Source organism: Halichoerus grypus, chromosome 6, assembly GCF_964656455.1.
Source record: "Halichoerus grypus chromosome 6, mHalGry1.hap1.1, whole genome shotgun sequence".
NCBI classification, from domain to species: Eukaryota; Metazoa; Chordata; class Mammalia; order Carnivora; family Phocidae; genus Halichoerus; species Halichoerus grypus.
This window is the reverse complement of record NC_135717.1, coordinates 7,304,152-7,370,311: the sequence shown is the minus strand read 5'-3', so window position 1 is coordinate 7,370,311 and position 66,160 is coordinate 7,304,152. Positions and strand designations below refer to the sequence as shown.

Genomic DNA, 66,160 nt, shown 5'->3' with positions numbered 1-66,160 from the left:
GGCCCTTGGGGAATTGGGAAGGGAGCAAGAATGCTGGAGAACAGATTCCTGCTGGAGAACCAAAGAAAGTCCTGTCCAAAGGCCGATTTGGAGAAACTGAGGCAAGGGCTGCTTGCTGGGCCATAAAGTAGCCAGGAGAACCGGACATCCAGGTGTCTTCTCTCAACAAGCATTGGCTCTGTGGCCCAGCAGCTTAAAGGGGGTTGTCCTGTAAACAGGGGAGCCCAGATTAGTGGCCTGAGCTCTGCCACTTGCTAGCAGCCGGCTTGGACGCGTGACTTGACTCCTGAGCCTACGGATGGCAGACGGTAGTAACTGCTTCCCACGGCTGTCGTGGGTTATGTAACACTTGGAGGAGGGTGATCAATAAATTCTGGTTGTTATTACTGCACTCACTCTGCTTTAGTATCCCTCCTACTTGTCCTCACTTTGGAGGCCTAGAGACCAAATCTCCAGCATATTCTCCAGACTCCCTCCAGCACCCTCCCCTGTTCCCTCTGGGGAGCTGGGCACAGGCTCATGGCACCTCGTCTCTGCCGTTGTAGCTGCCCCGCCAAGCAACTCACCGGAAGACATCATGAGAATAGTGGGGTGTGAATGGAGGTATCTCTGGGCATATGCGCTGACTGCACTTTGGAGAAACTTGCCCCGGAACACAACTGCGTGAAATGGAGTCACTGTGGGAGTTGCTGGTGGGTTAAGATGCAGATATCAAGCCTATAGGCTCTTTCTACTTAGAAGAATATAGGCCAAGATCTCCTCAAGGGAAGTTTATAGAGACCTTAGACATACTCGTAAGCATCCAAATTTAGCGAATACTTCCCCAAATGGTTCATGGTTCACTGAGAACCAACAAATACCAAGAACCTATTGCTTGACCCCATAGGCATCCCCTGATCTGTATGTAAGGGAGCTTTTCTTTTTTTAAAGATTTTTTTATTTATTTGAGAGAGAGAGAATGAGAGACAGAGAGCATGAGAGGGAGCAGGGTCAGAGGGAGAAGCAGACTCCCTGCCGAGCAGGGAGCCCAATGCGGGACTCGATCCCAGGACTCCAGGATCATGACCTGAGCTGAAGGCAGTCGCTTAACCAACTGAGCCACCCAGGCGCCCTGTAAGGGAGCTTTTCTGCTCCGGTCTTATTTCATGAACCAGCAAATGAGTTTAATACTTTCAGGAAAGTGTATTTTTCTTGCAGCGAACAAAATTCACAGACTCTGAACTGGAAAGGATCGAGGAGGTCCCGTGAAAGCGAAGGTCCACCCTTGGCTTGCAGTGGCAAGACATACGGTGTTTCTCGACAGAGCAGAGGCTTGTTATAGAGTGGACAGCAAGCTGCATCCGTCCACGCAGTGATATTTATTAGTTACTGGATTGGGCAATGAAATCACTTCTCCTTGAGATTATCTCATCAGTTTGATAAATAACTCCCCTGATCACCCCACCTAGAGAACAAAGCAAAGGAACAAGCTTTGTAAAAAATTACTGTTTTCTTATTACAAAAATGATCTGTTATCATTGAAAATTAGGAAATATGGCTAAACCGAAACATATGAATGAAAAGCACCCATAGGGACGCCTGGGTGGCTCAGTCGTTGAGCGTCTGCCTTCGGCTCAGGTCATGATCCCAGGGTCCTGGGATCGAGCCCCGCATCGGGCTCCCTGCTCAGCAGGAAGCCTGCTTCTCCCTCTCCCACCGCCCCGCTTGTGTCCCCTCTCTCGCTGTGTCTCTGTCAAATAAATAAATCTTAAAAATAAATAAATAAAAGGGAAAAAAGCACCCATAATGCCATTAGGAAGGCAGAGTCTTTTTTCAAGATTTTATTTATTTATTTGAGAGAGCGAGAGAGAGAACATGAGTGGGGTGAGGGGCAGAGGGAGAAGCAGACTGCCCCCTGAGCAGGGAGCCCAAAGCGAGGCTCAATCCTGGGACCCCGGGATCACAACCCGAGCCAATGGCAGATGCCTAACCGACTGAGCCACCCAGGCACCCCAGGAAGGCAGAGTCTTAAATGGTCGTGTCCAGACATCTTTCTTGGTGGGATCACTTTCACTTCACCCCAAACCTCCATGCAGTTGGACATCTGCTCCCTGGGGCACTATGTTGAGCACAGACTTTTAGTCCAACTTCTCCAGAGGTTCAAGGGTTTACGGAACATGCCATTCTTTCGCCAACGCCTGACCAAACACCAGGAACTCACCTGAGACAGAGTACAAGGACCTCCCTAGGAGGATCATCACCCCATCCAAACCAGTTCATGTGTCCTGAGGGCCTATCTTCTTCCCTGCTGGGCAAGCCACAAACGTAAAAGCTAACAGAGCTAGTAGCCTGGCCTTGTAAATCAAATACACACAAATCACCTTTCTTCCCCTCTCCCTATTCCCACGAAGAGGCCCGAAACCATTTCTTTGCAAAATGGCTCATATTAACCATAGTAGCTTTTACAGCTTACAGAGCCTATACTAATGCCAGGGACAGTTCCAAGCACTATGCCAATTACTTGTCTTTTTAAAATCTGCCATACTCCCTATTGACTTTTTTTTTTAAAGATTTTATTTATTTGACAGAGACACAGCAAGAGAGGAAACACAAGCAGGGGGAGTGGGAGAGGCAGAAGCAGGCTTCCTGCTGGGCAGGGAGCCCGATGCGGGACTTGATCCCAGGACCCTGGGACCATGACCTGAGCCTAAGGCAGATGCTTAACGACTGAGCCACCCAGGCGCCCCTCCCTATTGACTTTTGAGGACCAGTTTATACCTTTCTGGGAAGGCCAGGCGCTTAACACAGATCCCTACAACTAACGCGTGCTCAATAATGCTATGGGTGATGAGCAGATATCTGCATCCTCCTCCACAACAAAGCATTTCAATTCTGGCCTCTGCGGATCTGGTTTTGAAGTTGGCGGTCATTTCAAACTCACTGTGGCTTCTGCCGCTGTTGAGTAAAAAGAAGGGAGGGGGCACTGCATGTGGACACACCTTCTGCCCCTATCCCCAGCCCTGATGGAAGACACTTCAGTCAACAGGAGGCAGGGGAACAGTGGTAGTCGGCCTCCCTACAGGAGGGATTCGGAGTTCCCTGCCCTGCCCACCGTGCCTGGACTCCAGCAGATGCAGGAGCCTTCCGCACGCCCCCTACCTGCCCACACATGCAAAAGGGTGAGCTCTGGGACCCTGTCTTCCTTCAGCAGCGATGTCTAGGGGCTGTTTCCACGGACCTGCCACTGAGGGAAGCCCCACTGGCAAGCAGTGAGAGAAATGGAGTAGAAACAACAAATAGGCTGGGAGAGATAGCTGGCAAAACAAACCAAATGCAAAAGAGCTGCTTGCCACCAGCTCGGCTGGGCCCAGGCCAGGAGCATGGAGAGACAAGAATACATACGTGCAGGGAAACATATCGTTCCAGCGAGCTCCCTGCTGGCTCCCCATGCTGCTACTGGGGGCTCTGGGGGCAAGGGGGCCTTGCAGTCAAGGCTGACAGGGGAACGAAGTGGGCGGTATGGAGAGCAGGGGGGATCTGAGAGAAATGCCTCTCATCCTGTCTCCCTTAAGTCTCCCCGGTACCTCCTGCTTTCCAGCCACCCTGAGTGACCCTTGAGTCTCACAACACCCCCTGCCTATTCACAAACCCCCTTTGCGCAGCGGACCCCTCTGCCAGATATGTCCTCTCTTCTCTTTGCCTGGCAAACTCCTATTCATCCTTCAATACCCAAGGTCAAAGGTGAAGCATTTTGGACCCCACCCGGAAGCTAGCCATCTCACTCTTCACATTTCCAAATCATGTCTACTCTTTACTTCTTCTCTCTCTTTTTTTTAAATTTTATTTATTTGAGAGAGAGAGTGAGAGAGAGAGAGCACAAGAGGGGGTAGGGTCAGAGGGAGAAGCAGACTCCCCGCTGAGCAGGGAGCCCGATGCGGGACTCAATCCCAAGACTCCGGGATCATGACCTGAGCCGAAGGCAGTCGCTTAACCAACTGAGCCACCCCGGCACCCTCTATTCTTAATTCTTATATAACTCACCTCACTCACAAAAATGGGTATATCTACCTTCCCAGTGAAATGGGGAAGCTCCTTGAAGGCAGGGGCTTTTAAACTGGTTTTGTATCCCCAGGGCCCACCCCGGGCCTTGGCCCAGAGTAGGCACTCAGCATGTTTGTTTGAATGAAGCACTAGTCCTCCTGTCAGGAGGCACTATGGGGCACTATACTCAGCCTGAACTTCACAAGATGCAGCTGGAATAGCAGCGTGAAGGAAGGGTGAACCACTCAGCTCTGCCAGGCTCGAGCTGCAGAGCACTCAGGCCAAGAGGAGTCCCACCCAGGTTTTCCTCCTGAGTGCCAGGCGGCCTGGAGATGCCACCGGGCCTTCATCACAAGGGACAGGAAGCCCGGGTGCAAGAGCAGCAAAGTAAGGTAAAGACATTTCCCTTAAGTGCCCGCCAAAGCCAGGACAAAGCCACTTCTCTGCTTTCTTGAGTTGCAGGCAGTCATCATCCAGTATCCAAGTCCCTGGACAGGAATACCCAAGCCTGAGGGAGGGATTTTGGTAAATGAGAAGCCTGATTTTCAGACCCCCAAACCAAACTGCCTGCAAGCAAACTTGAGTAAAATTCTGTTACTGTTAGATCAGAGGCTTTCAAACTCTTGTGACTTGGATCAACAGTAAAAAACACAATTTATATTGTAACTAGCACATGTGTAGTACACACAGATCTGTAACTGAAAAGCACCAACATTACCATTTCAGGTCCATTTCTGTAAGATTTTTAAAAGGCTCGGACCCAGTAAATTGATTTCGAGACCCACAAATGGATCATCACCCACTTCGATAAACATTGCTTTAGATGACTCTAGCTTGATAAACATGAGAAATCAGATCCCCTTACAAATATCTGAACAAAAAACTTATTATCTGTGTGCCCGGTAATTCAGGCAGGAGGCTCTCCCTTCCCACTAGAGCAGCCCACCCAGGAGGGTCTAAAGGGCTCTGGACCACAGCTGCTTGGAACTACCTGGGCCCAGCAGGACTGGGAATCAAATGAAGCAGTGTGTTAGTCCCTATCACAGAGCCTGACACAAAGGAGGTCCCAGTCTTTGCTCCCTTCGTCTTTAAATGCTCACCTTCCTCGTCCTGGGAACCGCCACCAAGAAGCCTGATGCTTCCTGAGTTACAACCATCCCAGCTGCGCTTTCAGCAGGCAAGAGTGTATACCTTACCCACTCGGCCTGCCTCTGAGAGTACAAAAAAATTTAAAGCAAACACTGGGATTCTCAGGCTTTTGCTTGTACTAAAGTTTGTTTTGTTACACTATCCGTAGTACTATCTATGCTCTCTGCAAAGGCAAGAAACACCTGGGGTTCCCTCCTGTATGTAAATACTTGTAAAGGTTCCTACTCTCCCTTTCCCCGTACATACAGAATTTACACAGGGGAGAGACAGTGGCAGTGGGGCGGCTGCATACTAACACAACTTGGTAGTTTTTATTGTCTAGGACAACGGTTACAGACCACAAAGACCCGGGAAGACCCACTGCTTGGGCCCAACAAGAGACGATACTCTCCCTCGCAGTTCAGAGTCCTCTGGGCTATAAGGGGACAAGCTTTTTCTTACGTGGCTCTGGTAGGAGGTCCATGACTGTACTCAGTACAAGAAGAGCCATATCTGAGCCTACTTATGTGGGGGTGGGTGGATAAGGTGGCCATCCTCATTTCCATTACTTGGGTGCAACCCTGAAGACCCGGATGTGGATGGCCGAATTGTTGCGGATGCGGGTCAGCGGCTCTCGTGTATCAGTCTCTGGTTCCAGCTCATCGACAAGCTCCACGGTGGAGGTATTGGCAGCCACCTGCAAGGACCCGAAGCTGCCCGCCTGAAGCTGTAGGGCAATGTTGATGGCACGGTTGATGGCCAGGCCCAAGCCATGAATGTAGATCTCACTGCATGAATTCTGACCCCGAGCCCCTCCGTCCAGAAGCTTTTGGCAGCGGGCCAACTGGGCCTTAAAGTCAGTCTTCATGTTGACATAAATGTCATTGGGCCTCCGGGGCAGGCGGTGGGGGAGCCGCTTCCGAAGGGTATACTCCACCGGGTCCACCTCAGCCTCGACGGCCCCGCGGGGCTCTCGGTTTTCCGCCATGCTGTGTGCCCTGACGCGGGGAAGAGAGGAGATCAGAGAGAGGTGACAAGAGCCCAAACGGTGCAGACAGGAGGGGACGCACTCAACTGCCCTCTTGCCTTCCAGCCTCAGTCCCCTCCCACTCACCTCAAGCTCCCTCACCCCCAGTTCCTATTCATTGAGGGCATCGCCCCCAACCTCAGGCCCCTCCACCCGCCCCCTTCCCCCGCGCCTACACTCTCCAGTCCACAGTCCTCTCCCCGAGCACGCGGCCCGCTCCGGGCCAAGCCACTCAAGTGCTGCGCCCACCCTCTCGGACTGAGCGTACGGCGCCGGACACGCAGGACCCAGGAAGAGAAGAAAAGCGGCGCGCTAGAGGATCGCGAGATTGCGGCCGCCCTTACGGCTCCGGGCTCCTGAGAGGGCTGCGCAGTGCGCACGCGCGCCCGTCCCCCGCGATCCACGAATCGCCTTCCCGGCCTCCGTTCTCCCCGCCCCTCTGGGCGTTCGCGCGACCGTGCGGTGCGTCTAAGTAACGCGAGAGCGCTGGGAGACCGGCTCCACCATGTGTACGCCACGCAAGCGGGGTGCGGAGGCAGGAGGCGTGTACTAAGTCAAAGCCCGGGAGGGTAAGCTTTCCTAGGCCAGTCCAAGTTCTTGGCCCACGGAGGGGTCCTGAAGGGGAGAAAGGGAGAGAGGAGACTTTTCTAGAAGCGTGGAGGATTTGAGGTAGGGGCTTACAAAGACAGCCGGGAGGGTTCAAGAAGGTGAAGGGACCTAAAGGCAAGTCTGGACTCCCGCGTCCATCGCAGTACCTCTGGTTAGAGGAGGCGTGGCAGAGTTGGCAGAGCCGATCTCCCGCCCAAGGTCCCTGCTGCCCAGAGACTGAGGGGGGGATTGAGGGGTGAGGCCGGGCGCTCGGCAGACGCCGCCGCCTCTGGTCTCCCCTGTAGGACACGGGGACCCGTCCTTCTCCCCTATCTCTCGCAAGGGCTGACCCCCCCAAGTCAGCCCTTGGGGCCCCAAGCTATGAGCCGTAGGCCCTACCTTCACGGTTCCCCCCAGAGCACGCTGACCCACCCACACCCCTCAACCTTTACCCCCCAGCTAGCTCATCGGTCTCTGCCCACCCCAGCAGGGACGTGCGCCCCCTGGCGGTCAGGGCGGGACGGCGCCTGGTGGTTCGTGGCTCCCAAGGGCCAGTAGGGAGGAGTTTCCTCTGGCCAGACTGGTATAGCTTCTGGAGAGTTCCCTTCAAAAATGAGTTAGACCTGCACTGGGGACCTAGAACTATTCCCTGCTTGAGTTGCCCCAACACTCAAATGGGGATGATAATTCCTGTTTTGCAACTGTGAAACCCAGTATAACCCTGTGAACTGTAAGCCTACACATGGGAGTTGGCATTTTTATGGCCCCATTTGACTGGAGGTTGGAAGGGGGTCAGGTTCCTGAGAACTTCGCTCCCAGCACCATTTAAATCCTGTACTCCTTTTAGCTTCAGATTCTTTCATTAATCACAAGTTTGGGGATTTATGTGGGGGTGAGGAGGAAAGGCTGGCCACAACCCTATTCTGCCTCAGAAGTGACATTTGAGCTGAGTTGTTTTAAGATTTTATTTATTTATTTGATATAGAGAGAGCGCGCACAAGCAGGGGGAACTGCAGGCAGAGGGAGAGGGAGAAGCAGGCTCCCCGCAGAGCAGGGAGCTGGATGCAGGGCTCGATCCCAGGACCCTGAGATCATGACATGAGCTGAAGGCAGACGCTTAACAGACTGAGCCACCCAGGTGCCCCTGAGCTGAGTTTTGATGGATAAACAGGAGTTCTTCAGGGAACCAACGAGTATTCTGGAAACACTGAAGGGTATTTTTAAAAGAATGGAAGTGTAATCTAAGCTTCTACCTCAAGGAACTAGAAAATGAAGAGCCAAATAAACCCAAAGGGAAGAGAAGTGAGGAAATAATAAAGAACAAAAACCAATAAAACTGAACACGAAAACAATAGAGAAACTCAATATAAAAGGTGGTTCTTTGCAAAGATCAATAAAGTTGATAAGCATCTAGCAAGACTGACAAAAAAGCAAGAACAAGGGAAGGAAAACTGGAGGTGCCTGGCTGGCTCAGTCAGTAGAGCATGCAACTCTTGATAGGGGGTTATTAGTTTGAGCCCCATGTTGGGTGTAGAGATTACTTAAAAAAAAAAAAAAAAAAAAAACTTAAAAAGAAGGAAGACTCAAATTATGATTACCAGAAACGAAAGCAGGGATAGCACTAAAGATCCTCATATGCAAAAGATACTTAGAGAATATTACAGGCATGCCTTAGAGATATTGTGGGTTGGGTTCCAAACCACTGCAATAAAGTGAATATCACAATAAAATGAGTCAAATTTTTTTGGTTTCCCAGTACATATAAAATTTATGTTTACATCATACTGTAGTCTATTAAGTTTGCAATGGCAATTATGTCTAAAGAAAAGTATATATCTTAATTTAAAAATATTGCTGAAAAATGCTAATCATCTGAGCTTTCAGTGAGTTGTAATTACTGATTACAGATCACCATAACAAATATAAGAAATTTGAAATATCAAGAGAATTACCAAAATGACACACAGACACAGAAGTAGGCAAATGCAGGGCGCTTGGGTGGCTCAGTCAGTTAAGCATCTGCCTTCAGCTCAGGTCATAATCTCAGGGTCCTGGGATCATCCTTGTGGAGCTTCCCTGCTCAGGGGGGAGCCTGCTTCTCCCCTCTCGCCCTGCTTGTGCAGGCACACTCCCTCTCTCAAATACCAATTTTTTTTAAATAGGCTTTATTCTTTTTTTTAAAGATTTTATTCATTCATTTGACAGAGAACACAAGCAAGGGGAGCATCAGGCAGAGGGAGAAAGAGAAGCAGGCTCCTTAGCAGGGAGCCTGATGCTTGATTCCAGGACCCTGGGATCATGACCTGAACTGAAGGCAGGTGCTCAACCACTGAGCCCCCCAGGTGTCCCAATAAATTAAAAAAAAATTTTTTTTTTTAAAGAAGTAAACAGATGCTGTTGGAAAAGTGGTGCTGACAGGATTGCCACAAACGTTCAATTTGTAAAAATTGCAGTACCTACAAAGTACAATAAAATAAGTTATGCCTGTACAAACAACTCTATATATACAAATTCAGGAACTTAAATGAAATGGACCAATTTCCTAGACAACCACAACCTACCGAACTTACCTGAGATGAAACAGATCATCTGAATATTCCTGTAATTATTCAAGTAATTACATTCATAGTTAAAAAAAAAAAAAACCTTTAAAAAAAGAAATATCTAGGTCCACGTTTCAGTGGTGAACTCTACCAAAAAAAAAAAAAAAAAAAAACACAACACACAAATTCTACACAATCTCTTCTCTATAGAAGAGAAAGGAACATTTCCTAACTAATTTTATGAGACCAAAACCAGACAAAGATTATACAAACGAAAACTACAGACCAAAATTTCTCATGAACAAAGATGTAAAAATTCTCAACAAAATTCTAGCAAACTGCATCCAGCAGTATATAAAAAGAATTATAAATCATGACCAAGTAGAGTTTACTCCAAAGTTGCCAGACTGGTTCAATATAAGAAAACCAATTGCTCTCATTTACCATATTAACAGGCTAAACAAACAATGTATATGATCATACCAATCAATACAGAAAGAAACATTTAACATAATTTAGTATTCATTTATGAAAAAAAACTCTCAGCAAAGAATAGAAAGAACTTCCTCAACCTGTTAAAGAACATCTACAGAGGGGCGTGTGGGTGGCTCAGTCAGTTAAGTGTCTGCCTTTGGCTTAGGTCATGATCTCAGGGACCTGGGATCGAAACCAGAGCCCTATGAGCCCAAAGCCCCATGAGCCAAGAGCCCCAGGAGTTCCACTGCAGGCTCCCTGCTCAGCTTCTCCCTTTCCCTCTGCTGCTCTCACTGATCGTGCTCTCTCTCTCTGTCAAATAAATAAAATCTTTAAAAAAAAAATCTACAGAAACCCTAAAGCTACAATCATATTTAATGGTGTAAGACTAGACCGTTTTCTCTTAAAATCAGGAACTCTCTCTCGTGGTTAAAGTCCCAGCCAGTTCAATAAGGCAAGGAAAGGATACAGTGCAATAAGGCAAAGAAAAGATTGGAAAGGAAGATATAAAACTCTCTATTTGCAGACGGCATGACTGTATACATAAAAAGTCCCAAGGAATCTACAAAGAACTTGTATAATTAATAAATGGGTTTAGCAAGTTTAACAGGATATAAGATTAACATACAAAAATCAACTATTTATATATACTGTCAATAAATAATTGGACACGAAAATTTAAAATACAATACTATTTACAATGGGGGAGATATATAGGGGGTGAGGAGGGAAGTAGAAGGAGGGAGAAATATTTAGGTGTAAGTCTGACAAAACACGTACAGAATCTGTATGCTAAAAACTACAAAACCCTGATGAAGAACTCAAAGAAGATCTAAATTAATGGAGAGATGTCCATATGTCCATGTATTGGAAGACTGAACATAGTAAAGATACCAGTTCTCTCCAAACTGAACTCTAGATTTAAGGCAATTCCTATGAAAATCCCAGCAAGAATCTTTGTAGTTACAGACAGCTTTATTATAAAGTTAACATGGAAGGGCAAGGGAAGTTAAAGCAATTTTGAAAAAGTTGGAATCGCGCTGATTTTAAGACTTACTACTACATAAATACAATATCAAGACAGTGTGGTATCTGCCAAGGGATAGACACACAAATCGATAAATTGGAATGGAGAACCCAGAAATAGATTCACACAAACATAGCCAAAGGTGCAAAAGCAGTTGAAAGGGGAAAGAATAAGTCTTTTCAGCAAGTGGTGCTGAAACAATTTGATAAAAAGGCAAAGAATTGAACCTTAGCCCTACGCAAAAAAATTAACACAAAATGGATCATAGGTTTAAATAAAAATGTAAAATTATGAAACTCTTAGAAGAAAATATAGGAAAAAATCTTCATGGACATAGGGTCAGGTGAAGAGTTCTTAAGACACAACAGGAAAAGCACAATCTATTATAGAAGAAAATTGATATTTTATCAATTATATCTCATAATGCGGCAAAAAGGGGAAAAATCAAAAACTTTCACTCTGTGAAAGACCATATTCAGAGAATGAAGAGAAGCCATAGACTGGGAGAAAATATTTGCAAATTACTTATCAGACAAAGGACTTGTATCCCGAATAGAACTCTCTAAACTCAAGAGTTAGAGGGGCATCTGGGTGGCTCAGATGTTTAAGCGTCTGCCTTCAGCTCTGGTCCTGATCCCAGGGTCCTGGGATCGAGCCCCGCATCGGGCTCCCTGCTCAGCAGGGAACCTGCTTCTCCCTCTCCCTCTGCCTGCTTCTTCCCCTGCTTGTACACACTCTCTGTCAAAAATAAAAAATATATTTTTTAATTTTTTAAAAGATTTTATTTATTTGACAGAGCCACAGCGAGAGAGGGAACACAAGCAGGGGGAGTGGGAGAGGGAGAAGCAGGCTTCCTGCGGAGCAGGGAGCCCCATGCGGGGCTCGATCCCACGACCCTGGGATCATGACCTGAGCCGAAGGCAGACGCTTAACGACTGAGCCACCCAGGCGCCCCAATAAAAAATCTTTTAAAAAAATAAAAAATAAACTCAAGAGTTAGAAAACAAAGAACCCGATTAGAAAATGGGCAAAAGTCTTGAACAAACACTTTGGCAAAGAGGGTATAAGGACGGCAAATAAGCACATAAGATAGTCAACATTGTTAGCCGCTAAGGAAACGCAAATTAAAACCATGACAAGGTACCACCACATGCCTAGTAGAATGTCTACAAGGAAGAGTCTTGATGATACCAAGTATTGAAGAGAATGCACGGAAACTGAATGTCTCACATACTGCCAGTGGGAACGTTAAATGGTCCAGGCACTCTGGAAAATAGTTTGGCAGTTTCTTCTAAAATTAACCAGCATGCATACACTCAGCATACGACCCAGCAAGAGCACTCAAAGGCATTTAAAAACCTGTTCATGAATGTCTGTAGCAGTTTTGTTTGTACTAGCCCTGAACTGGAAACACCCCAGGTGTCTTTCAGTGGGGGAATGGTTAAACAAAATGGCACATCCATACCATGGAAAAGTCCTCAGCAGTAAAAGGTGGATCAAGAAGACTTGATAGGCTGTTGGAATACTAGCTACATCACAGAATACCGTGCTGAGCAGCTCGTGGAAGGCAAACAAGATGAGCAAAATAGTGCGCCCAGTGCTAAATGGGTAGCATGTACGGGATTCAGTGGAGCCCCAAGGAGGAATAGTCAATATGACCTTGGGGAGATCTAAGGTTTTCCAAAAGAAGCAGTGGCTAAGCTGAGATAGGAATGTCTAGCAGTAGGGCTCATAGTCTGTGCAGTCCCTCCTGTTACGGTGGAGAGGTCTGGAAGGACTGAGTCCTGTGAGTTAAGGAAGAAAGAAGGAACCAGCAAAGGACTCAGAAAGAGCAGCTGGTGAGGTAGGAGGAAACCCAGGGAGTATGGTGTCCTGGAAACTAGGTGAAGAAAGCATTTCCTGGAGGAAGGAGTGACCAGCTGTGACATATGCCGCTGACAGGCCACATAAGGTAATGGACCAGTGGATTCAGCAACGTATAGGTCATTGATGACTTGACAAGCTGTTACATTTGATAGACTGAAAAACTTAGCTCATGGCAGAAAGTAATTCTGAATGCAATAAATTCATTTTGAGGCCCATTTTGTCTGATAATTAACAATAAACATAGTTTATGAACTATCACTCCAGGGGCATCTGTGTGGCTCAGTTGGTTAAGCGTCTGCCTTTGGCTTGCTGGTCATGATCCCTGGGTCCTGGGTTCGAGCCCCGTGTGGGGCTCCCTACTCAGTGGGGAGTCTGCTTCTCCCTCTTCTTCTCCCTCTGCCCCTCTTCCCCTGCTCGTGTTCTCTGTCTCAAATAAATAAAATCTTTTTTTCCTTTTTTTTTTTTTTAAGGGGAGAGAGAGAGAGGGCATGAGCCAAGAGGAGAGGCAGAGGGAGAGGGAGAAGCAGACTCCTTGCTGAGCAGGGAGCCCAATGTGGGGCTCAGGTCCAGGAACCCTGTGATCATGACCTGAGCCGAAGGCAGATGCTTAACTGAGCCACCCAGGAGCCCCAATAAATCAAATCTTTAAAAAAATTGTTTTAAAAAAGGAACTATCACTGGGCGCCTGGGTGGCTCAGTTGGTTAAGCGACTGCCTTCGGCTCAGGTCATGATCCTGGAGTCCCTGGATCGAGTCCCACATCGGGCTCCCTGCTCGGCAGGGAGTCTGCTTCTCCCTCTGACCCTCCCCCCTCTCATGTGCTGTCTCTCTCACTCTCTCTCTCTCAAATAAATAAATAAAATCTTTAAAAAAAAAAAAAGGAACTATCACTCCTTTACTCAGGATATGTGTCTTTTCATGAGATCTGAAGTATGTTTTCTAAACTTTGACATCCAGATAAATATAAAGGTTCATGATTTAGGTGGGTGAAGTCAGGCACTGTAATAAACTAAGTTGACATTAAGATACCCCTTATCTTTTTGCATTTCGTTGAAGGCAAACACCAGAGAGGAACTGCCATTAGGAAAAAAAGGCAGAGCTTGGCTTTTTAGACTTGAGACCTCCCTTTCATCTCAACTAATCACCTCACCAAATCTTTCTTTAGTTCAAGAGTGTGCCAATTTATTTATTTTAAGTGTTTATTTGAGGGAGAGAGAGAGAGCGAGAGAGCACAAGCAGGGGGAGCGGCAGGCAGAGGGAGAGGAAGAAGCAGGCTCCCCGCCGAGCGGGGAGCCCCATGGAGGACTCGATCCCAGGACCCTGGGATCATGACCTGAGCCGAAGGCAGATGCTCAACGACTGAGCCACCCAGGCGCCCCACAAAAATATTTTAGATCTAAGTGTTTTTTTTGTAATTCTCTTTTTCATTCCGTATGGGAGATGCACAGTTCTGATTTCAGTTTCCTTTCTCAAAGAGGGCGCTTAACAGATTCAATTCCACAGTATCTTCAGCAATAGGGCAGCAGCATCTTTCCCAACTTGACAGTTGGGGGAGATTACTTGGCCAGGGTCACAAGCTGGAACACAAGGCACCCTCGGTGATCCCTCCAATCTTGTACCCTGGAGTCCAGCGTGTGCTCCTTGCCAGACTGCATCTAGTGGGTTCTACTCTCAGATCAAACACATTTTTATGGTGGCAGTCAAAGCCCTCAGCTGAAGTTCTGCTCCCCTTCTCATCCAACTAGCAATCCAGGTACTCTTCTCCCATCAGCCTGGATTGCGGCTATTGTAAAGCTGACCCCCACTTTTCCTAAACCTACCCAAATGCCTTCCGTCCGGCTCAGCACAGGCCCCCACCATCCCCTACAGACAGCATTCCACAGAGCCCCCCCCCATACCATTTCTCCACCAAAATTTGCAATCTGGCATTTGCTAATTAACAATTAAAACATGCTAAGACCTTACTCATTCAGAGATTAGGCTGCTGGGAACTTGAATCGCTCAGAACACACTCTAGCAAAGTTAAAAAACAAACAAAAAGCAACAACATTTTCAGTAACAAAAAACTGTTGTACGTTTATGAACTTTAGGTGAAGAATTCTCACCCAAGCCTGGATTCTATTGATACATTTTTATACAGTGTTAACAATCTGAATATTGTCCACCCTGTTGGAACCAGAAGCCCCTGTCAGCTAACATTTGTGGAGTACTTGCCCTGTGCCAAGCACTATGTTAAATGCTTTACCATACATTCCAGAGACGGAAGAGATTATTTCCAAGGCCACAGGCAGTAATGAATAAAACCCGCATGGGAACCCTTGCTTTAAACAATTGCCATTTTCCAGCCTCCAAGCAAGCTGGGAGACTGGCAGCATTAGGACAGAAGTCCTGACTGCAAGAAAGTGAAAGGAACTGAAAAAACAGACCCTAAAACTGCAAGTGCATAGAAGCCTGGGGAACACTCAGTGCAGGAACAAAGGGCCTTCTGGTAGCTCCTGAGGTCTGTGCTCAAATATGGCACAACACAAGGGACTCAAGTTCTCAGTCTGACTTTACTTTTCCCTGTCCTGAGAAGGATTACATTGTGTTTGCTAACAGCTGTTTTAGGAAGCTGGAAAGTGAAGTATACATTCTGGAATAACTATCCAAAAAAAAAAAGGTGAAGATACACAGGGGGCAAAAAAACAAACTTTTCGTCCCCAAAAGTTCAGGGATTTGGAAGTCTTTCTTGAAAACCACTTTTTTTAAACAAAGGAGGTGTCAATCTACTTCTCACATTTGCATAATAATTTCTCTTTTCACAGCCTTTCATATTCACCTTTTTTTTTTTTTCCACCTATTTTAATTCTTTCAGCACTCCGGGAAGGGAGAGGCGTGGGGATCGGGGTGGGGCGGAGAACAGCATTAACACCTGGCTGTGAAAGTGAAACGGAGGCCGAAAGCATCAACTGCTTTCCCCCAGGGTCTAGAAGCTAGTCAGTGGCGGAGCCAGATGGAATGGGTCTCACCAGTCAGCGCTGCCTCGGACAGTGTCCAAATCATAAATTCCTCACTTATTTCACATATCCCAGGACGTCTGATGAACGCACCTCGGGATTATATGTTATCTCCTTCAATCCAGGCGGGCTTCCTGGAGGAAGCCGACTGGCGAGGCAAGCCCTGCGATGCCACCTGCGGCGGCCTCCGTCGCGACGGTCGCGCGTCACGTGCCGGGGAACAGCCGGGGAGCGCCCCGGGGGGACCCCCAACACCCCCCCGGCCCGCTGCAGGCCCTGCATCACGTGACGAGCCAGGCCCCGGGTCACGTGCCGGGGGGGTCGGGGGCGGCGGGCGTCCGGGCTCCCCACTGAGCAGGCGGGGCGGGCGCGAGGCCGTGCGGGTGGCTGGGGGCCAGAGCCGTGGAGGGGGCCTGAGCGACCGCGGCGGCGGCGGCGGGGGGCGGCGGCGGCGGCGGCGGAGGGGGCGGCCCCGCGGCCCCGCGTCCGCGTCACGTGGTGCGAGGCGGGCAGCCATCTTGCTACAAACACAAACAGAGAGGAGCGGCTGCCGCGGGAGCGCCAGCGCCCCCTCCCCCGCCGCCGTCGCCGCCGCCGCTACCGCCGCCGCCGTCGCCGCCGCCCCCTGGCCCGCCGCGCGCGCCGCCAACGCCCCGGGACCGGAGCCTCGCGCCTCCCGCCCGCCGCGGTAAGCGCTCGGCGGCCCCGCGGACCCCGGCCCGCCGCCGGGCCCGGGGCAGGCCCGCCCCCGACGCCGAGGCGGCCGCGCCGAGCCTGCGAGAGTCAGAGCGAGAGCGCGGGCCGCCGGCACGGACCCTCCCGCGTCTCTGCCCAGGCCGCCGCCGCCGCTCCGCCGCCCGGTGCGTCCGCCCTCCCGCCGGCCCCTCCCAGGCGCGGCCCCGAGGGAGGCCGGCCCCCTCCCGGTGGGCGGCCGCCCGCGCCCCTCGCCCCGCGCACCTGGCGCCCCCTCCCTGAAGGGCACGCCGTCCTCCCGGGCGGCCCGCCTCCTTCCCACCCCCGCGCTCCTAACGGTCGCCCTCCGGCCCCTCGGCAGCCCTGCCCGGCCCCCTCCGGTCCACCCGCATCCTCCGTCGGGCCCGCCCGGGGCCCCCCCGACCCTAATGCCCGGCGCTCCCCGGAGACTTCCCCAGTGTGCCTCCGGGCTCTTATCGGAATTAGCTGGGCCCTGCATGTCTTAAAGTCCAGGCGTTCCATGACTTTGGCCAACGTGGAAGCCTTTTTTCTCACCCGAAGCACCTCCGCTGGGTCTTCACCTAAATTTCCTTTCAACGACATTAGTGCTTGGTCATTGGGGTCTTCTTTCTCCTTGTTGCCGGGCCGTTTCAACACCGTAGTTTTTCGTGTCTCCAGGCTAGGCTCTTCCCAAAGCCCAGCGCCTCTGATGCAGCAGCTCCCTGGGCTCGGCCCCTCACACTTTGCCTCCCCCCCCCCCCCCCCCCCCCGCCCCAAGTTAATAACTTGAAAGAGATCCTCATTTTGCATTTCTTACCCAGTCATTACCACAATTCCCAGTAAGCGTCCCGGTCTGGTCTTTCATAGGGCTCCAGCCCTGGGAGATGCTAAGTCAATTGTCGGCCTGTTCTTTCGTCCACCCACCCCAGTCTCACTCACCTCTTGCTTCTTATTGCTGCTTACCCAAAACTCAGCCTGCACACCACCTCTCCACTGTTTCTCCGAGCTGACATGCCAGTTGCATCTTGGCCCCCCACCCATGGTCTCTGCATCTGAAGCCCCATGGATACCAACAGGCTGGTCTCCTTTGCCATTCATGATGTGGGAGTTTGCCCTCAGGATCCTTCATCTGTACTTTTCCCTGTGCAGTCCCAGGCCACCAATCCCTCACCCAGCTCCAGAGGTCTGCTGTGTAATTGGGAAGGGCTGAAACAGATCTGGACTTGGTGTTGCTGCCATGGCTTGGGGACCAAGGACCTTAAGGGTCCCATATGGTGATTACAGTCAAGTGAGTTGTGTTCCTAGACCTCTGGCCTGGCTTTTTTAGCCAGTGGACAAATGAGTTTTGTTGTGATTTGATGAATCCAGGGACCCCAATTTGCCCTTGTCTGTGGTTGGAGTTAGGGATAGAAACACTTCAGAACAGAGAAAGGGAGAAGAGGTTGCCATATGAAGGATTTAAAAAAATCTAAGGAGAAATTTAAAATGGCTTAAAACTCACAAAGTACTTAGGGTGGTTCCTGCTGTTTGTGCATCCCTTCTCTAGTCTCAAATAGAGTGTCTAGGAACATGGGGTCCCCTGTGGGGGCAGCTGCATCCTCCCTTCCTTGTTTTCCCTGGCTGGGTCCCAAGACTGGGCAAGTGGGCAGAAGGGATCAAATGAGGTAAAGTGTGAAAGCGCTTTGAAAACTTAACCACTAGACATGCCAAGGGGCGTTATTTGTCATGATGGCTCAGAGAGTAGAGAGCTGCACTAACTGACCGGGCGGGGGGAACACGGGCTTGCACCCTTCCTAAGCTTCAGAGTTATCCTACCATGCATGGAGAATCTTTCCATCCTGAGAAAGGGCGGAGTCACCTCCCAACAGGCTTGGGACTGGGCGGTTGCTCAGATGTTGGGGAATTTGGGACTCCACTTCTGTTAATAGCGGTACCTTTCTGTGCCAAGGCACATTGCTCTGGAATGGGGCTAATTTTAGGGGTGATGGAATGAGGAAATAATGTTAACTTAGTGTGTACTAGGACTGCCTTTTCTTTGGATCTTTCTCTTCTGAGAGTTTTGAACCCCAGAGAACAGGCTTCCCTCCTGTTCTGCAAGCCTGTTGTGAACACCCTGGACCAGTATGTGTCCTCTTCTCTCAACTCCAGCAGGGGGCGGCCTTTTAATAGCAATAATTCCAATGCCAGGGGAGAGAGAGTATACTGAGGCCTGAGAAAGAAGACCGGGCAGGTAGGGACAGAGGGAGTGCGTTGGGAGATGAGGCAGACAGATGCTGAAGGTAGGACCATGGGGTGGCAGGTAAGCTGGAATGAGCCTGTGAGGAGAGCCTTAGATTAACAAGCCAGGAAAGGGTGTTGTGCCCAGTCCTGTCTGCTCCCTGTCCCGGCTCTTTCCTTCACTGGAAAGGGACCCAAACAGTTGGCTTTGAGAGTTTGTGATAGAGAAACTTAGCAGAATGTTTTAAATCTCTTCTTGAGGATTTCCCTCCTGGCAGGATTTCAGATTTATCTCATGGGATAGTATAATTAGGAAATGATTTCCTTGCTTGCTCTTCAGAGGGGAGACTGAACTGGAATAAATTGGTTTCTCTCATCTTTGTTCTTCCCCGTAAACACCAAGACACTGAGGAAGGGTCCTCACCCGTGGCAGTGTTGATACGTTGGGCCGGCTAGTTCCTTGTTGCGGGGGGCTGCCCTGTGTATTGTACCGTGTGGAGCCGCATCCCAGCCCTCCACCCGGTAGAGGCCAGTAGTGCCTTCCAGTCATGCCCCCCAAAGCCGTCTGCAGATACTGCCACATGGCCCTTGGGGTGCACAGCCCCCTCCCCAGTTGAGAACCACCGGCTTGGGAGGAAACGTGGCACCGACGCCGCGGGTTTGGAGGGGTGGGCACCATGGGGCGGTGGCCACCAGCTGCTGGGACCAGGTCCTCCTGTGGCCGGGCTTGCTTGGAGACGCGACTTCTTTCTCTAGCCGCTCTTCTGCTTCCTCTGCCCTGACTGCCTTTTCCTTGTTTCTGCAGTTGCCCTGCTGCTCACACCGGGAGCCACTCCTCCTCAGTTTGCTTCTGACAACCAGGACGGAAAGGCGCAGGCCAGGAGCGGAAGCGTCAAGGAGAGCCGCCTTTGCCACTCCCTGGAAGGGAGGGAGGGTGAGTTGTCTCCTGTCCCCGAAGCCTTCCGCACCCAGAGGGCTTTTCTGTCCCCCACCTTCCCCCTGAAGATGGGGCCCTTCTGGAATGAACTGCAGGAAGCTCAGAATAGTTTTTCCTGAGGTTTGTTTGAAGGAATGTGGGGTGTTTTCCTTGGAGTGAGGAAGACTTAGGTATGCAGTAGCTATTCCTAAATGTCTTTTTGTTTCCTAAACCTTTTTTTTAATGGTGGTTAAAATATGCCATTTAACTGAGTTTTCAACTGAGTTTTTGAGTGTCCGGCTCTGTGAGGTTAAGTATGTTCATGTTGTGCAACTGTCACCACCATCCATCTCCAGAGCTGCCTCATTTGCCTCATTCGGGCTGAAACTCAGTACCATTGAACAGCTCCCCGCTCTCCTCACCTCCCAACCCTGGGCCGTTGTTCTACTCTCCATGTTTCTAAATTTGATTCTTTAGGAATCTCACATAAGAGGAATCCTAGGGTATTTGTTCTTTTGTGACTGGGTGGTTTCCATTTTGTGTAATGTCTTCAGGGCTGATTCACTGGTCAAGTTAAGTAGGGATGGTAGCGTGGGTCCTGGGAGGCCTGCTCGAATCCAGTGAAAGGGAGAACTTTTCAACAAACTTGTCTCCTGACGGCCGTGTGTGCCGTGGCGTCCTCCATCACCAGCAGCGGCCAGTGGGGGCTCTTGTAGAAGAGATGCCCGTGTCGGGGGGGGTCCACCCCGCTCGAGATGCTCTCCAAAGCTGCATTCCCTGCTAGGATGCTGGGATTCTGGGACTGGGTCCCGCCTCCGTCAGAGCATTTTGCTTCATCTTTCCATGTGCACCTGTACGTGAGAGCTGCTCTCCCTTGGCAGCTCTGCTGGAAACCTTCCTCCTTTCTTGCCAGAGTTGTGGAGTCTTGGACTTGATGGAAACTGTGGAGGCACTCGGGTCCAGCCTCCCCTCCAGCCAGTGAGGGAAGCCCCCGTGCAGCTCCCCGAGACCTTGCCCACCTGTCCTCGCTCGGAACCGCCAGGGATGAGCCGCCTCCTGAGAGCCTCCTCTGCTGTTCCTTAGAGGGACAGATCACTGCCACTGCCCCTACTTCTGTCAGCCTCCTTTCTGCTTTATGGTGAGGGGAGTGCCGTCCTAGTCTGTAGCGTAATGACGTTCTCTTTTTGGTTCTTAGTAGTTACGGTGGGCTCTTCCTGATCCATGGAAAGGGTCTGGGTGTTGATTCCTGGTGGGTAAACCAGCCCAAGGAGGGCACTGGCAGACTTACCTGCCCGCAGCCTTCCATGTGCCCTGCCTTTGGCCCTTAGGGCCTCCCCACCACCACTCCCCTTTTTCTGGCCCCCTCCCCCCAATTGAATCCCTAGATTCTACCACCAAACAGGCAGCCCTGAGTTTTTTCCAGAAGGGAAATAAGTTTGCTCCCAGTGTAATTTTTTTTTTCAAAACTGATGTTTTTTTGTCTTTAGAATATCTGTGGCTCTGATGGGTTTTTTGTTTGTTTGCTTGCTTGTGTTTTATCTTTGCGTTGAGCATGCCCACATGCCTCAGCCAGCCCTTCACCGAGGCCGCAGCACACTGCGAGGGGGCTGAGACCGGTGCTTCGCTCAGCTCCGCTGAGGGAATTCAGTACTCTGAGGCCTAACGGGGGGGACAGAGATGAGGAGGAGCAGAGGCTGTGGTCCTCTGCCCTGGATAACTGGAAGCGTCCAGCATCTGTAGGTTTCCCCATTATGCAGGACAGAGGAGGCCCAGAAGTGGGGAGGCCCATCTGGCCCATTGGTTTAACCCCAGCTTTGTTTCCTCACCTCTCGGTAAGGATCTTTCTCGGATGTGAAGCTTCGTCCTCGGGTGCCACTGCAGTCAGATCATCGTCCTGTAGCTTGGGGACCTTGGTTCATTCCAGCATAGGCCCCTGCCTGAAGAGAGCCCAGTCCCGGCCCTACTTGCTTCCTGGGGGCAAGGCTGCCAAGTGAGTCTGGGGTGGAGGGAGGCAACCCCTGCTGAAGCTGGAAGGGGCTCTAGCTGCCCTGTTTCCTCCCCTCCCCCAGGTCTTCCCTCATCGTGACGGTTGGCCTCACTCATGCTGGGTGGCACGTGGCTGGCTTAGGTGAGCCCTTTCAGAGTTCCTTGGGTGGGAATCTATACCTTATTCCCTGGTGGTTCTCCGGGTGTGCTGTCTCCGAGGCCTAGCGTCCCGGTGCCTCCACAGGTGTTTGGAGAGTGAACGCCAGGTCCCCCCCTCTTCCCTTCAGCCCCTCTGACCTCGAGGACACGCCCAGCCCCATCATGGCAGCGGAGACCCTCAATTTTGGGCCTGAGTGGTGAGTTAGACATGCTCTGGATGGCCTGGAGAAGCCAGGAAGAAGAGGGTTGCTCAGACTCCTGTCTCTTTCCTTCCCTGTGTCCCTTTCCTAGGCTGAGGGCCCTTTCCAGTGGCGGCAGCGTGGCCTCCCCACCCCCATCCCCTGCCATGCCCAAATACAAGCTGGCTGACTATCGCTACGGGCGAGAAGAAATGCTGGCTCTCTACGTCAAGGAGAACAAGGTGGGGGCAGGCGGGTGTGGGGTGTGTGGCCCTGTTGCCTGCTTGGTCTGAGCCAGTGGAGAGCGTCCCGGAGCAGGTGGGATCCCGGCTCTCCCGCCCCGACCGACAGGTGCCGGCTGAGCTGCAGGACAAGGAGTTCGCCATGCTCCTGCACGAGGAGCCCCTGCAGCCCCTGGCGCTGGAGCCTCTGACTGAGGAGGAGCAGGTGGGGCTGGGCCAGGGCGGGGCGGGCAGGGCGCTGGGTCTTCCCCGTGCAGAGAGCGCCTGAAGCTGGGAAGATAGGGGCTGGAGGTTGTGGTTCTGGGCAGGGGTGAGGGGGGGCAGGTGCCTGGGTCCTCACTGCCACCCCTGGCTCCCTCCTCAGAGAAACTTCTCCCTGTCAGTGAACAGTGTGGCTGTGCTGAGGCTGATGGGGAAAGGGGCTGGCCCCCCCCTAGGTGGCACCTCCCGTGGCAGGGGCAGCACTCGGAGCCGAGGTAGAGGGGGTGACAGTGTGTTCTGGGGGCGGGCGGGGGGCGGGCTGTGGTTTTGAGGGTGCAGAGAGATGGTCAGGCAGGTTTCCCACATGTATCTCATCCTTTATCCAGGCCGAGGCCGTGGTGACAGTTGCTTTTACCAAAGAAGCATTGAAGAAGGCGATGGGGCCTTTGGCCGAAACCCCCGGGAGATCCAGCGTAGCCAGAGTTGGGATGACAGGTGCGGGCAGCACGGTGGCAGAGCGGAGGGACGCCCTGCGGCGCCGTCCCTGCACGGCGGCTCGGGTCTTTGTCCGTAGAGGGCAACAGGAGACCCACCAAATAAGCCCTGGCCACAGATTTTCCTCTTTGCCTCTGACTGACTCCCTGTGGCCCTCTTCCTTTTCCTTCTGATTCTCTTAGTACTCATTTATCCTGCGACCTTTTCTGCGTGCCCCTCTGGGCTCCCTCCCAAGCCTGAGATTTCCCTAGTACCCCGCTCCTGTGCCTTCCCTCTTCCCACCCCTCTCAGGGCAGGACGGACAGGGTGTGCAGGGATGCCGCAAGTTGGAGGGCGGGGTGGAATCCATCCTCCTTTGACCCAACACCTTTTCCTTCTGCAGAGGCGAGAGAAGGTTTGAGAAGTCGGCCAGGAGGGATGGAGGTATGGAGAGTGGCGATGGCCAGGTCTCGAAGGTCGTTGAGAGGTGGGGGGAGGACTGAAATGGGTGGTGCCATTAGGGGAGTGTGTTCCTGAGGGAGGTGGTGGGGACGGGAGGGCCTGGAGCTGGGCTTCTTTTTACTGCAAGGTCTATAGTAAGAGTCTTCCAGGGACCATGGCTGCTGTTCCACTGACTGTGTCTTCCCCCACCCCCAAGCACGATCCGGGTTTGAGGAGGGAGGGGCTGGCCCGAGGAAGGAACATGCCCGCTCAGATAGCGAGAACTGGCGTTCTCTTCGAGAGGAGCAAGAGGAAGAGGAGGAGGGCAGTTGGAGACTTGGGGCAGGACCCCGGCGAGATGGCGACCGCTGGCGCTCAGCCAGCCCTGGTGAGGTTGGGGCCGGATGGGTGTTGTGGGGTCAAAGGGTGGCAGAAACTTCGTGGGAGGGTGGGCTCCTGCGGCCGGGTGGAGGGAACAGAAAGCTTTCTGGAGTGGAGAGGGTGCGAGGGCAGGCCTGGAAATGCCGGTTGTTCCCGGGGTGGAGGGGAGGTCCTGGTGAGCAGCAGAAAGGTGAAGGCTGGCCTGACTGGGATACCGACCTTCTTCTCTGACTTTTCCTGCCCAGATGGCGGCCCCCGCTCTGCTGGCTGGCGGGAACATGGGGACCGGCGTCGCAAGTTTGAATTTGATTTGCGAGGGGATCGAGGAGGGTGTGGTGAAGAGGAAGGGCGGGGTGGGGGAGGCAGCTCTCACCTCCGGAGGTGCCGAGGGCCTGACGGCTTTGAGGAGGACAAGGATGGGCTCCCGGAGTGGTGCCTGGATGACGAGGATGAAGAGATGGGCACCTTCGATGCCTCTGGGGCCTTCCTGCCTCTCAAGGTATCGGAGGAAACACAGGGAAGGTCTCCACTGGAGGGTGGTGGGACCTACCCTAGTGGGGGCCTCTCGCTCCCACCTATTCATCCTCTGCCTCTCGCTCCCCACCGTGTCCCCTAACCCTGTGCAGAAGGGCCCCAAGGAGCCCATTCCTGAGGAGCAGGAACTCGACTTCCAGGGCCTGGAGGAAGAGGAGGAAGAGCCTCCTGAAGGGCTAGTAGACGAGGGGGGGCCTGAGGCAGGTGAGCCTGCGGGGGGGGGGCAGTGCCTTGAGCCAGGCCAGGCGGGCAGAGGGGCCCTCACCAGGCTGTGCCACTCGCCTTTAGGAGAAGGCGGCTTGGGCAAAGAGCAGGTGTTGCCGGGTGGGGGAGGAACGGAGCAGGGCCGCATCTGAAAGGCAGAGTGTCAGTTCAGATTCAGGCATAATCAAGATGATCTGTGCAAATCCTCGAAAGAATCTGAAGAACACGGTGTTAAGTCTGTGGTGGTACGTGTGCAGCCCTGGGCAGTGACGTGGACACGTGCACAACGTGTACAGTGTTGCGAGGTGGGGCTCGTGGTGCTGATTTGCTGGGGTGTTAGCGGAGTTGAGCAAAGTTAGGTGGGTGGATTCAAGGCCCAGAGACCTAGGTTCTGGCCAGAAATGGGAGACTTGTGTCAAGACATTTTTAAGGTCTTCTAGCTCTTTGTTTTGAATTCTGGTAATTACCCGTCTCTTTCAGGAGGGAAGGAACTGACTCCACTGCCGCCTCAGGAGGAGAAGTCCAGTTCCCCATCCCCACTGCCCACCTTGGGCCCCCTCTGGGGAGCGAATGGGGAAGGTGACGATGCTGCAGACAAGGACCTGCAGGCAGCTGAAGGTAGTGGGGGTGGGGGGGACGCTCCTCTTTCTTGTGGTGGGATGGAGGTACCTAAGGCGTCTTGGGCGGGGGGAAGAGGTAGAACTAGAGTCCACTTTTCTGGAACGAGGGTGGGTAGGGAAGCGTCTTATTCTCTTCTCTGGACCCCCATTCCACTTGCTTTCTTTGCTTCTAGATGATCTGAGGGGAATGCCGCTGAGTCCTGGAGTAGGCTCATCCTCTGGCCCGCCTGGAGATCTGGAGGATGATGAAGGCCTGAAGCACCTGCAGCAGGTGTGAGGGACCTCAGAAGGCTCTGGGGATCGTGCCCTACAGGGGACGGAGAGCCATTGTTGCCTCTGTCCCTCTGCATTGTGACTCGATCTCCTGACCCCATCCCGATCTTAGCTCCAGCCCCGTCCTGATGTTGTCGTGATTGGGCTGTTGAGCCTTCCTTCTCTCCCTGGTCTCCCAGGAGGCGGAGAAGCTGGTGGCCTCCCTGCAGGACAGCTCCCTGGAGGAGGAGCAGTTCACGGCCGCCATGCAGGCCCAGGGCCTGCGCCACTCAGCAGCTGCCACTGCCCTCCCCCTGAGCCACGGTGCGGCCCGGAAGTGGTTCTACAAGGATCCCCAGGGGGAGATCCAAGGTGCCCGCGGGCAGTGGGGACCGTGCCAGCGGGGCTGCTGGGGGCAGGGGGACAACACCATTCTCGTTCAGGGCTTCGCCGCACAGCTTTCTGACCGAGGCCCCCCTTCCCTTGGTCCAGGCCCCTTCACGACACAGGAGATGGCAGAGTGGTTCCAGGCGGGCTATTTCTCCATGGCGCTGCTTGTGAAGCGGGGCTGTGATGAGGGCTTCCAGCCACTGGGTGAGGTGATCAAGATGTGGGGTCGTGTGCCCTTTGCCCCGGGACCCTCGCCACCCCCACTGCTGGTGAGCCCGGCCGCCTTGGCGAGGAGCGGGGAGGGGAGGCTGGAGCCGCGCTGGGGGCGCAGGGCCGAAGGGCCGAGCCACAGGCGCGCCGTGGGCCTCGCGCAGGGCAACATGGACCAGGAGCGGCTGAAGAAGCAGCAGGAGCTTGCCGCGGCCGCCCTGTACCAGCAGCTGCAGCACCAGCAGTTTCTGCAGCTGGTCGGCAGGTACGGGGCGCCTGGAAGGCCTTGGCGGCCAGGCGGGCTGCGGGCTGGGGGCCCCCGCCCCCCTGACGCCCGTGTCTGGGCCCACAGCCGGCAGCTCCCGCAGTGCACGCTCCGGGAAAAGGCGGCTCTGGGGGACCTGAGCCCGCCGCAGCAGCAGCTCACCGCCTTCCTGCAGCAGCTCCAAGCTCTCAAACCGCCCAGGTTCAGGGGCTGGTGTCTTTTGGGGGCGAGGGGGGCAGACCCAAGAGGAGCTCGGAGTTCTGAGAATCCCTGCTCTGCTCCTCAGAGGCGGGGACCAGAACCTGCTCCCGACCATGAACCGGTCCTTGTCGGTGCCAGATTCGGGCCCCCTCTGGGACATACATACCTCAGCCTCATCACAGTCAGGTGTGTGGCCCGCCTGTTCCCTGTCCCCGTGTTCTGGGCCCCCCCCCGCAAGTCCCTGGGTGAGTGGGGGGGCTTTGTGTCTGCTCCCGCCCAGCCTGAGCCGCCTGCTGCCGCTGCCCTTGCTTCTGCAGGCGGTGAGGCCAGTCTTTGGGACATACCAATTAACTCTTCGACTCAGGGTCCAATTCTAGAACAACTCCAGCTGCAGCACAAAGTGAGTAGGCTTCCTGGGGCTGGGGTCCTCGGGCGGCGAGGGCCGGCCCAAGGCAGGGAAGGCCGGGGGGCGGCGCCCAGGTCCGCCGCCTGAGCTCGTTGGCCGTGCCAGTTCCAAGAGCGCAGAGAAGCGGAGCTCAGGGCGAAGCGGGAGGAGGAGGAGCGCAAGCGGCGGGAGGAGAAGCGGCGGCAGCAGCAGCAGGAGGAGCAGAAGCGGCGGCAGGAGGAGGAGGAGCTGTTCCGGCGCAAGCAGGTGTGTGCCCGGCTGCTCCCGGCCTCGCCCGCCAGGGGCCCCCGGGCCCAGGCCGCTGGCCCTCACCACGCTGCCCCGGCCCAGGTGCGGCAGCAGGAGCTCCTGCTGAAGCTGCTGCAGCAGCAGCAGGCGGTGGCCGCCGTCCCGGCGCCCCCCGCGCCCCCGGCGCCCAGCTCCCCGCCCCCGCTGTGGGCCGGCCTGGCCAAGCAGGGGCTCTCCATGAAGACGCTGCTCGAGCTGCAGTTGGAGGGCGAGCGGCAGCTGCACAAGCAGGCCCCCCCCCGGGAGCCGTCGCGGGCCCAGGCCCCCAACCACCGCGTGGTGAGCAGGCTGGCCCTGACCCCCCGACCCCCGACCCCCGACCGCCAGGTTTTGAGCCCTCGGGAACCCCTTCCAGTCAGCTCCCAGGGTGACCCGTGGGGTGGGGGGGAGTTGCTGAGCCCCCACTTTCCAGCCTGAGCGCTGGTCTGTATCTGACTCTGAAGCGTTTCTCTTCTGGGCGGCCCTCCCCTCGCTCCACTCAGCCACCTCCGTGAGCCTCCCCATCTAGCTATTCTAGTGTGTGTGTGTCCGTATTGGGGCCACTCTGATTTTTGCCATCTGTACCAGCTTGGGGGCCTGGGCTCGGCCCCCCTGAACCAGTGGGTATCTGAGGCCGGGCCACTGTGGGGCGGGCCGGACAAGAGTGGGGGCGGCAGCGGCGGCCCGGGGCTCTGGGAGGACACCCTCAAGAGCGGCGGGAGCCTGGCCCGCGGCCTGGGCCTGAAGAACAGCCGGAGCAGCCCCTCTCTCAGGTGGGTGCCGGGGCCCGCAGGCTCCGTCCGGTCTCGGGCAGGGCTTGGGAGGACGTAGCAGGCCCGCGCTGATCTCTCGCCTCTGATCCGTGCCCGGCCCACTCAGTGACTCGTACAGCCACCTGTCCGGCCGGCCTGTGCGCAAAAAGACCGAGGAGGAGGAGAAGCTGCTGAAGCTGCTGCAGGGCATCCCCAGGCCCCAGGACGGCTTCACCCAGTGGTGTGAGCAGATGCTGCACACGCTGAGCACCACGGGCAGCCTGGATGGTACAGGCGACAGACCCGGGGGGGCCGGGCGGGGCCGGGGCTCCCAGACCTGCATCAGGTGGGCCCTGAGCGCCCCCCCTCCTGCCCCTTAGTACCCATGGCTGTAGCGATCCTCAAGGAGGTGGAGTCCCCCTACGATGTCCACGATTATATCCGTTCCTGCTTGGGGGACACGCTGGAAGCCAAAGAATTTGCCAAACAGTTCCTGGAGCGGAGGGCCAAACAGAAAGCCAGCCAGCAGCGGCAGCAGCAGCAGGTGAGGCCTCGAGGGCCCTTGGTAGGTGGGGTGAGGCTGCCCCTCACGCCGCTGACCCACCCTCCCTGTCTGAGCCTCACAGGAGGCATGGCTGAGCAGTGGCTCCCTACAGACGGCCTTTCAGACCAACCACAGCACCAAACTCGGCCCTGGGGAGGGCAGCAAGGCCAAGAGGCGGGCACTCATGCTGCACTCAGATCCTAGCATCTTGGGTGAGTTTGGGGGTGTGGCCATGAAGGCGGCTTTTTACTCAGCAGGGGCCAGGAGCCTGGGGAGAGCTCAAACCCAGCTTCTCCCCGGCTTCAGGGTACTCCCTGCACGGACCTTCTGGTGAGATCGAGAGCGTGGATGACTACTGACCAGCCCGTCCCACCAGCCCCTGGGCTGTAGGCCAGGGGCGGCAGCAGCGGCTTGGACCCTTGGGTCCCCAGCCTGCAGGCTCCCCACAAGGAGCATAGGAGGAAGCAGGGGCAGGGTCCCCAGCACTTGTTACAAACCACACGATGCACCTTAATTCACCCACCACGAGGCACTTTACAGATTGGGGGGGAAGGGTTTTTGTTTTTTGGGGTTTTTTTGTTTTTGTTTTGTTTTTGTTTTTTCTTTGAAAAAAAAAATTTAAACAACCCTGAAGAAAACGTTAGGAGAGACAAAAAAAATTGTTAAAAACTAGACTCTAAGCACCCCTTCCCCCTCTAGGGACAGTGAGGGTGACAATGGAAGGTCCACAGAGGTTTTTTGGGATTTTTGGTTTTGTTTTATTTTGTTTTGTTTTTAAGAAAAAAAAAATGGGAAAAAAAAAAGGGTTAGGAGATTGAAAGAAAAAACACACTGTTATTTTGGGGCAGTGGGGACACAGACCCCACGGACCTGTCCTGCCTGGCCCCCAAGGCTGCACTTACCCTCCCTGCCCCGCAAGGTGGGCCATTGGGGTAACTGGAAGCTGGGGTGCCAGCAGTTTGCACAGCGAGGCCCCCTCAGCCCCGCCAGCCGGACCCGCTGTGAACGGCTCCCTGTGTTGCTGTGACTGCAGCAGGGGTGTCGGGGTAGGGGCCAAAGTAGCCCCTTGGCTTTGCTGCTTTGGGGGAAAGTTGCACAAATGGGCCGGGCCGCCTCAGCTCTCTAGGCTGCCGTCCTGCGCTGGCTGACGAGGTAGAGGGGGAAGGGCCAGCCAGTGCCAGCCTCATCTGGCTGTCAGGGTGGAAGAACTTCCACTCTGGCCCCGGTGAGGGCTTCCCCCACTGCTGCCATTTGGGGGGGACGGCCTGGGTGTGAAGCTGAAAGCCTCAGCTCCCTGCCTTGCCACATGAATGTATTCTTTGGGCCACAAGCCCCTGCTGCGCCTTCTGCCTCAACCCTGCGCGAGGTGGGAGCGGAGCAGTTCCTCCAGGAGCTGGAGAGAGAGGCACCACTTAATGACTATTTTCTCCTGTGAAAGGGGCAAGAGGAGGGCCTAGGAGGCCAAGGGCGTGGGCAGCATGGGGCTTCAGGATGCGGTGTGGGGGCTGTTAGAAGGGAGTTCCCTGCCTGCAGCCGGCTGTGTGGGACGTGGACCACCCAGCTCTGCTCTGACCCCTCCATTGACCAAATGGGGAGGAGCAAGTGGCCTCTCCCCTTCCTGCTCCCCTGATGCGTTTTTAATGTTGGGTAAGGTGCGGGGGTCAAGAATAGAAGTGTTGTCTCTCCTGGGTCAGGGGTAGGCTGCCCTTCTGTTGCTCACCAACTTCTTATTCCCAGTCACCTGCCTGGGTTTGTCTCCATTTGTGGGGTTTTTTTTGTTGTTTTTTTTTTAAACAGTTTGTTGTATCTTTTGGGTTTCTCATTTAACTTCTCCCGTCGACCTCATTGCTCAGAGCGCAGTATTAGGGCAGGACTCTGCCACTGCCTCCCCTCCATGAATGTATTTATCCTTCCTGCCCTGGGGAAATGGGGAGTCCCCATCCATCCCCAGAGAGACCACATTTTTTTTGTTTTGTTTTCGTTTTTGTTTTTTTTGTTTTGCACCAAAGTGGCAACTGGGTCAGTGTTGGGGGATAAAGCTGGCCTCGGGGGTGGAGGGCTACCCTCCACCTGCTTCTCCCTGGTTTCAACAGTGTTAGCGTCCGTGAAAAGACTTTATTCTCTCTAAAGCAATAAGGGGGTGATGGGCCAGGGGGAAATGTCTTGCTGCTGCTGGCCCCCCAGCTCCCCCCTTCCTCACGCCAGTATTTGGCGGCATTAGAGGTGTCGGGGGAGTACTGTTGTGACTGAATGTAACCGCCCCCACCCCTGCCGCAGCCAATGCAGGGGAGGGGGGTGACACTCTTCCCTGTCTCTTCCTTCCCCTTCCCCCCCAGCTAAAGAGACTTTGAACTTAGGGGGCCCTTGAGCCTGGAGAGGCCTTAACCCTGTGAGGAAGTGTAGGGGGAGCCCTCTCCCACCCCCATCCCCTTCTGAGAGTGGTCAATGTTTACAAGCCCCTGAGCCCCCCAGCCCAGGGACTCCACCCCCATTGCCGTCCTTTCCCACCCGTCTTCCTGGGCCCCCGCTGCTCTCCCACCCTCCCTGGGTTGGGGTGGGTGCAGGGGCTGTTCTGTATCCCCTTGTCTGCCTTGGACCCACAATCTCCCCTACCCCCACCCTGTGTGACTCCCCTCTCTTCTACCTGCTCCTGTAAATATTCCCCTTCCCCCAATAAAACTTGGTGTGTGTTCTCCCCTTCTGCTTCTGTGTCTTTTCTTGGGAAAAAGGGTCTTTGGGGAACAGAGACAAGGCTGAGCGCTAGGAACTGAAAGAGCTGTGCCCAGGGCCAACTGTGGTCAGCCAGTCAGAGGGCCGTGTGTGTTTGGGAGCATCCATGGCCCTGCTGGGCAGAAGGTCCTCCTGCCTGACTTTAGCTGAGAAGCTGTGGGAATTTCTCTCTGGTCCTTATTTATAAAGGGCTATATCCACCCCCCACCTCCCACCCCTGACACACACACTGGTCTGCCCTGGGAACAGAGATCTGGAGTGAGAAAGACACAAGGGTAGAGACCAGGTACAGAGTTGGAATTGGTTCCTTTATGGAAAAACTGAAAATATAATAAAAATTAAAATTAAACCAGTTTTAAAAAAGCCAGCCCCTGGAGTTTCTACCTCCTGCCTCTGGCCCTCCAGAGGGACAAGGCCCTAACCCCAGGGCAGCAAAAGGATGAGGGCTTTCTGCCCCTCCTCTTCCCCCATTCTATCCCCATCTTATTCTTGACAGTGGGGGCCCCCGGGAGGAACCAAACCTGGGTAGGGGAGCAGGGACCCAAGGCCCCGTGGCCCGGGGAGGGAGGCTTGGTGTGCACCCAGCCCCAAAGCTCCCGGCCTGTAGTGTGGGCATGGGCAGGGCCCCTCTTGGCCTGGGCCCAGCAGGGTGGTAGCTGTTAGTTCCAGATCTTGAGGAAGGAGTCCCAGGAGCCTGTGGCCACAGCCATGCCATCATCGGTGACCCCGAGGCAGCTCACACGGTTGTCGTGGCCGGCGAGGACACCTGTGAGGAAGGACCATCAGAACCCAGGCTCCCCGGCCCCCCTCCCCGCCCCGCCCTCCCCAGCGCCCAGCACGCACCTGCGCGGTCGCCCTTCATGGCGTCCCAGATGTTGCAGTTGAAGTCGTCGTAGCCGGCGAGCAGCAGCCGGCCGCTGCGGGAGAAGGCCACGGAGGTGATGCCGCAGATGATGTTGTCGTGGGAGTACATGAGCAGCTCCTGGTCAGCCCGCAGGTCGAAGAGGCGGCACGTGGCGTCGTCCGAGCCAGTGGTGAAGGCGTAGCCGTTGGGGAAGAACTGCAGGACACAGGCCCCGAGCCAGATGAGGGCACAACAGAGCCGGGAGCCTGGCAGGCAGGCCAGCCCGGCTCGACCCAGAACTTACCGCCACGGCATTGATGTCCGACTCGTGGCCGATGAAGGTCTGTCGGCACATGGAATCCCGCACGTCCCACAGCTTGATGGAGGCGTCACAGGCACCGGACACAAAGGTGCGGCCATCAGGGGCCAGTGACAGGGACATCACATCTCCACTGTGCCCAGCAAAACCCACTGTCTGCTGGCCTGTCTCAATGTCCCACAGGGCACTGGAGAGACAACAGAAAGAAGGAAGGGATCACAGAGGGGTACAGGACAGACTCCCTGTCCTCTGCCGTCCTCTCCCCGATGTGAGCCCAGCCCTGACAGAACCTACAAAGGAAGGGGCACACGGAGCCACTGGGTCACAGGCAAGGGAGGCGAAGTGTTCAGAAGGCCCCTGCTCGCTCAGGGCACGTGCTACATGCTAAGCACCAAGGCAGGGGCACCCCAGGCAGGAAGTATAGGTGAGCCCCGACTACCTAGCCCTGGCAGGGCCTCACCAGGTGGTGTCCCCGGAGCTGGTGATAATTTGGTTGTCATCCAGGAAGCGGCAGCACGACAGGTACCCTGGGGAAAGGGGCTGGTCAGCCGAGTCTCTCCGGGCGGGCAGCACGGCCCCTCCCCCCGCAACAGCGCCCGAGCCCTGCCAGGTCCCTCTCACCGGTGTGGCCAGGCAGCTCCCGGCTGACCCGGACATTGCCCTCGCGGGTCTTGAGGCTGTAGATGGAGCAGATGTTGTCCAGCCCTCCACAGGCCACAAAGTTCCCTGAGGGCGCATAGGCACAGGTCATGACCCAGGAGGAGCGCAGAGGGATGGCATGGACCTGGAGAGAAGGGGGCAGTGCCCAGGGTCAGAGCCAGCCAGGGCCCGCGGCCCCACCCCATCCAGCCTCAGGCACCACCTCTACCTTGTTGGTGGTATAGCTGTCCCAAATGATGAGCTTCCCGTCCTGGGAGGCGCTGACCAGCAGCCTATTAAAAAAGTGGCGGGGGAGAGGCAGAGGGGTCAAGGTGTGAGGCTCCCTCTGGAGACAGGACACCTTTCCTCCTCTCTCAGCCGGTGGGAGGCCCTCCGAGACCACTCCCAGGAGCTGCCAGTACGGTCCTGTTTCCCACCCCCTGGGGCTCTCTGGGGGTCACTGTCTTCCCAAACACGCTCAGCAACATAGGCATCCCGTTCATCCCACCAGATCGGCGAGGCTGCGACCCCTGCCCCCCTCTGCCTGCTAGAAACTCAGCCCAGGGCAAACACAAAAGCTCAGCACACGGCCCCAACCACACACACACACACACACACACACACACAAACACACACACACACACACACACCTTGAGTCTGTCCCCCAGTGCATGGCATAGATTTTTGCCAGGTGCCCACGGAGGGTCCTCCGTGTCCTCATCTGGATTCTCCCCACTGGGTCCAGCCCAGCTGTGATCTGGAGGTAGAGGCAGAATGGGCTCAGGGAGGCTCAGGCGGCATGGCCCACCAAGCAGTATGCCTCAAACCCTTGCTCCTTCCCTAAACCCCAGGTTGGGCCCTGGATTCATCTCACCTGGGTCAGTGTTGAATCCCCACATGCTTTTCGGGCATCCTAGAAGAGATGGCAGAGCCCATCAGAAAGAGGCAGGAGGAGAGGGGGAGGAGGAGGCAGGGAAAAGAGGTGACAGAGGAGTGGAGAGGAGGAGACAGTGAGAGACTAGGGTAGCCACACACACAAAAATCCACCACCCACCAAGTCAGTACATGCAGGCCACCTGGCCCTGCCCGCTCTGCCTCCCCAGCCCAGCAGCCAGGCCCTCTCACCCGGATCTGGTTCCGGAGCTGCTCAGCCTCCTGTCTCAGTTGCTCCAGCTCACTCATGGCGCCGGGCCCGTGGGGCGGGGTTGGGGGCGGCTGGGGGCCGCGGGACGGGGGCTGGGGGAGACAGCTCCTCGCCGCTGGCCCGAGGCCTGGGGGATGCAGGGCTGACGTCAGGCCCAAGGCCGCCGGGGAAGAAGGGGGAAAAGGCGGGGTTGAAGCGCGGCCCGGAAGGGGTAAGCGCCGGTCGGAGGAGGGGGAGGGGACAGCAGCGGTGGCCGCGGTCCCCCCGGCAGAATGGGGGTCTCTGGCACAGGAGGGATGTTGCCCAGTTACAGCTGACTTCCCCAATCTTCCTCCCGCCCCCCGGAAACGGAGCGGGAAGTGCAAGAGGAAGCGCAGGGGAAACCCCTCCCTCGGACAGCAGCCCGGGCGGGACACCCGCGGCAGGAACTGAAGGGGGGGACGGGGGGAGGGGGCGGGGAGAGTCCCTTCGAAAACAGACCTGGCGTCTGCCCGGGCCCGCACAGGCACCGCCCTCCTAGCACCTAATTTTAAAAGGGGCGGTGCCTCTTTAAATTCACCCCCACACGCCGCACACCCTCCACACACACCCCCAGCTTCGACTGGGGTGGGGGAGAGACCAGAGGGGGAAGCTGGGCTGTTCGTGGGGTTGCCTAGGCAACCGTCACCCGGACTAAGAGCACCTCATTGGTGAAGTGCCCCCACCCTAGCCCTGTTGCCAAGGCAACCGCATCCACGGCAGAGACCTGTAGGGTGGGTGACCCCACCCCCGGCCCCATCGCCCCCGCCCGACCCAGCCTCCCGCCCCGACCCAGAACCGGCCAGGGTGGCTGTTTACAGGATTTGGGAAAGCCGATTGGCACTAATAGGTTCGGGACGGCTCACCCCGGATAATCCCCGGGCCGGCTGCGCCCCATTAGCCGCCCCCCGCGGGCGGAGGGGAGGGTGGCGGGGAAGGCAGCCCAAGCCGCTGCTCCCTCCAGCGCCGAGGCCGCCCGCCCCGGCGCGCCCGCAGAAAGCCCGTGGGAGCCGCTCTCGGGTAATTAGTGCTCCGAGGAGAGGTCCCCGGCCCCGAGGCGCGGAGCCGCTCTCTCCCAGACGCGGGCCGGCGGGCGGGCTGGCGGCCCCAAGCGGCCCGGCCCTGCGCCCTCGGCACCCCAGGAGCCCAGCCTCCGAGCTCCGCGCGCCGGGGCCCCAGGGGCCTGGCTGGCTCCGCTCCAGGGCCCGGAGTCCTGCCCCCCTCCCTGGACACCTGTGTGCTCTGGCCATGCTCACTGCACTCTGCCGACCCAGACGTTCCCCCACCCAGCTCCCACTTCCCCCAGGCCCTGGGCGTTCCTCTTCCCCACTGACATTTCCCCTCTGCCAGTTCAGCTTTCTACGCTAGCGCCGGGGGATGCCCCTCCAAAAAAGCGGGGAGCCGGGGCGGGGCGGGCAGAGTCTCCCACTCCACGTCCCCAGCTCCGGACAAAGCCCCTTCCTTCCAGCTGCCAGCAGCCCAGGCCGAGCGGCAACGCCAGAGGCCAGGGGCAGAAGGAAGCAGGCCGGGAGGAAGCCGCTGGGGGCGGGGGCGACGCTTCCAGCCCTCAGTCCCCATCACCCTCCAGGGCCCCCTCGGCGGCCCCCGGATTCTGGGCATACAGCATCCGAGGCCCTAAGGAGAAATGGGGGTGCCACCGCCTCCGCAGGTCTGGCGGGGCGAAGGGGAGGGGACATGGGAGGGTCCCGGATCTGGCAGCTGGAAGGCGCGGGCCGGTGCCGCGCTGCGAAGCGCAGTGGGCCTGGCCCTCCGGCCCCCACGACCTCCATTTTGCCCAAAAGAAAGCTAGGCGTGGGATGAGGGCGTCCCGGGGAGCTGGGCTTGGGGTTAGGGCTAGTAGGGGGAACAGGGTGCCGAGGTCTCCGGCCTAGGGTAAGGGGGCCAGAAAACACGGACAGAACCCAAATCGAGGGGAGGGTGGAGGCGAAGGGAAGGGTGGCCTCGCGGCCTTGCCTGCCTGTCTGAGGATTCTGGAGTTTTGCAAGGCGAATGCCGGCATGGGTGCAAAATGGGAGGACACGAGGGGTGCTACCCAGGGGCAAACGGGAGGGTGGTGATGGGGGAAAGGGGGCGGGACGGGGCCTAGAGGAAGCCCGGAATTTGGCCCCCCAACTTCTCAGGGAGCAAGAGGCAGGAAAGGCTGGGATGGAGTCTAGGGTGAGGCAAAATGCCCCTGACGGTGCAGGGAGCGCGTGCATTATTGGGGACGAGGGTCCCCCCAGTTCCCCTTCCGGGTTTGGGAGCGACGGAGCCAGAGGAAGGGAGGGGAGGTCTGGGGTGCTACGTCCGCTCCCAAGAGGCCAGACCGGGGAGACAGAAGGAAGAGAGGTTCTCCCACGGGAATTTGGGGCTGGGGGAGAGGAGGACTTCTTTTGTCAGCGGAGGTACCTGTGGCGGTGGGATTCTGCGAAGGGTCGCTAGAGGGGCGCGGGAGGTCCTGTCTTCCTCCGCGGCGGAGGCGGCAGCGGCGGCGACGCGGATGGATTTCCTCAGTCACCCCAACTCAACCGTCCAGCGCTGCTCTCCCCAGAGCGGAGGGATCCCGCCCGCCAGTGACGCGGCCGTCGCCGCCGCGCCCAGGGCCCGGCTGGGCGAGACCAACTCGTTAGTGGGGGGACGCCGGAAGATAAAAGACCCCTTAAGAGGCAAGGATTGACTCCGTCACAACAAAGATAGCACACCACACGATTTCGACGCAAAAAGGACCAAAATAAATGCTTTGCTTCCCGAAAAGGAGCAAGACATCCCCCCTGGGACTGACAGAGGTGGTACCGGCATAGGGGAGGGGAGGGGGGGGGAAGAAAAAAAAAAAAAAAAAAAAAAAAAGCTCGCTGGTCACGTGACCTACCCTCCCGGATTGGGCGGCTCCAGACTGGGCAGGAGAGCTTGACGCCCCAGTTCTTGGTTCAGCACGCCCCTGTACCCGGTGAGACCACGCCCCTCCACGGGCTGGGACCGAGCTGGAGAGATCCCGGCCCGCGCGGGACGGGACCGGCGGCCCTGGCGCGGCAGAGGGAGAGAGCTGCTCTTGTGAAAGTCCCCGAGGAATGGTGCGGGCCCCTGAACCTGGCAATGGTGAGAAGAGTCGTGCCCGGAAAGTTCCCCAGCGTTGCCCACTGGGCTTTTGTAGAAGTCTACCGGAGTGCGTGACACTGTAACAACAACAACTCGTATTTATTGAGTTCCGTACTTACTTAATCCTCACGACAGTGCTGTGAATTTCGGTACTAGAGTTGTCCCCATTTTATAGTAGTGGAAACGGGTTCCCAGGACTGCAGAGTTGAGATACGAACCAAGGCAGCTTTAGCGACTTAACTGTGCAGTAATATCAGTACTAGCCTCTTGAGGAACGCTCCCGTGGACCATCCCTGTGAAGGACTGAGAATGTAAGCATAGGCCTTAGTTTCCACCTCTGTAAAATGAGTGTTGACTGCTGCCTGCCCTGCGAGTCACGTTGGAGTGTTACGAGATTCTGACAGGTTGTGAAAATGCTCTGGAAGGTTCAAGTCAATGAACAGCCTTCACTGAGTCCTTACCCAATTTAAAAGTGAAAGTATCGAAACAGACAACGTCTTGTAGCCTCCGTTAAAGGCATTACAAAAAGCGTTCAAAGCACAATATATATTTTTTAAGAAAATAAGAAACCAAAGTCATATTCTTCGTTATGCACAAATCCCATTTATGTGCACTTACCAGTTTGATGATATTTTAGCAGGAGATGATAGATGTCAATTAGGCATTAGAATTTGGAAGGGACCTTTCGGATAATTTTCTTCAATTTCCTGTCAATCTACAGATGGGCAAAGTGACTTCCCAAAAGTCACTTAGAAAACTGGCAGCCTAGGACTAGAACCCGATTTTGTTAATCTCTGTAGGGCATCTGACACTGCTTCCTCTCACTTTTGGCTTCACTTTTCCTCTCACTTTTGGCTAATATGCTTCTTTGTTTTAACTCATTCAGCAAACATTCACTTAGTCTCAGTGATGTACGAGACAGGGTCCTAGGCACTGAGGATACAGCCATGAACACGTGCACCCTTCCTCTACCTGCAGGGAGGTCACAATCTACAGAGGAGACCGATGGTAGATGATCATTGAAATGACAATTAGCGCTGGTGGCTTGGAAGTGCCATTTGCAAAGAGCAGAACATTTGGGAGGGGACACATTTGGGGAGGAAGATCAAAAGTTTTAAGTTGGGACATGTTAGGTTTGTAGTGCCTAGGAGAAGTGCAAAGAAGAATATTCAGAAGGTGGCTGTCAAAGCAGGTCTGGGGCTCAACAGAAGAATATGAATTGGAATAGAGCCTTGAGAATGAATGGCATTTTAGAGCAGATGAAGTCATAGAGAGGTTCAGGAAAAGACAAGATGGCCTAAGACCAAGCCCTGAGGAACTCCAACATTAGAGGTCAGGCAGAGGAGAACAAGCTGCCAAAGGAGAAGCCAGAGAGCTAACAGGAAAATCAGGAGAATGTGGAGTTCTGGAACCTAGAAGAAAAGAATGTTCCAAAAAGGGAATGACAAACCGTGTTGAATGCTGCAGAGGGATGAAGCAAGCCTGGACTGGGAAGTGTGCATTAGATTAAGTAACGTGGAGGCCATTGGTGACTTGTGTCAAGAGCACTTGGAGTGAATGCTTTGCTTGCAGTGGGCTGAGAGTAAGTAAAAAAAAAAAAAATGAGGCAATGGAGACAACGAAAGTGGTCAGAGCTCTGGGAATCTTGACTTGGAGGGGGTGGGGCGTAGAAAGGTGGGGCTGCGTACGGTGAGAGAATTTGAAATCAAGATATTTGCGTTTTGATAGGAGCTACTGGAACTTCTTTAGATGATAATGGGAAGGATGGGGGTTGGGGGAGGTGAAGGATACAGATGGGTAGGGGATGGCCAATGGATGACCAACTTCTCTGAGAAGGCAGGCGCCCTGGAGCAGATGTGGAGAACCTGGCTCTCACGGGGCATGGGACACTTCCTCCTTCCTCTGACTCTCCTTTCTCAGGCTTCTCCTTGGTCCTCCCCTCCTCCTCTGGGCATCTGTAAACATTGTTTCTCCCCGGATCCCAGCTTCAGCCTCCTTTTTTCACTGGTGACTTCCTCCATTACTGTGACTATCCTTGAATTGCTTATACCTCTCAAATCTCCATCTCCAGCCCAGATGTCCCCCTGCCCCCGGTGTAGACTTGGTGTATGTCCAACGGCAGCCTGGATATCTTCACCTGGATGCTCACAGACACTGGTGTGCTGGAGTTAGCTGTGCCAGTTCACACCAGCTCACAAGAGCCCAATGTGTACCTCTCTTCCCAACTCCTTGTTCAGTGAAGTCATGTTGATAGTAGTAATTTTTAATTGTCATGGTGGGAGTATTTACACCATGGAAATCGGCGAAGGCTTCAGATCAGGGCTCCCCTTTCCAGAAGAGCTGATTTTTAAACCATTTACTATACACCAGTGGTCACGGACATGTCACATTCAACACATTCAAAACTAAATTAATCCTCTTCTACCCCACCCCACCCTGCCCAACCCTACCCTTTCTCTGAATCTCTTGGCCCAGTTAATAGCATCTCCCACCCAGGAGCTTCTCACGCCCTCATTCCCCATATCCAAAGATGGTCAGCTAGTTATGGTTTAGGCCAAGCTGCTATAACAAAGAGACCCCAAAATTTGACGGCTTAAGAGACAACTTTATTTTTTTTTTAAAGATTTTATTTATTTATTTGAGAGAGAGCACAGCAGTGGGGAGGGGCAGAGGAAGAAGCAGACTCCCGGCTGAGCAGGAACCCTGACGCAGGGCTGGTTCCCAGGACCCTGGGATCATGACCTGAGCCAAAGGCAGATGCTTAACCAACTGAGCCACCCAGGCACCCCAAGAGACAACTTTAAAATAGATCCTCCAGGACTGTGGGGGCATCTCTGCCATCCTCAACACCTAGCTTCCATCTCTGTGTCTAGTGTGGCCCAAGCAGCTTTCCACAATCATATCTGAATTTCATCCATTGGGAAGGGCGGTGGGGTGGAAAGCACAAGTTCTTTCCTGTTTAAGGACAACACTAACATCTGCTCAGAGGTTGGCCAGTTGCAAGGAAGGCTGGGAAATGTAGTCTCTAGCCATACACCCAGCTAAAACATTATTAATAAAGCAAGAGGGGAGATGGCCATTGATGTAAGCTTAGCAATCTGTGTCATTGGTGGATACATCTTGTCCATGCTCCCTCTTGTGTATTGCTTAAATCCATCCCCTCTGCCGTATGCCAAATGCTATTACCCTGGTCCTCGCCTATATCCTGGCCTCTAAGATAGTTCCTCTCTATTCATCTATCAAATAGCTGCCAGACGTATCTTTCTTTTTTTTTTAAAAAAAAGATTTTATTTATTTATTTGACAGAGAGAGACAGCGAGAGAGGGAACACAAGCAGGGAGAGGGTCAGAGGGAGAAGCGGGCTCCCTATGCAGGGCTCGATCCCAGGACCCTGAGATCATGACCTGAGCCGAAGGCAGTCGCTTAACCAACTGAGCCACCCAGGCGCCCCCAGACATATCTTTCTAAAACACAAATTAGATCATATAACTTTGTTGTTCAAAACTGTGCAGTAGTTCCCCACTGGTTTGGCCCTTCTCTCATGAGAAGGGCCAAACTTCATGACACACAGGCTGGGTCCTGTCCCCTCCCAGAATGCCTTCCACCCCCACTCCAGTTCGACTTCCTTATCAGCTGGGAAAATGCAGTTCCATTTTCTCAGGCTTAGTTTCAATACTGCCTCCCTGACCACACTGTTGTTTGTGCCCCACTGCAATGCTGGCCCCGTTCCTATTGCAGCCTTTACTGGACTGTTTATTTCTGGGCACTCACCGCCTTCACTAGGGAGAGGCTCCCTGTGAAGCCAAGATACTTGATTTATCTGGCAGAGGACTGGGGAAGAGCTCACCGAGCAAGGCAGAGACCCTCACAAGATGCCAAATTGTTTCCAAAGTGTGGGGTCTGAGAGTCCTGGCCCTACCACCTTTGACCTCATTACCAGATGTTCAGCTTTGGCCAACCTGAATGTAGGCCTGGAGGGTGTGCGAACCTCCAGATGATTTTGATGAATTTGTTTTGTTTTGTTTTGTTTTTAAAGATTTATTTATTTGGTAGAGAGAGAGACAGCGAGAGAGGGAACACAAGCACGGGGAGTGGGAGAGGGAGAAGCAGGCCTCCCGCGGAGCAAGGAGCCCGACGTGGGGCTCGATCCCAGGACCCTGGGACCATGACCTGAGCCGAAGGCAGACGCTCAACGACTGAGCCACCCAGGCACCCCGATGAATTAGTTATTTAACCCTCCTTCTTACAGCATAGACATTAAACCCAAGGAGAGTCACATCAAGTTATGTGAGCCATTTTATTCCTGGTGTCTATCAGGCACCTAGAGAACATCTATGAAATGAATAGAAGCAAGGCAACATTTTCCCCAGGATCAATACTTTTCACACGCCACAGTTCAAATCTGAGTTCTGTCATTTACACCAGCTGAGTGACCTTGGGTAAGTCACTTAATCTTCCCATGCCTGTTTCCCCTACAAAGTGGGGATAATAATCAGGCCATTATAAGAGCTAAATTACTTAACATTTGTAAAGCACTTATAATGCTTTACATCCAGGCATTGGATGTTTTGTGTTTGCTAAACAAAAATTGAGTTTAGGTATGAACGAATTGGTCTTTGGCCACTTTCCCAGTCTCATTTCCCCCTTACTGTAGTCTGTGCCACCAGCTCATCTGCAACCTTCCTTCAAGACTGAGCTCCTAACTCCACATATGTTCATGTCTCTAGAACTTTGCACATGCTATTCTCTGTGTGGAAGACCTTTCCCACCTTGTTCACCAGTGAACCCCTATTCATCCTTCACAATTCAGCTCGAACTTCGCTTCCAGAAGCCTCCCTGGACTCTCAGAAACAGGTGGCCCCTCCCTCCTTTGGGCCCCCACTCCCCGCCCACTTTCATGCATGTCTGAGCTCCCCACTGCACCAAAACCCCTTGAGAGCAGGGATAGAGCTTATGCATCTTGGTATTCCCATGCCTTGCACAAAGATGTTTGCTGAATCAATGAATGGATAGTGAAATATATTAATAACATTTTACCGTATCCACTTACATAATACAATAGAATCGTAATACAGTACAATGACACATGAACATTGGCTACAGTTGACTGGTAGGTAAATCAAGTCCAGTCATGTAGTCAGCCAGCTGTAGTTTTTCCACCAACCATTAGAGGAAAATTCAGTTCTCATTACAATACTACATATTCCTAACTTATGAATAATAGTAGTAAAGCCTCAAAAACTCCCAGGAACATTCTCAGGACCAGTGTTTACTGAACAGTCCTGCGTGGCCAGCTCTGGCATCAGATTGAGTCTTCACTCCCAGCTATTCTTCAGCTAGGGACAGTGAAGCTTGGACCGGGACACAGAAGTATTATGAAATAAGGTCATCTCTCAACTGGTTGATGAGAGATTTGAGTTCTAGTCCTGGCTCTGCCCCAGTCGACTGTGTGACCCAAGACAGGGCCCTGCCTCCGTCTCGGGAAACCCCTGTGAAATCCAGGGGCCGGATCCATGATCAGTAAGGTTTCTCCTGACTTGGGGCAGTCTCTGAATCTGAGACCCTGACTGGGTAAAGGGATGGGCGATGGAGAAGTGAAGTTGTGTCATTAAATGTCAACAAAAGGAAAGGTGCAGGCCACGAATAGAATCACTTTCCACTCCAGTGTCCCTGTAAGCCTCACCTCAGCAATAATAATGATAACAATAATAATTGTGTAAGATAAAGAAATGCAGGTGCCAAGAGGTCAAGGGGCTCATCCAGTCATCCAGGTCTCATTTATAGAGGCCAATGACTAAGTCACTCAGGAATATTTCAGTTTCCCAATAGAGTCAGCTCTCTCCCCTACAGCTCACCTCTCCCACGTAAGCCCGGAGGCCTCCAGTCTGAGGTGCTAGGCCTGGACTCCCAACCAACCTTGGGCATGTGAAATGCCAATGGTGCCAATGGGTAATCAATGAGCCACCTTAAACCATCCGTCCTTTGGGTGGGGACAGGTGAAATCTCTTCCAGAGTGGGCATCTGGTGAGCACACTTCTGGAGCATTGGCTGTCGCAAGGTACCCTCTTCCTGTGCCATCCATGGTCTTTTTGGGGGGGGCTGAAACCCACCATCCATGGTCTTAATGCTCCCCCCACCCTCAGCAAGTAGGTGGGAGTGCCCTCAAAACAAACATATTCATATGCATATACGTACAAACACACACACATATCCTGACACGCATAAGCCCATACATACAGGCACACACCTACACACATGCTCACATAAGAGTCTCTCAGCTAAGCCAGGCTGTCAGAGATGCTCCTTCCCCTTTGCTATTAAAACTGCTGTGGAGGTGGTGGCAGGCCAGGAAAAGAGCTGGGGAGAAATAATGAGGAAAGGAAGCTAAAGATGGGTTAGCTGAGCACGGGTACACGTGTATGTATAGGACCCACACACCAGGGATGGGAGAGGAAAAGAGGGGCCATTAGAAAGACAAGGGTGGTTGGGGCGCCTGGGTGGCTCAATCGTTAAGCGTCTGCCTTTGGCTGGGGTCATGATCCCAGTGCCCTGGGATCGAGCCCTGCGTCCGGCTCCCTGCTTGGCAGAGAGCCTGCTTCTCCCCGTACCACTCCCCCTGCTTATGTTCCCTCTCTCGCTGTCTTTCTCTCCGTCAAATAAATAAATAAAATCTTTAAAAAAAAAAAAAGAAAGAAAGACAAGGGTGGAAAGAAACGGGGAGAAGATGGAGACACACCCCCTCCTGTACTTCTTCCCTTCTTCCTTTCCCTCCTTCGCCCGGTGATTTCATTCAGGCTTCAGTATGGCAGAACCTTGTTCAGGAGCCTGAGCATGGACAACTCTCCAGGACTATGGTGCCCTCTCCTCGACCCCATTTAAAAAAGTAAGGGAGCAGGGACCCCATCAGTCACCCTGCGGCGTCCTGGTCTCCAGATGGACAAGGTTTCCGTCTCTTTTGTGCGCCTGCTCTCTACCTGGCTATCCCTGAGGGTCAGTCTCAAAGTCCTTGCTATCCTCCCCCAAATATTAAAGTGGCGGTGTCTGCCCCTTTAAAGCAGCAGCCCCCGGTCGGGTTATTGTCTAGCCTTGCAGCCAATCGGCGGCGCCATTGGGGGCGGGGGATCCGGCCTCCTGATTGGCCACCGCGCGCCCCGCCCCGCTCGGGATCCCCGGAGCTGTCCGGCCGTCTCGGTGCTGATCCCGCCGCCGCCCACGGGCCGTGAGCAGCGCTGAGAGGGCATTATGAGCGGGGGCGTCTACGGCGGAGGTGAGCTAGCCTCGGGCTTCAGGCTCCCCAGCCTGTAGCGGCCTCACCGGCAGCCCTGCACCCCGAACCCGCGCGACCTAAGCTCTGGGCACCCCAGGGCCTGTCACCCCGGCGCTCGAACGGGTTTGGGTCCTGCGCCACTCCTACCTTGGTCCTCCCAGGTCGGTCGGTCGCTTGCGCGCCCTGGGCTCACTCTCCACCATCCAACTCACCTCCTCCCGCCCCCACCCCCCACCGGCCCCTTCTTTCCCGGCAAGGAGAGTGGCCTGAATAAGGCCACCGGGCAAGAAGGGACGCTGGAGTCTTGATCCCCACTCCCAGGACCCCGGACTCCAGGCCGAGCTCCCACCTGCCCCGGCAAGCGTTGAAGGTGGCGAGACTGTGGCTCTGCCCTGACCTCCTCTTGGAGCTATCCAGGGGGAGAGAGTTTGGGAGAAGTCCCCTCACACACCTGTCTCCCCGCACAGATGAGGTGGGGGCGCTGGTCTTTGACATTGGCTCCTTCTCTGTCCGCGCTGGGTACGCTGGGGAGGACTGCCCCAAGGTGAGCCTTCCAGCCCCGACCCCAAGTCCTAGGGGCTCCGGACTCCTCTCAAGGCTTCCCAGTGACCCAGGGTTCTCACAACACAGAGAGCAGCTCTGCAGAGCGGGAATGTGGGAGTAAACCCAGGGGCGGGCTGAGGGCCTTGCTATGGGCCTGGACAGGGGCAGGAGGTTGATCCCTCTTCCTGCCCATGCCCCCCTCCAGGCTGACTTCCCCACCACGGTGGGGCTGCTGGCCGCGGAGGAGGGGGGCGGGCTGGAGTTGGAGGGGGAGAAAGAGAAGAAAGGGAAGATCTTCCACATCGACACCAACGCCCTGCATGTGCCTCGGGATGGAGCAGAGGTCATGTCGCCCCTCAAGAATGGCATGAGTAAGGAGCCCCCACCCACCGTCTCCCGCACAGACCCGGAGCCCACACACCACAACCCGGGACACATCACCCCACACCCATGGAGTCTACCTTGCAGCTGCCCACAGCTGCCTGGTTCCCAGCCCAGGGTCCCGACAGATACCTAGGAAGGGGGGATTTCTGCTGGAACTGATCTCACTTCCCCTCACCCGGACTTGGCCTCCCTCCTTGCTTTGCTTCCTGTCCCTGGACCCCTGCCGGCCCACCTTCATCTCTCCATGCTGGTCTCCTGGCCGCAGTTGAGGACTGGGAATGCTTCCGTGCCATCCTGGATCACACCTACAGTAAACACGTCAAGTCCGAGCCCAACCTGCACCCAGTGCTCATGTCCGAGGCCCCGGTAAGTGCCTCACCCAAACCCTAGTCCTGCCCCAGGGGCTCCCTACCTCCTTTCTGCCATTCACTTCTCCCCGGAAAGCATCTGCCATCCATCACTCCACTTAACTTTTCAGACTTTTCTTCCAACTCCACCATCTTCAAGCACTTTTTTTTCCTCCCTGGTTTTAGTCTCTATCCCTCTCCCTCCTCCTGTTTTATCCATTCATATCTTTTGCCCATTCAGGCTTACCCACTGCTGTCCCCCCCCCCCCCCCGCCAAAGTCCTTTTTGGACCTTTTAACTTAAAATTTTTGTCAATGTTATATAGGCACATAACCAATTTGCTTTATAAAGTATGTTAAGAAAAAACTGCCATTCATATCCTCTTCCTTCCATTCCCCTTTTCCAGAGGCAACTGCTTTTCTTTTAGATAAGTTTTGTCATGTTCTTCCATATCTCTAAATATCACACTCAAAATGCTACTTATGGATTTTATGGGTTTAGGCATTGATTTCCCACCGTAGAAAATAAACATTGAGGGGCACCTGGGTGGCTCCATCGGTAGAATGTTGGGACTCTTGATTTCAGCTGAGGTCATGATCTCAGGGTCATGAGATGGAGCCCCACCTGGGGCTTCATGCTGAGCTGGAGCCTGCTTGGGATTCTCTCTCTCCCTTACCCTATGCTCCTCCCCTGCCTCGTGCATGTACACTCTCTGAAAGAAAGAAAGAAAGAAAGAAAGAAAGAAAGAAAGAAAGAAAGAAAGAAAGAAAGAAAACATTGATCTCTCTTTCCTCCTGCAGCTCATACCACACACTTCCCTCATTCCCCAACCTTAAATACAGTTGTATTTTAGATTTTTTTAAAAAATCATTATTCAGTATTTACACTCTTATGTTTATGTATGCTAATCAGGTCTGAGGCGGGCAATAAACTACAGTCACTTTTCTTTCCTGCACAGCTGTTTTCCCTAGAACTGAAAATTGTGCTGGTTTTTATTTTGCTTAGCTTTCTATTTATTTAATAATATGACCCTAAATTATTCATCTGTTTATTACTCATCTGCTTGTTATCTATATCCTTTCTCAAAACATTAACTCCATTAGGTATTCTATCAATTTCATCTTCTTGAAGAAATCTCTCCAAAAACCCACTGATTTGCTCCACTTTGGACTTTTTGCCTCTACACAGAGGACACAACTCTCAGCCTGACGTCTCTCTTCACCATCATCTTAAAGCATCCCTTCACCTCTCTCCTATGCTAGAAGTCCTATTTCTTGTATCTCATTACTCCTTTTCTTGATGTCCTCCCTTGTTTTCCTGGAGCACATCCTCCAGTAACTTTCTTAGAAAGGTCATGAGAAGTAAAAATTTTTAAGACCTTGCATGGCTGACCTTGATCGATAGCTTAGCTAGGTATAACATTCCAGATTGGAAATCATTTTTCTTTAAAATCTTGAAGGTACTTTTCCATTGTCTTCCAGCATCTACTGTTGCCATCTAGAAGGCAGAGCTATCTAATTCCTGATCTTTTGGTGTAATGTTTTTCTTTGTGAAAGTTTATAGAACTTTCACTTTGTCCTCAGTATTGTATAATTTCTCAATATTGTATTGTTTAATATTCATCCATTGCTCTAGACACTCAATATGTCCCTTCAATATAGAAACCTATGTCTTTCAATTCTGTGAAAAGATAAGTCAGTAATTATTTGATTAAATAGTTTTAATTACTTATTTGATGATTTATTTCTCTCAATATTCTCTGTTCTCTCTTTTGGAAAATATTATTTGGATTTTGCACCTCCTAAACAGGTCCTCTCATTTTCTTATTTTTTTTTTTCTTATGTTTTCCTTCCTTTTCTCTTTTCCTCTAATTACCAAGGTATTCCCTCAACTTTATTTTTCAACCCTTCTATTGAGTTTTTCATCTCTCCTCCTGTATTTTCAATCTCCAAGAGCCCTTTTTTGTTCCATGAATGTTACTTTTTAGGACATCTAATCCTTTCTTCATGGGTGCAATATCATCCATTATCTCACTCAGAATATTATTAATTTTGTTTCTGTTTTTGGAAGTTTTCATTTCCCTGCATGATCTCTGTTCTTCCAAATTGGTTTTTCCCCCCTGCCCTTTTTTGGGGGGTCTCTATCTCCTTTTTGAGGCTTTTCTCAGATTTCTGAGAAATCCTTATTGTCTGCTTATGTTTGCAAGTGGTGGACTGAAACACTGATTGGAAGCTGTGTGGGACGGGGCACTCGTTGACTGTGGTGATAAAGGATGTTGCTATAGGATGACTTGCCTGGGATGATTGTTAGGCAGCCTCTGATAATTGGCATGTTTAGATCTCTGATGTAACCCACAGGGAAGACTTGTACCCTACAGACAGGCCTGGTCACCTCCTTTCTGGGAGCCAAGTGAGGGAATAGGGCTGAAGTTCTCACCATTTAATATGCATGGAATCACTTACTTCTCCTGTTTTAAGTATAGTGTCTTCACTCCTGACAGTGTCAAGTGTCCCACCAGTCCAGAGACCCTCAGTTTTACTCTAGGGAATAAACTTCCAGTCTTCTGCAGAGGTTGGGGTGGGTAATAACCCAGTGACATGGAACTGGGAAAAGAGTTTCAGGAGCCGTCACCTAAATAGCTTTAAACAATCTTATTTTAGCTTTCCCTTGACCTTAACTGCCAGAGGTACCCAAAACTACCAATTCCTGAGCTCTCTAAGGATTCTGCAGTTTGACACAGGCTGTTCCTGGCTTTTTCCACTACCAGCTTAGAAGTCAGTGCTCTTGAATCTGTTAAGTCAGTTACCACTCAACTATCTGATTTCCAACCTTCAAAACTATGTTGCTGTTTTCTCCTTCCTTATTATTCCCAAACCTTGAGGGTGTCTGTCTATCTCTCCCTCTCTCTCTTTTTTGAGTTAAAATTCACACAACATAAAATTTAACTTTTTTAATGTTAACAATGTGGCAGCATGTAATACATTCACAATGTTGTGTAGCCATCATCTTTATCTAGTTCCCCAACATTTTCATCACCTCAAAAGAAAGTACGTTTTCATTAACCAGTTTCTTTCTACTCTCCCTGCCCTTGGCAACCATCAATCTGCTTTCTGTCTCAATGAATGTATCTATTCTGGATCTTTCTTATAAGTGGAATCATACAACATGTGACTTATGTCTGTATTCTTTCACTTAGCATACTTTCAAGGTTCATCCATGCTGTAGCATTTATCAGTATTTTATTCTGTTTCATGGCTGAGTAACATTCCATTATATGGATATACCACAATTTGTTTTTCCAATTTATCCATTCATGGATTTTTGGGTTGTTTCCATGTTTGGCTATTGTGGATAGTGCTGTTATGAATAGTTGTGCATATGGATTTATTTCAGTACCTGTTTTCAGTTCTTTTGGATATATAACTAGGAGTGGAATTGCTGGGTCATATGGTAATTCTATGTTTAAATTTTTGAGGAACTACTGATTGTTTTCCACAGTGGCTGAACAATTTCACCTTCCCACCAGCAATGTACAAGGGTTTCAGTTTTTCTATATCCTTTTTTTTCTTAATTATTATCAACACTCCAGTGAGTATGAAGTGGTATCTCATTGTGCTTTCGAATTGCATATCCCTAATGGCTAACAATGTTGAGCATCTTCTCATGTGCTGGTTGGCTTTTGTGGCTTTATGTCTTTTTTTTTTTTTTAAGATTTACTTATTTATTTTAGAGAGACAGAGAGAGCACAAGCAGGAGGGGCAGAGAGAGAGGGAGAGAGAATCTCAAGCTGACTCTGTGCTGATTACAGAGCCTGATGAGGGGCTCAATCTCACAACCATGATATCACGACCTGAGCCGAAACCAAGAGTCAGACACTTAACCAACTGCACCACCCTGGCGCCACCCCCTGTTTTAAAAAGTAACCTCTGTGCCCAATGTGGGGCTCGAACTCTTGACTCCAAGATCAAGAGTTGCATGCTCTTCCAACTGAGCCAGCCAGGCGCCATGGGTGTATGTCTTTTTTTTATTGCCCTCCTTTTTTAAAGATTTTATTTATTTATTTGAGAGAGAGACAGAGAAAGAGAGAGCACGAGTGGGGGGAGAGGCAGAGGGAGAAGCAGACTCCCCGCTGAGCAGGGAGCCCGATGTAGGGCTCAATCTCAGGACTCTGAGATCATGACCTGAGCTAAAGGCAGATGCTTAACCAACGGAGCCACCCAGGCACCCCTAAATTACCCCTTTATTATACTTTTGCTGGGATCTTGGAAGAGGATAAAATTGGATGTTTGTATTCAATCCACAGTTTCTACCAGAAATCCTCTTCCCAGCTTTCTTGCCTTTGAGATGATTAAAATGAGGAAGAGGGATAAACTCCTTTCAGTAGCCCGAAGTATATATTGTACAATAAAGAACAGTGGGCCAGCAGTCAAGAGACTATGACTCTACCAAGCTCTACCAAGGGCTTTGTGTGTGAACTTGGTCAAGTAACTCTCCCTCTCTGAGTTTGGATTTCCTCAGCTGGGTTTGGATTGTAATCTTTAAAGTTCTTCATAGTTCTCACATTCTTAAGGTCTGTGTGGATCAAGAGGCCAGACCTCTGTCCCCAGTCCAAGTTGTGTGTTTGTGTGTGTGTGTCTGTGCCTCTCCCTTTTTGAATCCTCCCCTCCTGCACTTTCTCCCCAGTGGAACACACGGGCCAAGCGGGAGAAGCTGACAGAGCTGATGTTCGAGCAGTACAACATTCCTGCCTTCTTCTTATGCAAGACAGCTGTGCTCACCGCGTATGCTCTGGCTTGAGCGGCTCTGGCTGGGTGGAGGGCCAGGGTGGGGTTTGTGGTGTGCCAAGCTGGAGGCTGGACCTGATCCTGTAGAGATCAGTGTCCTGGATGGGCAGACACACGCCCTGTGCCCCATTAGTGCAGAGGGGCCCCTGTGGGCTAAGTGCTTTTGACCCTGGGGTGGCCAGATCAGCAGCTCTTTCCTATTCCTTGGATCAGGATGAATGGGGGGTGGGTGGGGAGGAGAGTTGGACCACATAGATAGCAGGGGCTGGGACTGGAGAGAACAGGGAGGAATATAGAACACTGAGGAGTTTCCTCCCCAAGCAGCCAATCAGCATTCATTTTTTAAGGATCTGCCTTGCATTGACCCCTGTGCTAGGCCCTGGGGCAATATGGCCCCTCATTTCAAGGAGCCCACAGAGCACTGAACCAAGACTAAAGAGAAACTGGGAGCTCAGAAGGAAGGAAAAAGAGGAAGAAGCTGTGACTCAGACAGGGAAGAAGAGACAGGGGTCTCAGGAACCTTTCTCCAGTGATGGGTCATAAACCAGAATGAGAGATTAGCAGACTGTGGATAGGCTGGACCAGGAGAACAGAGAATGACCAGGCCAGACCTGAGTCCCAGTCCCCTCACTTGCTGCTGCTGTCTCTTTGACCTACCCATCCCACGCCAGCTTTGCAAACGGACGTTCCACGGGCCTGGTGCTGGACAGTGGGGCCACCCACACCACAGCCATCCCAGTACATGATGGCTACGTCCTGCAGCAAGGTGGGGCCTCGACCGGGGTCGTGGATGCCTTGGGGGTGGGGGGAGGGACTGGCCCCTAACGCCCTGTCCCTTTCCAGGCATTGTCAAGTCACCCCTGGCAGGAGATTTCATCTCTATGCAGTGCCGGGAACTCTTCCAGGAAATGGCCATTGACATCATCCCGCCTTACATGATTGCAGCCAAGGTGGGGCCTCCGGGGAGTCTTGGGCACTCACCCTATGACTATTGACCCACGGACCCACTAGATATCAGAAAGGGGAGCAGCAGGGTCCCCAGAGGACCCTCGGTCCAGTTCCTTAATTTACAGTCGGACAGGCTGAAGGACGTGGCCAAGGTCATATGGCCAGCTAGTAGCAGGACGTATGGGGGCCAGTGCGACAGATCCAGGTTCAAGGTCTGCCTCTGCCATGTGAGAGCTGCATGACCTAGAGCAGGAGATCGAAGCTCCCCGCACCTCAGTTTCTTCCCCTGCAAAGTGGAAAAACAGCATACAGGGTTGCTGTGAGTGTTGAGACACTGCATGCGAGGGTCCACCCTGGACCCTCACATGGAACATGGCTGCTTCTTTAAGGTTCTCGTCTCCCAGTGTATTCCCCATGCCCTCCGCTTTCTCTGGCTGGGGTCTTTCAGATCAGCTGTACCTGCTGCATGAATGGTGGACATGGGGACAGGCTCTCCCCATTCTCTCCTTTGACAGGGAAGGAGAGACCCCTCTTGTGGGCAACAGAGCAAAGAACCCAGTGCCTGTTAGCTGCAGGAGCACAGGTGTGGGCAGGGTGTGCTGGGCAGGGTGCTCATAGGCTTTGTGCCCCACAGGAACCCGTACGGGAGGGCGCCCCTCCAAACTGGAAGAAGAAGGAGAAGCTACCCCAGGTTTCCAAGTCCTGGCATAACTACATGTGCAATGTGAGGAGAGAGTCCCCCGAAACAGCCCGGCCCCTCCCCAGCTCCTAGTCCCCTGCCATGAGTAGAGGGGAAGGGACAGAGAGGCCCTGCAGGCGGGCGGCTTGGGGGTGCTGCGGAGGGAGCCCAGGCCCTCACCAGCTCCCTGGGTCCTCAGGAGGTGATTCAGGACTTCCAGGCCTCGGTGCTGCAGGTCTCAGACTCTCCCTACGATGAGCAGTAAGTGGAGCCCACGGCCCAGGGGTGGGAAAGAGGGCAGGCCTGGGACTCCGGGGATACCTCTGGCCCTCTGTAAGCACCCCCAGGCAGAGTCTCTCTCTCTCCTGGGCAGGGTGGCCGCGCAGATGCCCACAGTGCACTACGAAATGCCCAACGGCTACAACACAGACTACGGGGCTGAGCGGCTCCGCATTCCTGAGGGCCTGTTTGACCCCTCCAATGTCAAGGTTGGCCCTGGTGGAGGGTATCGAGGTGGGGGCTGGTTGGATTCCCCAGATGCCAGCGTGTGGGGGTGGGGAGCTGGGAAGGATCCCTGGGGTCTGGGGAGAGAGGGCAGAGGCCCACAACCCAGGTCACCTTTCTCGGCAGGGCCTGTCGGGGAACACCATGCTTGGTGTGGGCCACGTGGTGACCACCAGCATCGGCATGTGTGACATCGACATCCGCCCGGTGAGGCCCGAGCCTGTGTCTGGGCAAAGGGGCCCAGGAGCGGTGGGGAGACGGGCAGGGGCTGTGCCCTGAAGGCGCACTCCTCTCTGCTCTCAGGGCTTGTACGGCAGTGTCATTGTCACGGGCGGGAACACGCTGCTCCAGGGCTTCACGGACAGGCTCAATCGAGAGCTTTCCCAGAAGACCCCGCCGGTAGGAGCCCACCCCGACCAGGGTCCTGGCTTAGCTCTTCAGGACCCAGTCCTTCCTCCTTCCCCAACGGCGAGCCTTCAGGCCACCAGAGCAGACCCCTCCCCCTGTGGCTTCCCAGTCTTCCCCATTTCCAGCCCTGTCCCTTCCCAGAACCCAGGTGTCTGCTTCCCCCAGCCCCTCTTTCCCCCCAGAGCATGCGGCTGAAGCTCATCGCCAGCAACAGCACCATGGAGCGCAAGTTCAGCCCCTGGATCGGGGGCTCCATCCTGGCCTCACTGGTGAGAGGGAAGGGGCCTTGGCCTGGCACTGACTGTGGGAAAGGGTCAGACCCACACAGCCCCATCCCCTTGCCCACCGCCTCCTTATTCATTCATTCAACAAACATTTATTTTTGAGAAAGACCAGTCAGTGCTTCCAGAAGGGTGAATAAGCCATCGGCACAAATCAGGGAGCAGAAGGACAGGAAGCTGGAGAGATTGGCTGGGTGAGGCACCCGCTGTACTTAGCAGAGGGGAGACACTGAAGGTTTGGGGCGAGGACGCGATGTGACAGTCCCAGGCATGTTTGGAAAGCCTACGTCAGGAATGAGTCTTTGGAGATCAGGGTGTGAGCTGGACACGGCGGGACCTTGGGAGGGGGCTCCTTCCATTGTCCCAGAGTCACAGAGTGAGTAGCAGTGAGGATGGGGTGGTGGGCAAGAGGCAGATAGAGAAGGAGACAGGCAGGCTGGTTCTGGAGCAGTAGGTGAGGAGTCCTGTCTGGGCCTGCTGCTGGGCACAGGCAAGACGCTGAGCAGGGAGCTGGAGAGGCAAACTATCTCACGGGTGTAGGTCACACGGAGGGGACAGTGGGGCTATGACAGAGCAGGAAGGACATCTCCTAGAGGGGCAGCCCCCAAGGAGACAGAAACAAGGGTCAGAAATACAGGAAGCTGACGGTGTGAAGTTAGCTGGGGGCTGGGAACCTGTCAGCCATCCAGTTCCTGTGGGCCCACCTGCATGCCCGACCTAGTCCCCGCTCCAGGAGCAGGCCCAGTCCAGAGGCTGAGAGCATTAAACAGGAAGTCACCACAAAGTGTGGGGGTGTTCCTTCAAGGGAGGACCTGATCTAGTTCAAGGGTCACGAAGGGCCTCCTAAGGAGCATTCAAGCTGAGATGGAAGACTGAGTAAGAACTCTTGAGGCAAAGACGGAGAGAGGGTGCCTGGGCCATGGAGAGAGGCAGGCGAGACCAAAGGCAATGGGCAGACGCAGGCGGACCCGAGGTCAGGAAGCTCACTGGGGCAGTAGAGTGGAGAGTGGCTTGACCGGGGCTGCTGTGGTCTCCACTGTGACTGGGGCTTGACAGAGGAGTGGGTATCAGGCTGTGGAACCGGGAGCTCATCTGGGGTCCAATGGACAGAATGTGGACAGCATTTGGATACAAGAAGTTAGCGAGAAGGCGTCCAGGACAATGCCCAGGCTGCTAGCTCCTGGCAGCTATGTCCAAGAGGAATGTAATGCGAACCACATATACAACTTTAAATTTTCTAGTAGCTGTATTTTAAAAGAGCACCAAAAATCAGGTGAAATTAAGTTTAAAGAGTATACTTTATTTGGGGCGCCTGGCTGGCTCAGTTGGTAGGGCATGCGATTCTTGATCTAGGCGTTGTGAGTTCAAGCCCCATGTGGGTGTGGAGATTACTTAAAAACTGAGTCAGCCAGATGCCCCTACTTAAAAATAAAATCATTAAAAAAAAAGAATGCACTTTAATTCAATATATCCAAAATATTATCATTTCAATGTGTGATCAATATAAAAATGAGATTTTTACATTCTCTTTCCTGGACTTAGTCTTCAGTATCCGTTGTGTGTTCTATAACTGTAGAGCACATCTCAATTCCGACTAGCCGCACTTCAAGTGCTCTAGGACCACTATATCGGCCACGCTAGTATAGAAGGTAGGAAAGACCACCGAGGCAGGTTTGGGCCAGGCCTGGGGGAGCTCAGTGGTGGACATGCTGAGTTTGCGGTCCTGAGGGGCTCCGAAGGCTGTGTCCAAAAGACAGCTGAGTATTTGGGTCTAGTATTCAGCTTCAGAAACGGGAGATTGAGGGAGGAGTAGGGTTTCAGTGCATGAGCAAAAGTCCCAGGAGTGGAGGAGCTGGTTCAGGAAGGCTTGAACTGTGAGCCCAGGAGAGAAGCAGAGACAGTACCAGGGACACAGGCACTAGCTTTCAGGCAGAGATTAAGCAACCATCAGAGAAAAGGGAAAGTCTGAGATGCCCAGCACAAGAGACCCTCAAGGGCCAAGGTTCAATGTGGGGAGTGGCGTGCAGAGTGAAGACAACTCCATCCAGAAGTTAGGTGGCACAGGAATGGTGAGGGTGGAGGAAAGATTCTTTCTGGGAATGTGGGAGACTGGACAAGTTGGTAAGGCCTGATGGAGTGATAGGTGCAGGAGGAATTGGGGGAGGGAGGTTGGGAGGCCAGGTTGGCTGGCCTGAGGCTGTAAGCTCCACTACCCAGCTCTAGCCCAGCGCCTGGCCCAGGGCAGACAGATGTGCAATAAATACTTGTTGAATGAATGAATCAACGTCGTGACTGAACGACACGAGCAGGGGTATTCACCCTCTGAATATGAAGGAGGGCTAGGAGGCTTGGGGAGGTCGCTGCGGAAGGGATTGGGCGAGGGTCGGAGGGCAGGAGGAGGTTTTCCGAGGGGCTGGGCCTGCACGGGTGGAATGTGGGGAGGCGCGACCACCCCCCTTCCTCCAGGACCGTTCTGATGGCCTCTGTCGTGCCCCCCGCCCCCAGGGCACTTTCCAGCAGATGTGGATCTCCAAGCAGGAATATGAGGAGGGAGGGAAGCAGTGCGTGGAGCGGAAGTGCCCCTGAGGGCGCCCCCTCAACACCCACACGCCAGCCCGCCGCGGTGGGGTAGGGGACGCCAAAAGGCGGGGAAAGGGTTTCCCGGCTCGGCCTCGGCTCGGCCTCCGCCAGCGCAGATCGAAGCCCCCACCCCCATGCCCTCGTCTCTCCCCATCCCCTCTCGTCCGCTTAGATTGTGATGTTTCTGGGTTGAAAGGAGTAAAAATGTTTTAAGAAAAAAAAAAAGTTTGGCCTCCTTGGTGGGGGGCGGGAGTGGGGCAGGGGCCTGGGGGGAGGCGAGGGGAGGGCCACACCTACGTCCCTTGGTGATCCCACGGTGGACGCCGGGGCAAAGTCTGCGGGCCGGGGCAGAGCCCCAGAAGCCTCAGGTTTCAAAGGGGCGGCGACCCAGGGAGGATCACGCAGCGAGGGTCCGGCAGAGGCCCGCGAGAAGGCCCCAGCTAGGAGCCGAGTTGGGGCGGGAAGGGGGTGCTGGAGACCCGACCCCCTGGCAGGGGTGGGCGGGGCCTGGGTGGGCGGGGCCTCGGGTGGGAGGCGGTGCCTAAGCCTCAGCGAAACTGCTCTCAGGTGAGCCGGGCTGCGCGGCGTCTTCCTTCTTCGGGTTCTTGGCACTGGCAAGAATGGGGCGGGGACGGGGGCACTGGTGCGCCCCGGCAGCTCTGAGTTTCTCTCCCAATTTGGGTAGGAGCTGAGGTTTCCCAAGGGAGACCCCGACATGGGGCCCCTGAGCCCTTCTATTCCAGAGCTACTTGTCTGGAGGGCCTCGGTAGGGCTTGGGGACCTGCACGCCCCCGTGAAATTTTGGGTAAAACTTAGCAGTTTGTGCCTGTGATGTGTTCCTGGGGTGCCCAGACCCAGCAGAGGTAGAAATCAAGTCGTCCCGTCACCAAAGAGACGCAGGTGCCCAGAGAAGACCATGAGTTGTTGAAGGTCATCCAACTCTGCCCAGGCCTTGACCAGGACTCTTTCCGTCAATGCCTGGTGGGCCTCGACCCCGCAGCTCCAGGAGAACCCCAACATGGAGCACTCACTGGTCCCGCTTGACCATATGCTCCCACCCAATGCCCCTCCCTCCCCAGAAGTTAATAGGAGCCTGAGACCCACTTTTCAGCCTGATTGCAATGATAGAGGCATCTACGTGGCCAGACCACCCCCACCCCCACCCCCACCCCAGGTCACACCACTGCGGCAACTTCAGTTTAGGATCGTTTGGGGGCAGGTGTCGGAACCGGGAACTAATGTGTTATAAGGCCTGGCTGGGCACTCACTGGTGGGCCTGCAAGCCGGACGACTTGAGGGGGAGCGAGGTTTTCGTGGTGGGGAGCTTAGGAAGGGGTCCCCGAGGACACTGGGAGGGGTGGAAGCAGGAGAGGGCATCCTTATCTTTTTGCCCTCCCCAGCCATCAGCCCTCCTCCCCCACCCATGACGGGAACTAGGAGGCCAAAGTCTGCGCCAAGGTCAAAAAATTGATTGTTTTGCAGGGAGGGGACAGGAGTGAGAACTGTGGAGGGATTTGCAGGGGAGAGCACAGCCCCTCGTCCTCTAGCCTGGGCTGGGGGTTCCTATCTGGAAGGCTGGACTGAGGCCAGGACTGTGCCCCCACCCTTTGGGGGGAGAAGAACGGCTTGGGCTCAGGCTGCCTGCCAGGGCTGATAAGGGGCCCTCTTGGGGTTCCCACAAACGGTTTATCACTGTGGGGGGAACAGCCTGCAGGGCTCAGGAGGGGGCACGAGCATGGAGCGACTTTGGGGTCTACTTCAGAGAACGGTAAGACCAAGTGGGGTTGGGGGGACACTTTAGGCCTTCTCTCTGGGTCCTTCAGCCCCCTCCCAAACCCCAAGGCTGGCGCCTCCCCTTCCCACCTCCGTCTCTCCCCTCCAGCTTGCCTCTCAGGACCCTTTCTCTTGCCTGGTGCTCCTCTGGCACTCCAGAGTCACTGTTGTGCCCAGATCCTGCCCCATCCCCCATGCCTCTTTCCCCAGTCTCATGCCCACCATGCCCCCTGCAGCAAAGGTTGTCCCCACGACCCTCTCAGACCATCTACAAGCGTGTGGAGGGCACCCAGCAGTGGCGCCTGGAGGAGGAAGAGGAAGACAGGGAGGAGGGGGCTGAGCCAGCAGCCCACTTCTGCCCCATGGAGCTGAGGGGCCCTGACCTGGGCTCTCGAGCAGGGAGGCAAAACCTCGGACTCTGGGCAACAACAGGACGAAGGGCTGCCCCCTACCTGGTCCTGACAGCCCTGCTGATCTTCATTGGGGGTGAGAGTCTTCCCGCCCCCACCAGTGAAAGGCCTGGGTTGGGGGGCTTTATGGAGTCCAGAGTGGGGCACAAGGAGAATCTCCATCTTGCCATCCCTCAGCTTTCCTTCTGGGCTATGTGGCCTTCCGAGGGTCCTGCCAGGCATGTGGGGATGACGTGTTGGTGGTCAGTGAGGACATAAACTATGAGCCGGGCCCGGACTCCCACCAGGGCACATTGTACTGGAGCGACCTCCAGGCCATGTTCCTGCGGCTCCTGGGGGAGGGGCACCTGGAGGACACCATCAGGTAAGGATCAGCCTGCCCCCTTCCCGGCCCTTGCAAATCCTCATCCACTCACTTGGACTCAGAGTCCTTTCCTCTCCTCCCAGGACCCTGATGTGGGGTCCCTTCTGAGTCCTTCCACTTGCCTCCCTGGCCTCCCTGTTTGATGGTCCTGGGAAGGATGTCAGGCATTTGGAGCTGAGGGGAGGGAGGGTGTTCCAGAGATAAGACAGCAGAGGGCTTGGGGTCTGAACGTGGCACTTGGGAGATGCGGGAGCTGACTGTCTGAGTGAGAGCAGAGGGGTCCAGTATCCAGACAGGAGGCGGGATGGATCCAGAAAAGTCCTGAATGCCACATCACGGAGCTTGGATTTTGACCTGCGACTGTGGTGAGCTTGGGGGGGTGGGGGGGCACTGAGAAGGGACATTTTAAGGAATCAGAAAAAAAACAAGCAAGCAAATGCATTTGTGAGCACAGACCATCCCCCTCCATCTGCATTATGAGAGATGCCAGCCAGACACAGACCTGCAGGCCCGGAGCCCGGAGCACAGCACAAGCAGGTCGGGGTTTCTCCTGTTTTGCTGAGGTCACTTTCCCCATTGGGAAGGAGCTGCCCAGGTAGGTCCAGAGAAGAGGTGGGGCCACCAGTAGCCCTCTCTTGGGTCAGGAATAGTGTTTCAGTGGATTCTCCTGGGTTTTCTAAGTAGAAGGTCACACAAGCTATAGACAGTGAGAGATACGTAGCTTTTTTCTCAATGCTTAGACCCTTTATGTCATTTTCATTGCTTTATTTTATTAGAGAGGACATGAACTTTAAAAAAATGTAAAAGGTAATGATGACAGCAGATAGGCCTATCTCCTGACTTGCGTAGGAATGTTTTTATGTAGCTTTGTTATTGAATGTGAACTTTGCTATAGACTGGATAGCTTTTTATAAATGAATCAAGGAAGTTTCCTTCTCCTCCACCTCCTCTTCCTCCCCTCCTCCTCCTCCTCCTCCTTCTTTTTTTTTTTTTTTTTTTAAGATTTTATTCATTTGCGAGAGAGAGAATGAGAGACAGAGAGCATGAGAGGGAGGAGGGTCAGAGGGAGAAGCAGACTCCCTGCTGAGCAGGGAGCCCGATGTGGGACTCGATCCCGGGACTCCAGGATCATGACCTGAGCCGAAGGCAGTCGCTTAACCAACTGAGCCACCCAGGCGCCCCTCCTCCTTCTTCTTTTAATGATCAGGAAAGGAGGGACAGGTTTGGATTTTTTTTTCAAATATTTTTCCAGAATATACTGAAATGATCACCTGATTTTTCTGCTTTAATTTGTGTCTGTATGTTTTTAGTTTATGTTTCTGTAGTAATTGGTATTGATAGATTTTCTTGTCTTCATGGGATCAATTCGAAACTTGATCGAGGCGTGTTATTACTCTTTGGCTACACTGCTGGGTCCACCTTGCCCAAAGACCTTACGTCCGTGGCATCAACAGCATGCAGGCCTTCTTATTTTCTTGAGCAACACTCGGTCGTCTGGGGACAGGCTGAGCGGGTGGATGGTTTGTCAGGTCCCACGGTGAGGTGTGGCCCTGGGGATGCCATCAGAGGGCAGGGAGGCAAGAGGGTGATAGTGAGGGGGAGCGACCAGTGAAGTGATGCACGACTCCAGGGTGGATGGCGAAGGAAGGAATGGAACTGTCTGGAGCACTCAGTGTGGTTGAAGAGCAGGCGTAGTGGGGGGTCAAGAAGCAAGCTGGAACCTGGAAAGATCTAGTCAGAGAGTGGGATATTGGGACTTTTAAGATTTATCTGATCAACTGTGTCTTATTTATCTGGATGTGTCCAGTACCTAGCACAGTGCCTGGCATTTAGCTGGTGTTCAGTAAATCCCCAGTGGATAAAGATTCCGGAGATGGAATTCTGGGTAACGCCAAGACCAGTGGGGGTGTGGTGAGGGAGGTGAGCAGCTGGACTCAGTGACACTGATGAGGTCATTCATTCATTTATCCACCAAATACCTTTGAGCACCTACTATGTGGCAGGTGCTTGGCTAAGTAGGTGGGGGCGATAGGGCAGAGAACAAAAGTCTGGGCCTTGTCCTTATGGAGCTTACAGTCTATGGGGGGAAATCAATACTGAACTAATAATCACATTCACGACACATATTTATTACTAGGATCACTGTTTTGAAGGAAAAGTAAAGGATGTGGGGAATGAGTATAACCAGGGGGACCTGACTTAGAATGGGGGCCAGGGAAGGCTTCCTTGAGGAAGTGATGAGCTGAAGCCCGAGGGGTGAGTCATTCACCAGGCATAGAGAAGGTGGAAAAGCATTTCAGGTCAAAGAACAGCAGGGGCAAATGGTCTGGGGTGGGAAATGGTGGCCTATTGGCAGAAGTGAAGGAAGGTCCATGTGGTTGTCTGAAGGAGAGCAGAGGGGTCCAGCATCCAGACAGGCAGTGGAACAGACCCAGAGAAGTCTTGAATGCCACATGATGGAGCTTGGATTTTGACCCATGACCCCGGGGAGCTGCAGTGTCAAGGTGGATATGGCCGGGGCCATAAAAGGGCTTAATGGCTACACAAACTGCTTTGGATTTTATTCTAAGAGGGAAGAGAGAAATGAAGAATTTATTTTATTTTATTTTTTTAAAGATTTTATTTATTTATTTGAGACAGAGAGAATGAGAGAGAGAGAGCACATGAGAGGGGGGAGGGTCAGAGGGAGAAGCAGGCTCCCCGCCGAGCAGGGAGCCCGATGCGGGACTCGATCCAGGGAGTCCAGGATCATGACCTGAGCCGAAGGCAGTCGCTTAACCAACTGAGCCACCCAGGCGTCCGAGAAATGAAGAATTTAAAACACTAGAGAATCATGATCAGATGTAGGGGGAGGGTTTTGTTTTGTTTTGTTTTGTTTTGTTTTGTTTTGTTTTGTTTTTTAAGGTCGGTGCAAAGAACAGAGTTTATGATACTCCTGACGCAGTAGTTCAGTGTCTCAGTGAAGGGCTCTTTTTGGTTTGGTTTGGTTTTTTAAAGATTTTGTTTTTAAGTTATCTCCACACCCAAAGTGGGGCTCAAACTTACAACCCTGAGATCAGGAGTCACATGCTCCACTGACTGAGCCAGCCAGGCCCCCCAGTGAAGGGCTTTTTTATTTAATTTCCCTCCCTAGCCCTGAGCACTCTTTTCCATCCCCTCCCCCAGAAGCACCTCATCTGATGTTTGATGTGTGCCTTTAAATTCACACGTGGCTTTGCCATATATATAATGTTTTATGTGCATATGTAGATTTTTCAAAAACATTAATGTTTGTATAAAATCCTCTGTTCATTATTTTAAAAGTTAAGCCATATGGAAAAATATAAAGTGGAAAGTGTAAAAAAAAAAAAAAGAAATCCAAGTTGTATTACTCAGATATAGCTATCTCTAGTGTGTGTTTTTAATTTTGATAAACTTTTTTTTTTTTTAACTTAACACAATGTTTTCAAGGTCTGTCTGTATTGCAGTGTGTACAGCAAATTTATCGTCAGGCACAGGAATCCACAGTGTGCATCACCCATTTTACAAACACCCTGACAGATGCAGTTTCTTTTTTTTTTTTTAAGATTTTATTTATTTATTTATTTTTAAAGATTTTATTTATTTATTTGAGAGAGAGAGGGAAAGCATGAGCATGGGCATGGGCAGAGGGAGAGGGAAAAGCAGACTCCCCGCTGAGCAGGGAGCTCGAGGAGAGGCTCAATCCCAGGACCCCAGGACCCCAGGATCATGACCTGAGCCAAAGGCAGCAGCTTAACGGACTGAGCCACCCAGGCGCCCGGACAGGTGCAGTTTCAAACAAATGCTCGCTTTCCTGGATCGGGATGGGAGAGGACTGCAGGAACGGTACTGAGAAAGCCACAGCGACCATGGAGTCCTGGGGTGCAGGGGTCTTCTTGAGAGCTGAGGGGTGGAGGCTGAGACTAAGGCGCACCCTGCACGTGGATTTTGAAGTGGCAGCACAGAGTGAGGGGACCATGGTGTGGAGAGGAAAATGCTAAGCCAGATGCCAAAGTCCTTGATGAAAGTGGACAAGTGACAAACTGGCTGGAAGAGGGGTAGAGGAGGGGAGAGCTGGATGACACAGGCTTCAACGGAAGCAAGGTTTACTGGAGGAGAAATGGGCAGAAATTCCAACAGTGGAGCCGGGAGCCTGCCTCCGCTCCAAGCCCAGGTAGTATGAGAACCTGAGTTCTCTCCTGAGCTCGAGAGCCCCATAGGAGACCCGGCCTCTCAAGGGACAGCTTGGGTTTCCGCCAAGGCAAAAGGTGGAGGGGTATTCAATGAGGCTGTGGAGGAGGGAGGAGTCTGCCTTGGAGAGGGCACAAGAGAAGCCTATTGGCAGGGAGGTCATGTGGGGGCAGCCTGTGGCGGGGTGAGATGGAAGAACAGGGGGAGCTCAGGGGACAACAGGCTCAGTTAGGTGGTGACTATGGAAGAAGACAGGGTGAGGTCTCCAAGACAAGGGACCCCGCGATCATATCAGTAACCATAGTGTAAGATGTCTCCGTGAGGCGCAGCTGGAGGACGGAGGAGATGGAGGGCCGCCTCTGCCCACTTAATCCTTTGGAAGAAAAGCGTTTCCATGCGTGGGGCAGAGCACAGGCCTGTGTGCATGTGTGTGTGTGTGTGTGTGTGTGTGTGTGTGTGTGTGTATGTGTGCGCGGGCAGTCGATAGATTGGTGAGTTTGGCCTGGGCCAGGAAAAACCTAAGGGATGGTGGGCAGGATACCACGCTATCGGAAACTAAGGCTTTAAGCAGAAGGAGGCGGCCTTAGTGACAGCCCGGGTGGTGACTGGATGGATGGTGATGGCAGGGGTCAGGGAGAGACTTAGGAGCCCCTCACCGTCCAGGGCCCAGGGCGACCCCCCCTTTCCTCCAGGCGCCCAGAAGTCCCTCTCCCCTTCCGCGCCCCAATCCCACCTCTTCCCGTTCAGGCAAACCAGCCTTCGGAAAAGGATGGCTGGCTCAGCCGGGATGGCCGCTCTGGCTCAGGACGTCCGGGGGGCGCTCTCGAGCCAAAAGCTGGACCACGTGTGGATGGACACGCACTACGTGGGGCTGCAGTTTCCGGACCCGTGAGTGCGCGGGGGGCGCGCGGGGGGCGCGCGGGGGGCGCGCGGGGGGCGCGCGGGGGCGCTCACCACCTCTGCTCCTCAGGGCTCATCCCAATACCCTGCACTGGGTCGGTGAGGCTGGGAAGCTCGGGGAGCCCCTGCCGCTGGAGGACCACGACGTCTACTGTCCCTACAGTGCCACGGGCAACGCCACGGTGAGCGCCCCCTGTCCCGCCCCCAGGACAGGGGCAGCGAGCGCCCTTTCCCGGGTGGCGGAGGAGGGACCCGGAGAGCACGCCTCACCGTCCTCCCCATCCCCAGGGAGAGCTGGTGTACGCCCACTACGGGCGGCCGGAGGACCTGCAGGACCTGCGGGCCCGGGGCGTGGAGCCGGCGGGGCGCCTCCTGCTGGTGCGCTTGGGGGAGATCAGCTTCGCCCAAAAGGTGAGGGTCCCTGGATGGGGGGGTGGCGTGGAACCGGGAGGGTGCGGGGCCGGGGAACGCGAAGATAGGATAGCGGCAGATGGGAAGCGTCTAGGAGGCTGTCGGAGAGAGAAAAGAAAGAACCAAGTGGGTCGTAAGAAAATGCTGGCGGGAAACAAAATCGGGAGGTTGGCATGGGGGACAAACACGGAGGAATGTAGAGGCCAGTGGGGTTTGAGGGATGCCAAGGCACTGGGGGAAGGCGGGAAGATGGGGGTCAGGTGGTGCCCACAGCCTCGCTGTGGCTCCATGAAAGCGGAGCGGAAGCAGTGCGACTTCACTTTTCCTTGCCTCTCCTGCCCTTACAAATCGGTTTTCTCTGGGAGAAGGAGTCCGTTAGCCACTTCCCTTCCCCAGGTGGCCAGTGCCCAGGACTTTGGGGCCCGAGGAGTGCTCATATACCCCGATCCAGCAGACTTCTCCCAGGATCCACACAAGCTCGGCCTGTCCAGCCACAGAGCTGTGTATGGACATGTGAGTCTGGGGGCAGCCAGCAGTGGATTCTTGGGGTCCCCAGAACTGGACCTCCTTGTCTGGGATGGGGCCGGTAGGCTAGTCTTCGGAGCCCAGCTCACAGCTTCGGTGTGGACACCCGTTTCCTCACAGGTGCACCTGGGAACTGGGGACCCCTACACGCCTGGCTTCCCTTCCTTTAATCAAACCCAGTTCCCTCCAGTCCAGTCCTCCGGCCTCCCTAACATCCCCGCCCAGCCCATCAGTGCGGACATTGCCTCCCTCCTGCTGAGGTGAGGGGCCTGTGGGGGCCAGGAGGGGAGGAGGAAGGGAGATGTAGCTAGCCTGTAAAGTGCTTTTGGGTGAACTAGAAAAAGATGGATCTTCTGAGGGGGCCCAGCCTCACTTTGAGCAGGACACAACCTGCACAACTGTCTAAGGCAGCAGGCAGAGTGCAGAAGTAGAGCTGGAGCCAGAAGGTGGGAGGGAAAGAGCAAAGAGGGATCTCTGGGCTCTTCTATAGCCTGGGCCTCTGTGCCACTTCCGACCCTTTCTGCCCCACCTCTCTCCAGGAAGCTCCAAGGCCCTGTGGCTCCCCAGGAATGGCAGGGGCGCCTCCCAGGCTCCCCTTATCGCCTGGGCCCTGGGCCAGGCTTGCACCTCGGGGTCAACAACCACAGGGTCTCCACCCCCATCAGCAACATCTTTGGCTGCATCGAGGGCCGCTCAGAGCCAGGTGTGCCAGCTTGCCCAGCGTCACCCGCAGCCGGCAGGAGGGGAGCCGCCACTCATGAACCCTGGCTAGAGATGGGGCTGGAGCAGGAGGCCCGGGGGGGAGTGGGCAAGAGTGGTGCCCAGTGGAGGGGGTGGCAGGGCTGAGCAGGGAGGGAGGCTGGCAAGTTGAGGCTGATCTGGGACTGAGGGGGGATGGCAGTGAGTAGATCCCATGGTCAAATCTGTCCAGAGACAGGATGGGTAGTTTGGCACAGTAGTGAGTTCCCTAGCACTGGAGGTGAGCAAGCATGAGTTGGGTGATATAGCATGAACGGGAGTTCTGATGAGCTAGATGAACCTTTCAAGCTTAAGTAGACACGGATAGCAGTGGGCAATCAAAGTGGGTTCTTGAGCCGAAGAGTGTGGTACCTACAAGCCCTGAGGGAGAGATGCAGGGGGGCTGTGATGCAGCTCAGAGGAGAATGCTGGAGAAGGGGTGGGGCTGGATTAGAGAGAAGCATGAAGGAGGAAAGCCTGTCAGGACTTGTGAGGGACATGGCTGACCAGGGAGGTGATGGAATCCAGCATGAGGCCAGGCACCCCGCTGAAGGAGCAGGCCATCCAGGCAGGGCCGAGGGGAAGAGGGGCACTCTCCTGAAGGACAGCAAGGATCGCAGGGCTGGGGCTGCAGAGATGTGAGGGGCTGGAAGGTGGAGAGTGGTGGGGGCGGGGCTGGGAAATGGAGGCGAGGCCCCGCGAGCACGCAGCCTCCCAGGTAGTCTCTGGGTATTGCCAGTGTAAGAACATGGACCCCAAGAGCCTCCCCTCCCGCAGATCACTACGTTGTCATCGGGGCCCAGAGGGATGCGTGGGGCCCAGGAGCGGCCAAGTCCGCTGTGGGGACGGCCATACTGCTGGAGCTGGCGCGGACCTTTTCCTCCATGGTGAGCAATGGTAAGGTCAGGGCCTGGGCCGGGCAGCTGGGGCTGTGGCCCGAGCCAGCACAGGGCAGAGAGGCAGTCAAGAGCACAGGCTAGAGGGCGGCCACGCAGACCTGGGCTCCAAACCTGGCTTCCTCACATCCCAGCCGCATGGCCCCGGGCAGGTCGCTTTACCTCTGTTTCCTCATCCAAATATGAGAGTAGAGTTGGCCCTCGAGCAGCACCAGGGTTAGGGGAGCCGACTTCT

The 66,160-nt window shown here is 54.1% G+C and overlaps 5 protein-coding genes and 1 long non-coding RNA gene across 18 annotated transcripts in view; 3 read left to right on the top strand and 3 right to left on the bottom strand.

Moving 5' to 3' along the window:
* Nucleotides 1-5,458: 5,458 nt before the first annotated feature.
* Nucleotides 5,459-15,784, bottom strand: POP7 (POP7 ribonuclease P/MRP subunit). 4 transcript variants are annotated; one of them, XM_078074411.1, is made up of 2 exons: nucleotides 15,762-15,784; nucleotides 5,459-6,146 (listed from the first exon to the last, which is right to left on the bottom strand). In XM_078074411.1, exon 2 carries the CDS (start codon nucleotides 6,134-6,136, stop codon nucleotides 5,714-5,716), a length of 423 nt encoding a protein of 140 aa, XP_077930537.1. In that variant the 5' UTR covers nucleotides 6,137-6,146; nucleotides 15,762-15,784; the 3' UTR covers nucleotides 5,459-5,713. The 4 variants fall into 4 exon arrangements, with proteins under 4 accessions (XP_077930537.1, XP_035929260.1, XP_035929261.1 ...); XM_036073367.2 differs by lacking the exon at nucleotides 15,762-15,784 and adding an exon at nucleotides 6,425-6,577; XM_036073368.2 differs by lacking the exon at nucleotides 15,762-15,784 and adding an exon at nucleotides 6,352-6,575.
* A 413-nt stretch (nucleotides 15,785-16,197) lies between these two features.
* GIGYF1 (GRB10 interacting GYF protein 1) lies at nucleotides 16,198-30,899 on the top strand. Of its 7 annotated transcripts, XM_078074409.1 has the most exons (29): nucleotides 16,198-16,356; nucleotides 19,384-19,512; nucleotides 20,408-20,632; nucleotides 21,332-21,484; nucleotides 21,564-21,622; nucleotides 21,725-21,836; nucleotides 21,931-22,060; nucleotides 22,170-22,265; nucleotides 22,425-22,536; nucleotides 22,648-22,756; nucleotides 23,139-23,179; nucleotides 23,394-23,564; nucleotides 23,803-24,056; nucleotides 24,184-24,295; nucleotides 24,776-24,913; nucleotides 25,089-25,186; nucleotides 25,368-25,539; nucleotides 25,660-25,826; nucleotides 25,932-26,032; nucleotides 26,120-26,233; nucleotides 26,319-26,419; nucleotides 26,551-26,633; nucleotides 26,745-26,885; nucleotides 26,970-27,206; nucleotides 27,495-27,679; nucleotides 27,786-27,946; nucleotides 28,039-28,202; nucleotides 28,285-28,414; nucleotides 28,509-30,899. In XM_078074409.1, exons 6-29 carry the CDS (start codon nucleotides 21,802-21,804, stop codon nucleotides 28,559-28,561), a joined length of 3,105 nt encoding a protein of 1,034 aa, XP_077930535.1. In that variant the 5' UTR covers nucleotides 16,198-16,356; nucleotides 19,384-19,512; nucleotides 20,408-20,632; nucleotides 21,332-21,484; nucleotides 21,564-21,622; nucleotides 21,725-21,801; the 3' UTR covers nucleotides 28,562-30,899. The 7 variants fall into 7 exon arrangements, with proteins under 7 accessions (XP_077930535.1, XP_077930534.1, XP_077930532.1 ...); XM_078074408.1 differs by having other exon boundaries at nucleotides 26,745-27,206; XM_078074406.1 differs by having other exon boundaries at nucleotides 21,768-21,836; nucleotides 26,745-27,206; nucleotides 28,285-30,899.
* Nucleotides 30,900-31,219: 320 nt separating this feature from the next.
* Nucleotides 31,220-36,445, bottom strand: GNB2 (G protein subunit beta 2). The gene is made up of 10 exons (XM_036073365.2): nucleotides 36,306-36,445; nucleotides 33,860-34,005; nucleotides 33,609-33,647; nucleotides 33,385-33,491; nucleotides 32,964-33,027; nucleotides 32,717-32,879; nucleotides 32,556-32,622; nucleotides 32,081-32,282; nucleotides 31,776-31,992; nucleotides 31,220-31,698 (listed from the first exon to the last, which is right to left on the bottom strand). The coding sequence occupies exons 2-10, from the start codon at nucleotides 33,914-33,916 to the stop codon at nucleotides 31,592-31,594; spliced, it is 1,023 nt and encodes a 340-aa protein (XP_035929258.1). The 5' UTR covers nucleotides 33,917-34,005; nucleotides 36,306-36,445; the 3' UTR covers nucleotides 31,220-31,591.
* Nucleotides 36,446-44,114: 7,669 nt separating this feature from the next.
* Nucleotides 44,115-55,928, top strand: ACTL6B (actin like 6B). Its single transcript, XM_036073361.2, has 14 exons — nucleotides 44,115-44,259; nucleotides 44,727-44,803; nucleotides 45,008-45,173; nucleotides 45,452-45,552; nucleotides 50,217-50,314; nucleotides 50,989-51,083; nucleotides 51,161-51,267; nucleotides 51,900-51,989; nucleotides 52,144-52,205; nucleotides 52,318-52,432; nucleotides 52,575-52,655; nucleotides 52,752-52,847; nucleotides 53,039-53,125; nucleotides 55,643-55,928. The coding sequence occupies exons 1-14, from the start codon at nucleotides 44,235-44,237 to the stop codon at nucleotides 55,721-55,723; spliced, it is 1,281 nt and encodes a 426-aa protein (XP_035929254.1). The 5' UTR covers nucleotides 44,115-44,234; the 3' UTR covers nucleotides 55,724-55,928.
* Nucleotides 55,929-57,195: 1,267 nt separating this feature from the next.
* TFR2 (transferrin receptor 2) overlaps nucleotides 57,196-66,160 on the top strand; it is a 14,367-nt gene continuing 5,402 nt past the window's right edge. Inside the window, exons 1-10 of one of the 4 annotated variants that reach the window (XM_036073335.2) lie at nucleotides 57,196-57,485; nucleotides 57,754-57,976; nucleotides 58,078-58,264; nucleotides 63,203-63,343; nucleotides 63,426-63,537; nucleotides 63,644-63,766; nucleotides 64,163-64,279; nucleotides 64,412-64,551; nucleotides 64,831-64,994; nucleotides 65,807-65,926. In XM_036073335.2, coding sequence (XP_035929228.1) covers nucleotides 57,453-57,485; nucleotides 57,754-57,976; nucleotides 58,078-58,264; nucleotides 63,203-63,343; nucleotides 63,426-63,537; nucleotides 63,644-63,766; nucleotides 64,163-64,279; nucleotides 64,412-64,551; nucleotides 64,831-64,994; nucleotides 65,807-65,926 — 1,360 coding nt within the window. In that variant the 5' untranslated portion in view covers nucleotides 57,196-57,452. Of the gene's footprint in view, nucleotides 57,486-57,726; nucleotides 57,977-58,077; nucleotides 58,265-58,841; nucleotides 58,860-62,027; nucleotides 62,051-63,202; nucleotides 63,344-63,425; nucleotides 63,538-63,643; nucleotides 63,767-64,162; nucleotides 64,280-64,411; nucleotides 64,552-64,830; nucleotides 64,995-65,806; nucleotides 65,927-66,160 lie in introns of those variants that run through there. The other 3 variants (XM_036073332.2, XM_036073338.2, XM_078074400.1) reach the window with 3 other exon arrangements.
* LOC118523653 (uncharacterized) overlaps nucleotides 63,755-66,160 on the bottom strand; it is a 2,744-nt gene continuing 338 nt past the window's right edge. Inside the window, exons 1-2 of the long non-coding RNA XR_013448702.1 lie at nucleotides 66,088-66,160; nucleotides 63,755-63,864 (exon numbers count right to left, since the gene is read on the bottom strand). The exon at nucleotides 66,088-66,160 is cut by the window's right edge and continues 338 nt beyond it. This is a non-coding gene — a long non-coding RNA (uncharacterized LOC118523653). The remainder of the gene's footprint in view (nucleotides 63,865-66,087) is intronic.

Bases quoted from the DNA above. Each gene is read 5' to 3' on its own strand.
- POP7 (XM_078074411.1), bottom strand. From the start codon at position 6,136: ATGGCGGAAAACCGAGAGCCCCGCGGGGCCGTCGAGGCTGAGGTGGAC.
- ACTL6B (XM_036073361.2), top strand. From the start codon at position 44,235: ATGAGCGGGGGCGTCTACGGCGGAG. The intron at 45,174-45,451 runs GTAAGGAGCCCC...TCCTGGCCGCAG, and splicing joins GCCCCTCAAGAATGGCATGA to TTGAGGACTGGGAATGCTTC. The intron at 45,553-50,216 runs GTAAGTGCCTCA...CTTTCTCCCCAG, and splicing joins TGCTCATGTCCGAGGCCCCG to TGGAACACACGGGCCAAGCG.
- GNB2 (XM_036073365.2), bottom strand. From the start codon at position 33,916: ATGAGTGAGCTGGAGCAACTGAGACAGGAGGCTGAGCAGCTCCGGAAC. The intron at 33,648-33,859 runs GTGAGAGGGCCT...CATCTCTTCTAG, and splicing joins AGCTCCGGAACCAGATCCGG to GATGCCCGAAAAGCATGTGG. The intron at 33,492-33,608 runs GTGAGATGAATC...CTCTACCTCCAG, and splicing joins GGGATTCAACACTGACCCAG to ATCACAGCTGGGCTGGACCC.
- GIGYF1 (XM_078074407.1), top strand. From the start codon at position 21,802: ATGGCAGCGGAGACCCTCAATTTTGGGCCTGAGTG. The intron at 24,296-24,775 runs GTGAGCCTGCGG...CGTCTCTTTCAG, and splicing joins CGAGGGGGGGCCTGAGGCAG to GAGGGAAGGAACTGACTCCA. The intron at 25,540-25,659 runs GTGCCCGCGGGC...CCCTTGGTCCAG, and splicing joins TCCCCAGGGGGAGATCCAAG to GCCCCTTCACGACACAGGAG.